Source organism: Marmota flaviventris, chromosome 9 (genome assembly GCF_047511675.1).
Source record: "Marmota flaviventris isolate mMarFla1 chromosome 9, mMarFla1.hap1, whole genome shotgun sequence".
Classification (NCBI taxonomy): Eukaryota; Metazoa; Chordata; class Mammalia; order Rodentia; family Sciuridae; genus Marmota; species Marmota flaviventris.
The window spans coordinates 129,062,703-129,134,791 of record NC_092506.1 but is presented as its reverse complement, the minus strand read 5'-3'; the positions used below and the strand labels follow the sequence as shown (position 1 = coordinate 129,134,791).

Genomic DNA, 72,089 nt, shown 5'->3' with positions numbered 1-72,089 from the left:
CCTACTGCTGGTGACCAGCTGACTCTCCTTTAGAATCTGCTCATGCAGTTGGGCTTATAGAAAGGTGCCTACCTCAGCCAGGTAAGTTCCTAACCTAAAGCAAGGCTAAAGTGGGCAGCTGCTGCTTACCTGCAGCCGTCTGATTCCTTAGTCAACCCTGAGAAGGTAGGGGTAGGAGACAGATTCCCTCTTCTGGATCTCCAAAGGAGCACCTGCTGGAATCACTATAAACACCCATGCCAAGCTCAGGCATGTGAGAGCCACAGCTCCACCACTGCCTAGGGCCAAACTCATTCATGCAACAAATACTTACTGGGCATGCATTATGTTCCAGGTGCAGGGGGATATGCTAACTATCACACAGGCAAAGCTCCCTGCACTAATGGAGGTGCTATTGTCCAGCAGGGTTCAGTAAAATTTTCCTCTAACAACCAGTTAGTAAATATGTTTGGCTTTGGATGCCATAAGGTCTCCACTGAAAGAATTTAACTGCCTTCCCAGTAGGAAAGCATCCACAAATGGGTGTGGCTGTGTGCCAATAAAACTTTGTTTATGGACACTGACCTTTGAATTCCATTTCATGCATTCTGAAATAAAAGTGTTCTCCCCCTGCCCAACCATATAAAAATGTGCAGATGTAAAAAACATTCTTAGTGTGAGGGAGGGTGAAATAAATACAGGTGATGCCAATAATAAAAAAGGGAAACATACACAACACTTAGATGTGCCAGGTATTGTTCTAATGCTTATGTAAATTAACTCATTTAATCCTTAGAATAACTCTGGGAGAGGTGTTACCATTATTGGCTCTACTTTGCTGAGAAGGAAAGAGGGAATGCAGAAATTTACATGGAGTTATACTACCAGAAAACTGTGAGGCCAGGATGCTGACCCAGAACCCCAATGTGTATGCTTTTATACCTTATTCTATCCTGCTCATAAAAACCCAATGAAGTGATCAATTTGTTAGCACATTTGTTGAACAGACAGTCCTAGGCATCAGATCTATAGTACAGGAATGAAACTCCAAACAACCTTATCAGACAGGTGTCCTCACCCTCAGTGTAAAGCAGTTAATGGTAGGTGAGGACACCCGCTGATAGGGTCACCCTACTCCCCTTGCTCTCAATTTCCTTGCTTTGCCCCAGTCAACTTTCACTATGGCATCCAGTAACATCCCCTAGCTCCTAAGCATTCCACATTCTGGCCACTTTTCAACTTGAATTCCACTGCCAGAATGATGTTGGCATCATTTTAACACTTCCAGATATTCGAAAAGGAAAGATTCAAAGTTAAACAGCGCCTGGAGAGACAGAGACCTGGGGACGTTTGAAGTCTGGGGGTGGGGACGAACTTTGGAAAAAAAAATCTCTTAACCAGGCATCTGTCCCCACTCACTCTGCCCCCCACCCCCAGCAAGCCTTGGCCTCCTGATCTCTAAGGGAGGGGCAAGCAGATGAAGGTTCCCACTCTGGGAACTTGGGGGAAATGCTTCTGGCATTAACCAAAGCCTCTTTATATTTAAACTGCCAGCCCAGGATTTTCAGAAAAGTTTCCCCAAGCGTCACTGAGTGTGTGTGCACAAACAATTACACACTGGCGTAGGCACACAGTGGGATGCACAAATACAAACATGTGCAGGTTCACACTCCGCAAGAGGGACCTAGTGGGGCTGCAACTCCACGAAACTCGTGTTCAGTAGTGGAGTGCACACTCTTGCTTGCACACCCTGAGAAGGCGGAGCAGCAGGGTGGTGTAGGTTCCAGCAGGAATTCCAGAGAGAGGGGCTAGGAGGGCCAGGAAGCCGCGCCCTGGAGTTGGGGGCTCGGGGCGGGGCCTTGGGAGTCGAGTTCCTGGCCCCCCACTGAGGAGAAACCCCATGGGCAGAGTAGGGGAGGATTGTCCTGGAGCCAGGGAGCCAAGTGGGACTACCAGGGACTGGAGCACCCCATAGGGGGCGGGAGAGGGCTGAGTGCGGGGAGGGACCTGGCCAGGGAAGGGAGAGGTCAGGGTGCAACCTGGCGGGCAGGAGGTGGGAACTGTGGCCCAGGGGAGTTCCCAGAGCGAGGAGCCAAGATACTCTCCCAGGAGGCTCCTCTGAGGGCCTGGAGGACAATGGTTGGCACGATGGGTCAGGTGCCCCCTGCCAGATTCAAGTTACTAAGTCAAAAGTAGCTGCTGATAGCTTTTCCCCTTCATTCACTGAACACCATTTCTGTGCCAAAGCTTTACCTGAGAGTCCTTCCTGCATTGCCCACAACCTTCTGGTCACATTGGGAAGACAAGGCTCAGTGATATAATAGAACTTACCTCTCAGGTCCACAGAGCAGCCACGATTCAGCCCTGCATGTGGTACCTCATGTTCGTGTCCTGCTTCTAGCCATTAAACCAGAACTTTGGGGGTACAAGGGAGTCAATGTTTTTTTTTTTGTTGTTGTTTTTTTTTTTTTAAATCTCCAGGAATTTCCAATGAGTTTCGCTGATGAAAACCACAGCACTAAATGTCAGACCTCTAGAGACTTTCCAGTCCCAAGTTTGCAAGCTGGGGTCTCTGGGCCCAGTCTGCTCCCTGTAGTGTCCCCTTTGATCTGCAGAGGTACTGTGTACAATTTTGAATTCATTACTAGCAATAAAAATCTAAATTTTATATCAAAATCTGAATTTCTAACTTTTTCAACAGAGAATCAGACAAAACCAACTCCTGACTCGTTTCCTTTCCTTGCATGGATAAAATGACCAACAGCAGAGAAGGGCAAGGTTTTGTTCAGACACCCACAGCTCAGGTTAAGGGACAGAACAGGTGCTTGTGGGAAACCAGGACTCCTAGCTTTCTGACCTGACCCCAGACAACTGCACAGAATCATTTTAAGATGGAGCTTTTCAGGCAAGCAGGAGTGGTACCTTGGCATGTCAGCTTGAGGTAGGATAGAAGAGATACCAAAAAGACAGCTAAAAATGAGACAAAAGAAAGGAAAAAAGACACTTTTTCCTTTCATCTGAAAGCATTGTCATAAAGTTCCTCATACTTTCACTCCCCAAGCCAGTTTTTCTCCCAGACCTGGCACTCCCAAATCATCACCCACAATCTTCAAGTCACAGGAAACACACCACTTAAGAAAACTGCTCTGTGCACTGTTAATTAGCCCACTAATACATGCATTTTTAAAATTAGTTGAGAAAAGGTGATAAAAAACCTATAATATAGGGTACTTTCCCAATCTTGTCTATTGATCAGATAAAGGAGAAGATGTCAATCTAAGGATCCCTGGAACTCCCAGACCTCCATTAGCCATCTGTGATCACCAGACTGATGTCATCTCCACATACCTGCCCAGGCCCACACTCACCAAGTTTCCTTTAAAAGAAGAGCCCAAACCACAGAAGTGCTCTCACTCTTGAGATAGCCTGTGTTGCTGCCCACTCCACCCCCTTTTTTTGTACCAGGGATTAAACCCAAGGAGCACTGAATCACTCACTACATCCCCAGCCCCTATTTTTATTTTTTATTTTGAGACAACTTCTTGCTAAATTTCAGAGGCTGGCCTTGAACTCGTGATCCTCCTGTCTGAACCTCCCTAGTTGCTGGGATTATGGGTGGGCACCATGACACCTGGTTTGGATTCTCTCTTGAATGTGTACTCCTTGTTTTCCTAAATAAATCTGTGTACCTCAATGTCTGACACAGGCAAGAATTCTTTACTTTCACATACATTAAGAACCCCATTGTCCCAAATTGAGGTCCTCCTCTCTGGGACCTCATCAGACTCCCTCCAGTGACAAGACCTATCTGAAGCCAACCCCTTGGCTTCTACAGTCCTGTGCTCTTTCCTGCTCCACAGTCTTGCGGGAGACCCAGGAGGCTCCAGCAAGTGAGTGAGCCCCCATATATGCTTTCAACAGCCCAGTACTCACAGGTGGGCATGTAGGCTAGCTGGGGCACTGTCAGGGGCAAGGTGGAATCCAGCAGAGAAGGAGCATTCTTGAGGTGGGAGCCAGGCAGATCTCTAGGAATCAGATCCCCAAGTGAAGGCGGTTGGACTGATTCACATTCTCAGCCCCTTGGAATGAAAGAGGGGGCTGAGGTCCCTTCTTCCACACGCTGCAGAATGGCCAACTGAGGTTAGAACAGACTTAGGTGAAGGTGAGCCCTGGGAGAGACCTTGGGAACTGAACTGGGGTGGAGGTGGCAGATGGGCTTCATCTCACATGACATCTGGCATGGGGGGCAAAGAGCTTCTTAGGTGGGTACTGCAGGAAGCAAGGCCAAGATTGGAAGGGTGAGGGTCAGCATGGCATGGGCAGGAGGTGGGGGCCAGATTGGACAGGCCACGAGGCCATTAAGCTTTGATTCATCATAGGAGAGATGGGAAAATGCTGACAAGGGTTTTACGTATTAAGGACCAACTAAGGCCAGAGAACTCTGCAGGCTGCAGAGTAGGAGCAGAGCCAGAACCAGGACTATTAGAGCTGCCAGATAGACACAGTGCTGGGGGCTGGGTGGCGACTCAGTGGTAGAGCTCTGGCCTATCACATGCGAGGCAATGGGTTAGGCATAGATATAAATAAATAAAATAAAGGTATTGTGTCCCTCTGGAAATTGACAAACAAGACACAGTGCAGGACAGGGTGACCAGATGGGTGTGGAGATCCAGAGACACCCCTATCCCCCCTCACCCCCCACACACACATAGAGCACAGGCCAGATTATAGGGACCTGTGCCCAAGTGGTAAGCTGGGATCAAGTCACTGCCAGCTAAGGAGATACACTCCCAGCTGTTTCCACAAGTCAGCTTGGGAGCTGGGAACCTTCTCTTGGTCTCCAACTCCTTAAAAAACCAGCAAACCAGCTGGCCCATGCCTGTAATCCCAGTGACTTGGGTGGCTGAGGCAGGAGGATGTGAGTTCAAAGCCAATCTCAGCAACTTAATGAGGCCCTAAGCAACACAGTAAGACCCTGTCTCTAAATAAAATATTTTAAAATGGGATGGGGATGTGGTTTAAGCACTGCTGGGTTCAATTCCAGGTGCCAACCCCCACCCCAGCAGCTCATATGTTCAAGGTCAACAGGGCCATGAGGCACGAGGCACCCACAGGAGGACTGGTCCTGTGCTGTTACTGATTTAGCCTGTGATTTGAGGAGCCATACACCCCCTCTCAGGTCTTAGTGGGTGGGGGTCTGACGGTGGTCTTCCAAGCTGACCACATTGGCTAGATTTTCTCACTTCAACCATAAACAACGTGGCCATAGGACAAGGGCTGCCGAAGATGCCAGAAGTGTGGGCTAAATGGCCACTTTCGAGGCAGGGAAGAGGTATATCAAGAACACCTTGTGCGTTTCAAAATGAAGTCTGTCCAGCAAAGGCCACAGATCTCCCAAGATGTCCCTGAGGGTCCTTCTTATCATATGTCCTCAGTTCACAGGCCTCTGAGCTCATGGAGCAGTTTGCAGATACACCTGGCCGCTATCAGGGCAGCAACTGAAGGAGAATCTCTGCCCAGGAGACTAGACCACCCAGGATCAAGAGGCTCTGGCCTCTGCTCAGGACCCCAGGCATGGTCCCATCTCCCTTCTGAGGCTGCCTGCTGGGGTGAGCCAGAGGATGGACCTGGGGCTGCAGGAAGGGCAGGGCCCCTCACTACTCTGCCTCGCCAGCTGTGTGTCCTGGGGCAAGCCACATCCCAGCCTTGCCCAATGCCTGGGGCATCAGTGAGACCTGGAAGAGGAAATGAATTGAGGAGGAGCGCCTGAGGCCACACGACCAGTGCTCTGTTTCAAGCCAATGTCCAGAGTCCAGTGTTCACAGTTGGGCTGGACCAAGGATGGGCTTCCAGGGACAGGGGAGGCTGACATGAAGGGTGGAATGAGAAGGACATCATTACCCTAGGTACATGAATGATTGCGACTCTACATCATGTACAACCAGAGAGTGAAAAATTCTACTCCATTTGTGAACAAGGAATTGAAAAGCTTTCTGCTATCATGTGTAACTGATTAGAACTAATAATAAATTAATTAATTAAAAAAGAGCCACTGAGGTGGCCTCTGCGTCTGGGCAGCTGAGGGGTGGGAAGGGAGGCAGCATCTTTGAGTTTGGAGTCCAACTTGTATGGGTTCAAATCCTGACCCAGCCACTTGCTGTGTGACCTTTGGCAAGTTATTTAGCCTCTCAGATCCTTTATTTTCACATCTATAAAATGAGATGAATAACTATAGCCAATATTAAAGCCAAGTGCCTCTCTGATAGTCCCAGCTACATTGGAGGCTGAAAGAGGAGGACTGCTTGACCCTAAGAGTTTGGGCCCAGATCTCATTTCAAATAAATCAATAATAAAAGCCAACATTAAGTTCTAGAAATTGCTCTAAACCCTTTAAATGCTTTATATCATTCTATAATACCACACTGGTGTATAGGTGCTATTTTAGTCCCAGAGGATAGAAGAGGAAATCAAGGCCCAGAGAAGCAAAGTAATTTAACCAGACCACATAGCTGATAGGTGGCAGATGATCCCAACAAGGTCCCTTACTCCCACCTTGCAGAGTTAGTGATGATCAGCTTGTCACACGGAGGTCACAGTATGTGGTTGCTGTTGTTATTATAGTGATGGTGGCTGTATTAGTTTGCTAGAGCTGCTGTAATGAGGATCACTGATTTTTTTCTTTCTCTTTCTTTCCTTCTAATTGGTTGACTTAAACAATCAAAAGTCTGGAATCAAGTGATGGCAGAGTTAGTTTCTGCTGCGTCCTCCCTCCTTGGCTGTCTCCTCCCTGTGTCTTCACCTGGTCTTCTTTCTGTATGTGTCTGTGTCCTCTTCTTATGAAGATACCTGTCCAATCAAACTATGGCCCATCCTCATGACTTTTTGTTGTTGTTTTTCCCAGAATTAAACTTGCTTTGTAATCAATATAATTTCTGGACCTTGGAATCTAACAGGACACCTGGAACACAAAGTTCCCTGTGAGTTTAAAACTGTGCAGAGGATCAGGAGGGACCCAAGGCAGGTGTGGAAAGAAGGAGGAAGTAGACTTTGGAGTGATAAATTCTGCCCTGAGTGGTGGTGGGTAACTGGAAAGGGAGGGGAAGGGCGGGTGCACCTGTAATCTCAGTGGCTTGGGAGGCTCAGGCAGGAGGATTGTGAGTTCAAAGCCAGCCTGAGAAACTTAGTGCAGATCTAAACAACTCAGTGAGGCCTTGTCTCTAAACAAAATACAAAATAAGGCTGAGTGCCCCTGAATTCAATCCCTAGTACCAAGAAAAAAAAAAAGAAAAAAAAGGGAGCTATTCAGCCCTGCAGTGATTCAGCCATGGGAGTGGGTTTGGCTATCCCCTAGAATGTATGGAGAGTCACATGCTCAGCAGTCGCCAGGACACAGTAGTAGAGGCAGAAGTGTCCAAGGAACATCAACTCAATAGCATGGGGGGAGTGGCTCTTGTTTTGTGTACCTGTGGCAGAAGAAGTGCAGCCAGTCCCAGGAGAATTAGAGGGTGTGTAGATGCCCAGGGGGGAAGTTGGAGGCAGCTGTCCTCTTGTACACTCCCAAAATACCCACCCTCTGAGCTGTGTTGGCCTCTTTTTTACTCAACTTTAAAACTCTGTCACCAAATACAGTCACATGCTGAGGTACTGGGGGTTAGGACTCCAAAAAATGAAATTCAGAATGGGCACCATTTGGTCCATAGTGGTGGGAAATGTGGTTTCCTGTTACCATGGCAGGGACAGAGAGGGAACAGGGTGGAGGACAGACAGCAGCTGCCCAGATGCCCCCTTGGTCCTGCAGGCCCGAGCCAAGGAAGGCTGGACACCATATCAGGGCCACATCCATGAGGAAGAAGCCTGTGGGGTAGAGGCCTTCACACATCTAAGCCTGGGATGGAAATTCATTCCCAGTACTTTGGGGACAGTTTTCCCAGTCCTTTCCTGTCCCCTGGGTCAGACAGGGTACCCGGGCTCCACCCTGACAGTCATGCTTTCTCCCTCACAGGTGGACCAAGAGCATGTCTCATGGGCCAGGAAGCCTCCTCTGGCTCCTGTTCTTCCACAGGAAGTGCTTTCTTAAGCCTTTCTGGGGAGAGGGCGGCTCATGGTAGAGATCTGGACTAGCAGGTGTGAGGCCCTTGGATCCTTCCCCAGCATAAAAAAAAAGAAAAACTCTGCCCCCAGAAGGAAACGAAGACAATAAAAAGGTTTTTCCAACCCCCTCAGGAACCCTGGGCTCTTCAACCTTGGTTTTTTCCCATCTCACACCCAATATGGGTTTGGCCAGCCTGGGAGTGGTGGCTGACACACCGCCCTAGTGTCCCACCAGCCACAGTGTTGGCCCTGGAGACTTCTTCTGGAAGGCAAGTCCTGAAGCCAGCATAGCCAGGTCTGGGCTCATCCTGGGGTCACATGTCCCTTTTTCTCCCAAAGATATCTCCTTCCTTCCAACTAGCCCCCACCTCCCTAGGGCTGGCCGCCCCTGCTCTCTCCTCCTGGATGGTCTCCAGTCGTCTCCTGTGGATCAGCCACCAAACAGTGAGCGGGACCTTTTCAACATACACCTGACCATTTTGCTCTGCTAGAAGCATGCAGACCAGGGCAGGAGGAGGCTGGTTCAACTTTTTGGGCACTCGGGATGGAAACCAGGGCCTCGGGGGTGCCAGGCAAGTGCCCTACCACCAGGCCCCAGCCCCAGCACCAGGACTACACTTTGTTCTTTCTTACCTCTCCACTGGGGACTTGGTCAGAGTACCTAAGGGCCTGGAGGGTGGGTCATTTCTTTGGCAAAGCAGGGATTAACAGTGAGTGCACCAGTGTCTATCTAAAAAGAACAGATTTTTAAACAATTAAAAGAAAAAACAGCAATAAGTGCAGCTGCATGGCCTGTGGTAAGAACAGCCTCAGGCTAGTTGTGCTTCTGTGTAACCTTACCCCAGAACGGGGGCCAGTTGATGGGCAGACACTCGCTAAGGTGGTATTATTTCCTGAAGTCCAGACCAGGATGGTGGCCAACCTCGTGTCTTTCCAAAGGTAGAAAAGTTTGGGCATAAATGGACAGAAGGAGAAATAATCACTGAGGCTCAAGAAATGATTGGAAGGAGGGAAATTCAGGGAACACGGATACCTGAAGAGGCTCAGAGCAAGAGAGAACAGTCTCTCTTAGGTCAATCAGAGCAGATTCCTGAAAAGAAAAAGCCATTTGACAAGACCACTTCTGTTTTTGGAACCTGACAAGATCAAAGGGAAGCCTGCAAACCTGGTGAACTAGTTCTGGGAAACATTTCCATATGTCTGAAGAGTGGAATAGACTAACTATTAATGATTGAATGGACTTATAGTATTACCCATGTCTTCTGAGTTGTACAACACCTTGCAGTAAGGGATTTGTGTTTGAAGTCCACCGACTATGATTTTGTGGTTGATTGATTGATTGATTGACTTGTGTAGTACTTGGAGTTGAACTCAGGGGTGCTCTGTCACTGAGTTACATTTGTGGCTCTTTATATTTTATTTTTATGAGGCAGGGTCTCACTAAGTTACCATGATTGGCCTCCAACTTGGGATACTCCTACTTCAGTCTCCCTGAGTCCTGGGATTATAGACAAGCGCCACCTCTCCCAGCTGACATTGTGATTTATAAATAAAGAAAATATTTTGGAGCCATGCATGGTGGTGCATGCCTGTAATCCTAGTGCCTCGGGAGGCTGAGTCAGGAGGATCCCAAGTTCAAGGCCAGCTTCAGTAACTTAGCAAGATCCTGTCTCAAAATAATAAAAAGTACTAGGGGTATAGCTCAGTGAACACACACACACACACACACACACACACACACACACACACAAGCACACATTTTGGTCTTCATTCCCAGTTCCTGGCACAGAGTTCCTAAATGCTTGCAATTTCCTAGGTGATAGTGGTGTCTTTTGCTTTAATGAGGTGACTTTCTTGGTAGTTTTCTGCATGGGGACTGGTAACCAGCATGATAAAGACATAATTAGAAGTTTGGATCTTTCCATGACAGTCCTCATCCTCTAGGGAGGGTAGAGGGGCTGGAGATTAGGTTGAAAATAAAGCAGGCCTAGGGCTGGGGTGTAGCTCAGTGATGGAGTGTTTGCCCAGTGTTCAAATCCCAACTCTGCTCAATCAGTCAGTCGGTCATACCTCCAGGATAAAACACTCCTAAACATTCTGAACTCTGGGGACTCAGGGTATTTCCAGATTGGTGAATACATCCACGTGCCAAGAGGGTGATGCATCCCAACTCCATTTGAATGGCAGCTCCTGCCCTGAGAACTGGTTCAGAGCTCTACCACCGAGCCCCAGCCCCAGCCCCAGCCCCAGGACTGCACTTTTGTTCTTTCTTCTCTCACCTTTTTTTTTTCTTTCTGGCTGTTCATTGATGTCTTTTATCATATCCTTTAATGAACCAGGAGGCAAGTTCCCCTGAGTTCTGTGAGCCCTCTTGTTTAGTTATCAAACCTGAGGTAGGCACCGTGTGAACCCCAATTTATTATAGCCAGTTGGTGTGACATATAGGTGACAACCTGTGACTTACAAGTGGCAACTGGACTGGGGTGGGGGCAGGCTTGTGGGGCTGAGCCCTTCACCTGTGAAATCTAACTTACCTCTCAATGGTGTCAGAATTGAGCTGAATGGCAGGTCACCCAGCAGATGTCCATTGGAGAAATGTGTGGTGCAAGAAAGCCACCCAAACACCTGGCCACAGAAGTCCTCTGTGCTGGCCGTTGAGAGTGCAGGAAGAAAAAAAACAGTTTGGTTTTTCCGTTATATAAGCACTAAGTGTGCTATCACTTGCTGTCAGCTCCTACGGACTCCCACGAGCCCTCCTTCTCCAAGGGCTTTGATCATCTCTATTTTCTGAGCATCCATGGCAAGGCTGACCTTGGGCCAGCATGCCCACATTCCCAGCATCCTCTGCAGCTGGGGCCTAGGTCTGTTGGGCTCAGTTGGTGGAGAAAACCTATCTCTTGTGTTCACACCAGGACTTCCAAGAGCCAGGGAATGATTTGCTCAGCCTAGACAGGTCTGAGCTTCAAAGTCTCCCACCATCGAGCCACGCTCACTACTTGGGAATATTTTAGCCAGAACTTGGGACTGAGCCTATGGCAGGGAATAGGGGTGTGACCACTCTGCTCAGAGACCTACACCCTCTGATAGACCCAGTTTCCCCAACTCTCCCTGGACACAAAAGTAGCCCCTAGTACTCCTCCCAGGGCTCATGCTTTCTAGAAGGAATGGTCAAAGTCATTGTATTAGTTTCCTATTGCTGCTGTAACGAATTTGCACAAATGAGGGATTTAAAGCAACACAAACATATCTTACATTCCTGAAGGCCAGAAGTCAGAAGTGGGCCCCAAGCTCCTCCCCTGCCCTCCAGTGTTGATGGGGCTAAATTCTTTCTGAAGCATTCCCGGTCCTTTCCAAGTCCTAAAGGACTCTTGTATTCCTTGCCTTGTGGCCCCTTCCTCCATTTTCAAAGCCAGAATCTGCAGATCTCTTCCTTCCTCTCCTTGTTAGATCAGGACACAAGAAAAGACCACTGACTCCAATTAAAATCAAATTAAAGCAAGCTTATTATTTTGACCGGCCGGGCTGCCTCTCCCTCCCAAAATGGCAGGAACAAGACAGCAACCCCACCTTTCCTATAGCCCAGCTTTATAGCCCAGAAAGTTACACAAAAGGGGGGTTACAAATAACAGAACTCTGACAAGCATCACACTAATGGTAGTTTACATTTTTTTTTTTTGCTGGCCCCAACATCAGAATTTATGAGGACCATTAGAGCCTCAGAGAGGGTGGTTGTGTGGCCAGGGAAGGCCAATATTTATGAGGTGTCACTAAAGTTTCAGAGAGGGCTGCTATCTGGTCAGAGAGCCAGGCATGGATGAGTTCAAGGCACGGGCAGGCATTCCAAGCAGGTTCAGAATTTGCAGTAATTTATAGTAAAGCCGAAATCATCTTTTCATGGCTTTGTGGCAAGATGGCTCCCAATTTTAATAAAAGATCATGTTGGGTCTATCATTCCCCCCTTTTCTTATGTGTCCCTTTCAAATCTTTGATAGGGTAGGGGAAGAGCACTGAGGGAATTTTAATCCCTCAGGTAACAGTTTCCAAATTTTTAGAACTCACCCAAAACCGGTCTCCCTGATTTTACCTGACTTAAATAATTACTTATATTGATAGTCTATTTATTTTTGGCTCCATTGTTGTAAGAAGAGAGGCGTCACTCATTTTGGCTTCTTCTGAGCTGAGAGAGGGTGACATGAGGGGGCACGGCGTGAGGGACATGAGTTGCCTTTTAGAAGTCAGTTTGGCTTGAAGTCTGGTTGGGGAAGCACAGGTTGTAAAGTCATCTGGGGATGGGTGCTTCTATGAGAGAAAGAAAAACCATGAGTACTGAATAAATGTTGCAGCAGCTGGAACATGTCACTGCATAGAAGTTCCCTCACCAGGCTTTAACATCCCCAGTTATCAGGACTGTAAACTTAACATTTAACTTTTAGTGTTACAGTTGTCCCTCCCCATAAGAAACAGTTTAATAATTTAATGTCATCTGATCTTGCAAAATCCTTTTACTAGTATGACCTCTGTGTCTAATAGAGAAACCTTTAATTCTGTTACTCAGGGCTGGATAATCGTACTAGCAAACACCAAGCCTACCTGTGTAGGTTAGGAATATCTGTAGGCCTTAAACTAAAAACTTCTGCCTCTGGCAGCTCCTCTTGATAGTCTCTTTTTATAGTTATCAGGCATTTCTGTCTGAGAATCCTTCTTTGTCGCCTCCAGTCTTACTTATTTTGGGAGGCTAACATAAAGTGTATACCTTAAATTATTTTTATTTTTTTATTATTACTATTATTATTATTATTATTATTATTATTATTTAAAATGCCCAGGAATGGCTGTATTTTGGTTTTAACTGTCTTTGTTAAGTGTTTAAGATGAAGCAGTCAAACTGACTTTTGTTTCTATCTATTGCTAACAGTCAGCTGAGCTTTTATGAAAGTCATTCCTGGGGAAACTTGAGAGCAGCTTCTCAGTTCTGCTAGTGCCATTTGCACTAGGATGGGTCCAGGTCTTGCTTGACCATGTGGCTTCCCTTGGAAGCATCAGGGATGTCTCTCTTCTCTGATGACTCTCCTCTTCATAGCCAATGCACTGATTGGCTTTCTGTTCTCCAGTGGTCTCATTAATCTCCCTGATCAGGAGGTTAGGTGGCCCAGAGTTGCCAAGCTCTTTAGAGAAGTCCTCTGTTCCCTGGATTCAGACTGACTCAGAGGGCAAGATCCAAATATTGGTTTTCTTGGCCCTTTTTATTTAACTTTAATTTTAAATCCTAATCTTAAACATCCAGCAAATGAATTTTAACAGCCTTATATTAAGAGTACTAGGCTTTAATGTCCATAATTTTATAATTATTTAACTTTTTTATTAATTGGGATCTGTATTATTCTATTTGTCTTGTAGGTGATGACTTATTATCTTAAATTAACCCATGTTGGGTTCTTAAAGCAACACTTCTGTAAAACACTAACAGGGAATCTTTAGATCACTTATAAGGAAATTACAAAATAAAATTAACAAGAGTAAAAATCCTTAGTTTGTGTAATAGCTACCCTGAATTTTTTGGCTGAGTTATACATTATATCCCCTGTTTGAGATCCTAGTAATCTTGACAGAAAAAAAAAAAAAAAAAAAAAAACTTTTGAACATAACTTTAAATGAACTAAAATCTGGCCTACTGCTTTCATAGTCATTCTCACATGTAGTAAGATGGGACACAGAGCCTTATCTCAGGTAAGGCAGGGCTCTTTATAAATCTTAAGTGTTTTAGTTCTAAAGCTGATCTTTGTTTTTTAAATATCATTTTACAAAGTTTACATAAATTGTTTGAGGTCACATGAACATTAGCTAACACCATATGATATCACATTTAAAACATGAATTAAAGAAAGGCTGAAAGTTTTTAACCTATACATAGATTAGGCTCTCATTAACTTAAAAATACATTTAAATTTTTTCCCAATGTAAAAAGTAACATAAAACTTTACATATCTTATTGATAACAGGTAAATAAATCCCCAATATATTTTTTACCATACAACTTCAGAACACCAGCTTGATATAATGCTCTTTTAATGTTTCTACCTTACAGACTTGTATACCTGGAAGATATGAGCACATTAATAGTATCACAATTACATTGATGTTTCTCCATTAACCAAGTTTAGCTTTTAAATAAATGGCAGTACAGTGCTCTAAAATAACAGTTCTTATTTAACCAGTTGTTTAATTTTTATGGTTGCTTGCTCTAGAAAAAAATAAAACTTAATAAACACAATGTTATGGGTAAACTTATACTTTAAGAAATTTTTTGTCTCTTTAACACATAACTGATTTTTAAAATCTTATACAGACTTTAGTACAAACTTTTTTTAGTAGTACAAACTTATACAGACCTTAATAAATCAATCAGATATCTAACAAAAGTACTCATGAATGAGTAATCCCATATCAAATTTACTTTACTTATTTATCAAAATATTAGACAAATGTATTGAACAGTGTAAACCATTTTTTGTTAAAGGAAAAGTCTTAGGACAAAGGAATATTAGACATTTTATAGACATTAATATTTTATTAGATTTTTGAACACCTAGAAAAACTTGTAAGCTTAAATTTAAAGATATTTATTTTTATCTGTTTATCCAATTTAAATTGAACCATTTAAATCACATGAATTAAAGATCTTTGGATCCACTTTTTAAAATTTGTTTTTATGAGCGCTCCTTATATATGTTAATTTGTATATCATATATATGATATACGGACATATGTATATATAGACATACAACACATAAAAAAAAGTGTGCACACGTAACAATAGTAGAAGCCTTGTAGCTTTTCACAGTTGAAATCTCCATTGAAATGTTTCAAAAACTCCACAGTTGGTCAAAGATAGAACTGATCAAAAAACATTAACCTAGGACTTTAGGATCAAAATCATGAGCTCAAAAAAAAAAAATAATAAAGAATCTAAGGAAAAAAATAAAGAGTCCTAGAAAAAAATGACTGGCCAGTAATTAGTAAATACCATACAATTTACCCTTTTTTTCCCCTTAGGCCTTAGATCAGTCTCCTACTGAGCTTGCAGGCTTCTTTCATTTGTATTTCAACATAAGTCATGGCTAAGTTCTGGAAGGAGCAGGAAAAACTGCTATTCTGAGCAGACACCTCAGGCCTAAGGCATTTTAACCATAAGTCATAATTTTCAGGTTCAGATGTTGAAAATTATGATACAAGTTTAAGATACAATTCACAAAATTTTATATCTTATTTAGATAACAGATTGTTACAATAAAACATCATCATTTAGACACACATTCAGCTAAGATCATTCCCAAGAAACAATTTATAATATCAACACATTATTGCACATGTCTTAAAGGGCCAGAAACAAAGACACAAGACAGACAGAAAGGAGCTCCAGACTATGGCTGACAGAAGCCTTTAAAACAGAGTAGATAAGAGAAAAATCTCCTACACCAGTAGCACCATAGATGTCCCCACAAGGGGAACAGATGTTTTCACAGAGGGGCAACCTGAAATGTAAAATCAAGGGTCTCCATGGTGACTTTACTGCATTTAGTGTCCCCTTTTTCTTTTTCTCTTTTTTAAGAAGACAGAGGTGGCATAATCCTTACAGTGCAGGGAAGGAAGGAGGGAATTCCCTGAAGCAACAGGGCTTCAGCAGCAGCTGGGAGTCCCTCAGTCCCTCCTTTTACTTACAGGGTTAGCTCCTCTGGTTTGGTTCCACCCCAGGCATGCTCCATCTCCTAACATTTCAGTAGTCAGCTCTCAAAAAGTTCTGGGGCAGGAGGGTATCAAAATTTGTAACTGAAAGTTCAGTTCCTGACCTTGAAGCCAATTAATGCCAATTTAATAATGAGGACAGGGTTTTGAGAAAAAGAAAAAAGGAGGTTTATTGCTTTGCTAACAAAGGAGAAACACAGGGGACTCTTCCCAATGGTGTGACTCTCTTGATCTGGAGGGACAAGGGGCTTTAAAGGAGATTCACTTGTTAACCTGGGAGATACTGAGTTCTTAGGTCCCCAGCAGGCATTGCCCTCTGCAGTGGGTGTGCTCCAGCAGCCAGCTAGGGGCTTCTCTCATCCTCCTTAACAAAGGGGGGTAAAGTTCATCGCAGTTCCTTAAAACACAGTCCAAAGGGGTGTCAGGCTTACTTGCTTTATTACCCATTTTCACGTCCAATATCCTTATGTTTTTACCACAAAAATCACACAACAAAACACACAAAAACAAACAAACAAAAATCATATAGAACACAGAACAAAACACCGGCGCCGAAACAGAAAAACAGAGGAGCAATACAACGTCTTGCTAAAGCTCAGGGGTAGGAGCACGTGCGTGCCCGTCGGCACCTCTCTACCCTTCCAGAAGATTTCCCTACAGAATAGAACCGAGGACAGAATGATTTGTCATTCATGTCCCAGACAGGAGTATATGTGAGCCTCGCCAGGCCACCTCTCTGTCATCAGAAGAGATCTCCCTTAACCGGATATCAGATGTTATAAAGGTGCCACTTACCTACGGAGGCCTCCTCCTCCAGGTGCTTGCCTCACTCCAAGGCCTTGGAATGTCTCAAGTTGTGCACCCCCTAGAGTGGCTCTCCAGCCCGGAGCCCTGGAATGAAGGCCGGCTTCAGAATTTCCAGCAGTCTGGTCTTGTGATCTGGTCAGGCAGGGTCATCTCGCTGGGGAACTCCAAAACTCTTAGACCAGGACTCAAGAAAAGACCACTAACCCCAATTAAAATCAAATTAAAGCAAGCTTATTATTTCGACTGCCTGGGTTGCCTCTCCCTCCCAAAACAGCAGGAACAAGACAGCAACCCCACCTTTCCTAAAGCCCAGCTTTATAGCCCAGAAAGTTACACAAAGGGGGGTTACAGATAACAGAACTCTGACAAGCATCACACTAATCATAGTTTACATTTTTTTGGGGGGGGGGGGCTGGCCCCAACATCAGAATTTATGAGGACCATTAGAGCCTCAGAGAGGGTCTTTGTCTGGCCAGGGAAGGCCAATATTTATGAGGTGTCACTAAAGTTTCAGAGAGGGCTGCTATCTGGTCAGAGAGCCAGGCATGGGTGAGCTCAAGGCATGGGCAGACATCCAAGCAGGTTCAGAATTTGCAGTAATTTATAGTAAAGCCCAAATTATCTTTTCATGGCTTTGTGCCAAGATGGCTCCCAATTTTAATAAAAGATCAGGTTGGGTCTATCACTCCTCTTCTGCCTGCTTCTGCTACTTCAAAGAACCCTTGTGATTACACTGACCCTGGCCCCCCAGTGTAAGAAACCAAGGGCATCTTTTTATCTTGAGGCCATCTTAGAGCAACCTTGATTTTAACTGCAACGTTAATTCCCCCTTGTCACATTATATAATGTATTTACAGACTCCAGGAATTAGGACATAGATATCTCTGGGGGGTCATTATTCTGTCTACCACAGCAAAAGGCACCATGCCTCCCAGCACTGGAAAAACTGAAAAAAAGAAAAGAGAGTGAAAAAAAAAGTCATCATGCCCCAGTTAGAAGGCACAGGTGGCAGTTAAGATAGTTGGCCCTGGAGGCACTCACCTGGGTTCAAGTTCACCAGCAAAGTGACCTTGGGCAAGTTGCTTCGCTTCTCCAAACCTCAGTCTCCTCATTTTTAAAATTGAGGATAATGTGATACATCTATACAATGGAATACTACTCAGCAGTAAAAAGGAATAGATTATGACTATATCACAGCAGGTGAGTGAATGAAGCCAGCTTTTTGTTCAAAGCACATATCACAGAATTTTGCTTATATATAATTCTAGAAAATGTAAACTATTTTATAGTGTCAGCAGATTGGTGGTTACTTGTGCTCAGAGGGTGAAATTATAGGGAGCATAAATAAACTTTTGGTCAGAGTACACTGGTGCATGCCTGTTATCCCAGACACTTAGGAGTCTGAGGCAGGAAGATCCCAAGTTTGAGGCCAGCCTGGACAATTTAGTGAGACCCTCAGCAAAGACCCTATCTCAAAACAAAAAGTAAAAAAAAAAATAAAGGGGCTGGGAATGTAATGCAATGGTAAAGTACCCCTGAGTTCAATCCCCGGTGTCAAAAAAGAAAAAGAAAGAAAGAAAATTTGAGGATGATGAGATGATGGAGAAGTTCACTATCTTGATTGTGTAGATGGTTTTGTGGATGTATATAATAAATTGTTCACTTTAAAATATGTAGTTGACTATCTGTCAAAAATATGTATTGTTGGGGCTGAGGTTGTGGCTCAGCAGTAGAGCACTCGCCTAGCACATGTGAGGTGCTGGGCTGGATCCTCAGCACTACATAAAAATAAGAAAACAAAAGTTAAGGTATTATGTCCAACTACAACTAAAAATAACATTTTAAAATACGTATTGTTGATTGCACATTGTTTAACCCTCAGTAAAGCTGTTTAAAAGTGAATTCCACTATACCAACATCCATCAAGTCCCACAATGTAATTGTGTGAATATCTTCCCGATACTTCAGTCAGGTAGGCCAGCACTGGCCACAGTCGTTCATTCATTCATTCATCAAATGTAACCTCCATTAAGCAGCCCCAGTGCTAGGACATGAAGATGGACCTGCTGGGTGCCTGGTCTAAGGGGAGAAATGGATGAGGAAACAGGTCCACATGGTGAGGAATGGGTCCCTGAAGACCCACACACAGGAAGCCACCAAGGCAAGGAGGAATCAGGGAAGGCTTCAGAGAGGAGGAGGCAACATTTTTTTGGGTCTTGAAGAATGTGTAGGAGTTTGCCATGAGAAAAAGAGTTATCTATTGCTATGTAACGAATTACACACCACTTACAACTTCAAGGAACCATCTTATTATGTTCTTAAGAGACTACAGGTCAGGGGCTGGGCCTGGGGCTCAGTGGTAGAGTGCTTGCCTTGCACATGTGAGGCCCTTGATTTCATCCTCAGCACCAAATAAAAATAAATATATGAAATAAAGGTATTGTGTCCATCTACAACTAAAACAAAACAACAGTCAGTAAGTCAGGAATGTGGGCAGGGCAGAGTGGAGGGAGCTTGTCTCTGCTCCTTAGAGTCTGAGGTCTCAGTAGGAAAACTAGAGACTGGAGCAACTTAAAAACTGGAGGCTGAAATTATCTGATATCTCCTGTGTCTGGCCAGGGTGACCCAGAGACTGGGACTGCCAGCCCCTCTCCCACAGGTGTGGTATGGGCTCTTTCCCATCAGGGTGCCTAGGAGAGGAAGTATTGCACTGGAGAAGAGGCTCTGCACTGCGTTGTGTTGTGTGACAGCCTTGGAAGTCACAGGCAGGACTCCCCCTGCATTTTATTGGCTGAAGCATCCTAAGCCCACCCAGATTCCAGGGGCTCTGATTGGGGAACTGCTCCACTGTGTTCAGGGAGTGTTGCTGATGATGAAAACATCTGATGTATCCATGGAGCACTTACATACACATGCCAACACCATTCTGAGCGCTCTTTATGCAGGAACTCATGGAGTCCCCCCATCATCCTGAGGCATGGGGAACTTCTACAAAGTCAGAAAGTGGGCAAGCAGGAAAGCTGAGATTTGTACCCAGGCAGCTGGCTCCAATGTCCAGGCACCAGCCATTATACCACATTGCCTCCTATCAGCAGAGACCAGCATGGCTGGACCATGTGGCTCCAGTGGGAGGGCTGGAGCTGCATCTGTAGGGGGGGCAGGGGTCCAGGGCCTGAAGACCCCTGTCAGACACATGGAAGAGCCTGGACTTCAGGCCAAGAACAGTAGGGAGCCCTGGAGCGGACTTCTACAGGAAAACAGTGTGACCAGATCTGTGTCTCAGGATGAGCCCTGCAGGGATGGGCAGAGCAGGAACTCAAGGAGCCAGAGCCAGAGATGGCGGGCAAATTAGCAGTTATTGCAAGGGCTCAGGGAAGACCTTGATGTGGGGAAGACAGGACGGGCTCGATGAGGAGGTCAGTAAGCGCTGTCCTTTGAACGGTCTGGAGTAGTTAAATATCTTGCGTTTGAATGACATTCTTTCTTTTGATGCTGGAGATTGAACTCAAGGGTGCTCGACCACTGAGCCACATCCCCAGCAACCCCCTAAAATAAGACGTTTCTTATTTTAAGACAGGCTGTCTCTAAGTTGCTGAGGATCTCACCAAGATGCCGACGCCCGCCTTGAACTTGTGATCCTCTTGCTCCAAACTCCTGAGTTGCTGGGATTATAGGCATGTGCCACTATGCCTGGCTGGAAAAACATTCTTTATATATATATATTTAAAAAATTCTAAATAGTACAATACATTTACCATTTTAAAACATATGTGAAGTATAATAAATAAAATGTTTATATATTATGTAACAATACATAAATACGTAATGTAAATATATAAATAACATAAATATAGAACATAATATCAATGCATAAATAATGTATAAATACATAATATAAATAATATATATGTATTTATGTATTTGTGTGTATTTGTATTATAAAAGTTACATATATATATATATATATATATATATATATATATATATATATATATAATTTTGGTGATGGAATGGAACCCAGGGCCTTGCTCATGCTAAATGTGTGCTCCTCCACTGAGCCACACCCTCAGCCCCTAATTTATATTAATTATAAATTATAACAAGTTAAATTATAATTTATATTATTATGCTTTTATAATAACATGTATTATAATATATAAAATATGGGATATAAAAATTCTTACAACGTATTTTAAGCCCAGCTTAAAATAGAAAGCTCAAACTGTACTCCAATTTATTTCCTTATTATCTATTTCTTTACTTTGGTGGTCTCAGGAAGAGCCTTATGTGTGCTGAGTGAGTGCTCTACCACTCACTGATCGACATCCCTCTTCTAATCTCAATTTATTTTATTTTATTTATTTATTTTGGTCCTGGGAATTGAACCCAGGGGTGCTTTACCAACAAGCTACACTCCCAGCCCTTTTCATTTTTTAAATTTTGAGAAAGGTTCAAACTAAGTTTCTGAGGCTGGCCTTGAACTTGCTGTTATTTGGTGCTTGTTGGGATTACAGGTTTGCAACACCACGTCCAGCACCTTGATCTTTATTTATTTATTTTTTATTTTTGTTTTTGTGGTGCTGGGGATTGAACCCAGGGCCTACTGCACTGAGATACATCCACAGTCTTTGGTTTGTTTAAAATGTACTTACCTCCTGTGCAGTTTACTCTCCTCCGGCCTCTACCTATTCTCTTCGCCTCTCTGTCCTCTGGCATTCCTAATACTGAAGATCCCCTCAACCGGGCTCCTCTCTCTTGGGTGTTCTGAGTCCCTCTAGGTAAGGCCACAACTCCTGGTGACCCTTCTGCCACAGCTCCAGCACTCACTGCATTCTGGAAACACCCCTCCTCACCCCCCAAATGATACAACTACACACACACACATACACATGCACACACACACACAGGTCTAGATGGAAACACTTCAAATTGTAAATAGCAGTTATTTATTTATTTTTAGTTGGACCCAATACCTTTATTTTATTTATTTATTTTATGTGGTGCTGAGGATAGAACTCAGGACCTCACACTTGCTAGGTCAGTGCTCTTCGCTGAGCCACAACGGCAGCCCGGTATTTTGCATTTATTCTGGTGGTAGGATTAGAGGAATTTTTCTGTAAATTCAACTTTTCTAAATTTTTTGCAATGAACTTGTATAACTTTCATAACTTAACAAAATAGCATTCTGGGGCTGGGAGTGTGGCTCAGTGGTAGTGTTTGCCTAGCATGTGCAAGGCCCTGGGTTCCATCCTCAGCACCACCCAAAACAAATAACTACAAAAAGTCGTCATGCCTCTTTCTCCCACTCCCCTCTCTCTTGGATAACTGGCTCTGGAGGAAGCCAGAGGCCCTGTCATGATGACACTCAAGCAGCCCCATTGAGAAGTCAGCATAATGAGGAACTGAGGCCTCCTGCCCACAGCCCAGAGAGCGAGCCATGTCGCAGCAAATCCTCCAGCCCCAGTCCAACACTCAGACAAACGCAGTCCTGCAGCCTCATGAGAGACTGATCTAGAAGCACCCAGCTGAGCCACTCTGATTTCTGACCCACAGCCTATGTGGAAGAGGATTCAATGTATTGTTTTAATGCCACTTTTAAGTTCTAGGGTCATTTGTAACAGAGAAACGTCACTAATAGAGCATTAGAAATGGATCCCCAAATTCCAGTTTGAATGTTAGGTTAGATGAGATTCAAGACGGGGAACTGTCATGGGGAAGAGGGTAGTCTCCGTTTGGGGGACGTTGAGCTTGGGGGTCTTGGGTGAAGGTGGCCCATGGACAATGGGTATAAAAGTTTGAAGGTTAAAAGAGAAAGATCAGGAGAGGGAGAGGTGGGAAAAGAAACTTAGGGAAGAGTTCATGGAGCAGAGAGAGTACAGGGCTGAGGAAGGGCCCCAGAGAAGACCACAGTGGAGGGGGCAAGGAGAAGCCATCAGAGAGGCAGAAAGAGACTAGGGAGCAGAGTAGTGTTTGAGAGAGGGAGAGCTTTGGAAAGCCATGGACTGAGAGGGGACTGTGAAGTCCCCAGGGGCACCATGATGGCCTTGCTGAGAGAGTAGCTCCAAGTTTTCTGTCTTCTAAGTTCTTCTAGTTGAGGGCTTTCCTCAGTGAAGTCACTCCTCAGTATCCTGGATACCCTCCCTGTCCCCACACAGATACCAAAATCCCTGGGTGCTCAAGTCCCTTAAACAAAATGACACAGTATTTGTGTGTCACCTGTGCCTACTTCCTGTGTACTTTCAACCACCTCTAGAGGACTTACAGTGCTATTTCAATAAACATGCTATGGAAATCATTGTTATACTGCAATTTTATTTAAATCATGTTTTATTGTTGCATTTCTATTTTAAAAAAATCTTTTCTTTCCATGGTCCAATTGGTGGATAAGGAACCTGAAGGTGGGGCTGACTGTCCGTCCTCCCACAGATCAAATGACAACCCACCCTCACCCTGGACCAAGAATGTTCAGGCAAATTCTCCAACCCTGGGAAACGGATCACCTAGAGCTTCTGGGGAGAGGGGTTCCTCACATATGTGGCCCCTGTTCCTTGTGCTTACTCTGTTTGGAGTGGGTTTGTTTGATTTTTTTTCATTTTTTTTCCTTGTACCTTTCAAGAGCTTTCTTAATTTCCTCTTCCTCTTTCCATGCTCCTGTCTGGGGAATGAAGTTTAGAGAAACCCACCTCTAAACATACACTCCACAGAAAAGCACTTACGGATCCAAGTTGGAGGCGGGGGTTCCTCTTAAGATCTGGCCTCTTCTTGAGTAATTTCAGTGGTGGCAACTTCAAGGGGAGGGCAGGCTCCTTCAAAACTCCACGCAGCATCCACGTGGGACCAACTTGCCTTTCCTGGGTTCCCAAGCCCAATTTAATCCAAGCTTATTAACACATAACATTTTAATTTGCCTTTTCAATACATTCTGCACTCTATAAGCATAACAAATTTAATAATATCAGAAGTAAGGATTTCATATGTTAATTACAATGCTCCATCAAGTTGGGGGTAACCACTGTGGAAAAGAGATTGCTGTAAAGAGAGACAGTTTCTGGTCTTTCCTCCTCCTACCCCAAATCGCTGTATTGAAAGAAATCCAAAAGGAAAAAATATTAAATTTCTTAGGTACAAAAAATGAGCTGAAATCTCATGTTCTCCAGTGTCTTCGTGTGGCTTGCTCCAGAAGAAGAGAATGAGCTAAGGGTCCCAGTGTATGTTGTTTACTTGGAGCCAGGATATCCCCAAGGGGAGAGGGAAATTAAGGGGAAGAGGAGCCATCAGTAAAAGATGTATTATGGATCCTACTGCCCATCCTGCTGGGAACTCTGGGACCCAGTACAGGACATGTCCCACTTCAAAATTATCACCAGAGAGGGGAGGATCTGTCAATCATTGGTTAAGAGCTATTTCCAGGGGCCATTAATTCCTGGCAGTCCACTGCATGGTGGCAACATTGGCCCCAGTTCCCAGATAAAGCCACAGACAAAGGCAGGCAGGAGCGGGCAGGAGAAGTTGGGCTGGTGCATGCTGAAGGGGTCAGAGTGGGGGAAAGGGGGTGGGCACAGACATCACCAGGATGATACAGCACACATCCAAGTGCCCCTCACACAACTTCCAGCCCCAGCATAAGCTTGTTAGTTCCTGGATTGTGCCAATGTTCAATGCAGCTCTGAATTTTCCTGGGCCAGGAGAGATTCTGAATCTTCAGAGCTAAACCATCCAGCAAATAATTTTGAGCATTTATAAGGCACTAGGTAGATACTAGTTAGGTCTGGAGACTCAGTTATGAGTCTTTATTTTTGTCCTGTACATGCATACAGTGTGCAGACTGTCGCCTAGAGGTGGCATGTGAACCTCTAGTGGCAGACAGGGTTACTCTAGGGGGTTGCAAGAACACTTTTAATTTTTACTTTGTTAGTTATATATTTATTTTAATGAGTATCCAAAACATATTTTACCATTTAACTCTAGTTTGGTTTTCCTTTTCTGCAGCACTAAAGATCAAACCCAGAGCTGGGCATGGTGGCCCACGCTTATAATCCAAGTGACTCAGGAGGTTGAGGCAAGAAGATTGCAAGTTAAGTTTAGCCTCAGCAACTTAGTGAGACCCCATATCAAGATAAAATATTTAAAAGGCTGGAGATAAAATTAAGTGGTAAAGCACTCTTAGGCTCAATTGCCAGTACAAAAAAAAAAAAAAAAAAGTTCCTACCCAGGGCCTCAAACCTGCTAGGTAAGTAATCTGCCACTGTGCTACATCCCCAGTCCTTGGTTTTCATGGATATTATTGCTTAGGATCTGACTGAGTTTAGAAGGTGAGCCAATCCAAAAGGTTACTCATGGGTGAATGGATAAAAAAAAAATGTGGTTAACACCAAACCCGGGTAATTATTAGCCATAAAAAAATAAAATTCTGACACATGCTCTAACGTAGATTCACCTTGAAAATGTTATGCTAGGTGAAATAAGCCAGGCTCAGAAAACAAAATCATGGTAATATTCCACTTGCCTTAGGTATCTCAAGTGGGAATATTCATGCAGATGAAGTAGAATAGATATTACTGGAGGCTGTGGGGAGAAGGGAATGGAGTTATTATTTAATGAGGAAAGAGCTTCTGTTTGGGATGATGGAAAGTTCTGGAGATGTGTAGAGGGATGGTTGTGTAACATTGCCACCAGAACCCAGAGTGAATGATGGTTAGGGGCTGAGGAGGCTGCTCAGTGGTAGAATGCTTGTCCAGCCTGCATGAGGCCCTGCGTTCAATCCCTAGAAATACACACACACACACACACACACATGCACAAACATACACATGCACACATAGAGGCACGTGCACACACACGCACTCATATGCACACACGCATGCTTAATGTGGTAAACTTTATGTCATGTCTTTCTTACTACAGTATAAAAAAAAGTGTGAGCAAATGAAAACATTGATCTAAATAAAAATACCAAGTAATGTACACCTGGCAGTGCCCTGTAACCAAGGATGTTTGAGGAACTGGCAGAAGAACTTAGAGAAAGGACAGGTAGATGGCTGGACGAAGGGTCAGGCAGACTCAGGAAGCAGATCCAAGAATTTGCCAAGGTGAAGAGGGAGGAAAGACACGGCAGGGGACATGCTCTCCTGCCCTGGGGACAGTGGTGCTCTGCTCTGCTGGGGTGGATGGGGCAGAGCAGGTGCTGGTCATCCCACTGGAGGGGTAATGCGGCTGGTTGAAGGCTGCTCAGGAAGCACAGCTCATCCCCACTTCTGGACCAACTCGTGAACAACATCAAGGGGCCAGAGAAAACCCCTCAGAAGTCAAGGGTTGGCAGCCTGAGGCCACAAGATGGGCACGCCAACCATGGTGAGTGTGGGGCCTATGACAGGTGCAGACTGTGTCCGTGACAATAATGCAGCTCCAGGCCAGGTGTACACTTGAAACCCAGAAGCGCAGGAGGCTGGGGCAGGAGGATGGTGAGTTCAAAGCCAGCCTCAGCAACTTAATGAGACCCTGTCTCAAAATGAAAATCTGAAAAGGGTTGAGGATGTGGCTCCATGGTTAAGCCCCCCTGGGCTGAAACCCAGGTACAAAAAATAAAAATAAAAAAGTAGGGTTCCATCCTGGTAATGTTTTATATTGCAACAAGTTCTTCCTGATGTATGGTGGGGGGAGAGAGGAAAATATCATTCCAACACAGGCTGCTCTGCCCACCATGCTCTCCAGGAGTAAGCCCTGCCCCTCCTACCTTCTTTGGCCATGGGCCACCTGAGACTGCGTCCTGGCATTGAGGACACTGGTAGAGTTTCAAGATGTATATTCTTCCTTCACTTGATCCCTCAATGCAAAATATAAACATCACCCAGTCCTAATTTAAAGACACTGGCCATGTTGGTTTGTTGGGAGAGACCCAGGGCAGGTAGGGAAGGGGTCTCCAACATAGCACCTACCTGAGACATAACAGATGCCTCCTTCGGGGTGTCCATGCCCCCATACTCTCTCTTGCTCTTCGGTGACCCTGTCTCATTTGTCATCACTGACCAGATGGATGGTCCCCCATGAGTCTCAGCTCCATAGTGACAAGGCCAAGGCCAAGTCAGTCACAATCACTGCTGTGTCACCACCACTAACCTGGGGCCTGAGGCCATGAGGCACTCAGTAACTACCCATCAAATAAACTCACAGCACATGCTGTTGCCTGACCCCGAGCCACAGGCTTGAGGACCGTTCTCTTAACAAATTACAATCACCCTATGACATAGAGCTTCTGAATAATTTTTTTAATTTTATATTGTTTGGGGGGCTACCACGGATTGAACTCAGGGCCACTTGACCACTGAGCCATATCTGCAGCCCTATTTTGTATTTTATTTAAAGACAAGGTCTCACCGAGTTGCTTAGCACCTTGTTTTTTTTTTTTTTTTTTTTTTTTTTTTTTATCCTTTAGTTTTAGGTGGACATAATATCTTTATTTTTTTATGGTGATGAGGATGGAACCCTGTTCCTCACACGTGCTAGGTGAGTGCTCTGTCACTTGAGGCACAACCCTAACCCTTAGAGCCTCACTTTTGCAGAAGCCAGTTTTGAACTCACAATCTTCCTGCCTCAGCCTCCCGAGCCGCTGGGATTTCAGGTGGGCATCACCGTGCCTGGCTTTATCTTATGTTTGAGGCGAGGTCTTGCTTATGTTTACCAGGTTGGCTTCCAACTCCTGGGATCCAGTGATTCTTGTTGTCTCAGCCTCCTGTAGAGCTGGGACAGCGGGGACTACAAGGTCATGCCACCATGACTGGCTTCTTATTTTTTAAACCAGGCTGTTCCAGAGCTGGGGCTGGGGCTCTGTGGTAGAGCTGCTTGCCTAGCTTGTGTGAGGCACTGGGCTTGATCCTCAGCACCACATAAAAATGAATAAAATAAAGGTTAAAAAATACAACAACATGATTTAAAAAACAGACAAACAAGCAAGATTGTTCTGATGTCCCAATTTTACAGATGAAGCCATGGAGGCTGGGGCTGGGTAACTTGCTGTAGCAGATGCTGTGAGTGCTCCACCCACAACCCCCTCCCATTCCACTCAAGGCCCTGACTGTGCGAGGGGACAGAGAGCCAAGCCATGTTATTGGTAGAGGCTTGGACACATACGCTTGCAGAGGCTCAGCCACTTTCCTCAGTTTCCCCACTTGTCCTGGGGAGTCTGTGTCTTACAGCATGACAGATGAGCCATGTCTTGCAGGCATGGTGGACTGTGTGTGGACAGTCAAGGGGGTGGGACTAGAATGAGGGTGAGCAGGAGGAAATAAGGTCCCTGTGGCCCCCAGAGGGAACCTCAGTTTTCCCACTGTCATTACTGGGTTTGGGCAGCCTAAGCCATCCTGTGTCACAGAATCAGAGCCCCAGGCCCAGCACCACACTTGCCATCCCAAGCAATCCTCCCTGGGAAATCTCCAGTGGAGTGTGCTGGCTGGGTTTTTTGTTATTTTGGTTTGGGTTTTGGTTTGGTTTGGTTTTTCAAACACAAAGCAACTAAAACAAACACATAGCAATTAAAACCTCCAGGTGAGGGCAGCCACTGTCTTCAGGCAGAGGGTGGAGCAGAGTCAGCCCCTGGGAAGCTTGACCTGTTGTTCCTCATTGGAACACACTGGTGGCCAGTGGACTTGTCTGTGTGTCACGTGTCAACAAAAACAAGTTGACTTACAAAGTACTAAAGTCCCAGATGCGGTGTCGCACGCCCGCAATCCCAGTGACTTGGAAGGCTGAAACTGGGGGATTGCAAGTTCCACGCTGGCCTGGACAACTCAGTGAGGCCCTGTCTCAAAAACAGAAGTAGCCACACACATGTGGGAGGCTGAGATGGGAGGATTGCAAGTTCAAAACCAGCCTCAGCCTCGGGGAGGTCCTAAGCAAGTCAGTGAGTCCCTGTCTCTAAATAAAATACAAAATAGGGCTGGGGAGGTGGCTCAGTGGTGTAGTGCCCCTGAGTTCAATCCTCTCCCAATAAAACAGAATGGGCTGAGGGTGTGGCTATGTGGTCCAGTGCTTTTCTAGCAGGTGTGGCCCTGGCTCCACATCCAGTACCAAAAAAGAAAGAGGGAAGAGAGAGGAAGGAAGGAAGGAGGCAGAGAGGAAAGGAGGGAAAGAGAAAGTCCTGAAGTGGTGCTGAATGAACGGGTTTGGAATCGTTTCCAACACAGACTGCGGCAGGGTGTGGTGACAGGAGGAAGATGTCTGCGTCTGTCATGCGTGTGGGCGAACACACAATTGCCTAGAACCAGGCAGCAGAAATTAGAATGACGGTGGCCTCTGGGAAAGGAAGGTGGGTGGCTGAGGGCTGTTTTTAATTTTATCCCGTATGCATTCATGAGCAGCCAGTGTTTTTTAAAAGTGTGTGTGTGTGTCCTCCTTACAACCCTCTGCCCCAACCCCAGGGTGCCCATGTTCCCTTGGGGACAGGGTATTGTGGTGCTCCATCTCGACCTCCTCACTCCAACCTGTCCCTGCTGGGTGGTAGGGCCCTGGAGACATTCTTGGCCTCTCTGGACTCCCATTTTCCTGTGGTACAAGATGAGACTGGACCAGGTTTCCCCCAAGACCCCTCCCATCCCAATGTCCCATGTGCTGTGACTTGGTAAACCCAATCCAGGGCCCAAAGCTGTCCTGATGGGTGACAAACCTCTCCACCCAGCCCACCCTACAACCTTGACCTGGGCTGCTGAAGCCTCCCAAGATGGCGGGACTACACACCCAAACAGCAGCAGTGCTTGGGCAGGTGTCCCTGCCACCAGGCAGCCTCTGCCCCGCCTCTGCTACCGGCACCCTGACTGTGCCCTAAGATCCCCCTCACCCTGTGCGGACCTTGAGGGAATCTCCCTGCTAACCCAGGACAGTGCATATGCTTCCCCAGGCCCTGGTTCCGCAGCCCAGGGATGCAGCGACACCAGGATGAGGGGCTCTCCCCATGGTGGGGTTCCCTGGAGGGTGGTCCATTCCTTGGACCCCTAGGGTCTGGAGCCACCAAAGCCCTAGTCCTCCTCCCATCCATCCCAGCAGCTCTCCCCTGACCAGGAAATCCCTCTTGGGCCTAAGTTGTCACCTCTGTCATGTGCGAACCCTGAACCCTGATGGACAGGAGAGCAGCCCTGTTGCTAGGACAGCAGCTGAGACCAAGCATGTCTCCACCCTCATCCCACCCAGGAGCCACCTGGGAAGGGTGATCTCAGCAGGCCTGAGAGCCCACAGCCCTCCACTCCGCCCTGGAGAGTCAGGCCCAGGCCCCACCTGGAGGAAGAAAGCAAGATCTTCCTTCCTGGAGGGGGGCGGGCTCACTGAGCTCCCACTTCCTTCCCTGGGGCCCAGAGCGCTCAGGAAGCAGCCAGCGCAGGAAGGGCAGCCTGTGCCCAGGGACTGGATAGAGGCTGCCAGGAGTCCCCAGCTGGGTCCAGGCTCCCCCAGCCGTTGGGAACCCAGGCCTGGGATGGACAAGGCCTTGGAAACAGTCACAAGCCCAGCCCTCAGCAGCTGAGGACATCGGCCAGAGCCTATAACATTAACCTTTTCAGATGTCACCTATAAATGGGGGGATTCAGCCCCTTTCCCAAGAGGAGCTGCAGAGAGGGTGAGCTGCAGGGGGAGCCTGGCAGGGGTTGTTACCCTTGCACTTTCCATCAAAGGGACACAGGATGGGAGTGGGCACGGACAGGGGTTTTCCTTTCTCAGATGGGAGAACCAAGGCTCAGACAGGACACACTGGGTCCTGAGAACTACGAGACACCCTCATTCTCCAGGTTCCTCCTAAACAACCACAGCAGCTGTCCGGGCTACACAATGTGGCCTATGGACCTCGGTGAGCAATGATTACACCTTCAAAGAATCACAAGTGTCTTTTGGCTCGATGGGCCTCGCGTGCATCTCCCTATCCCATCAGAGGACAGCGCACAGCACCACTGACACTTGCTGTGCAAGAACTCATTCCAGGGATGCCAGATCTCCTGATCACCTGGAGCCCAGGAGTGCAGCCCGGGTCAGCCCTGGTGGAGGGAAGCCTGGTCTTGAGCACAAAGCCAGAGGGGGACTTCCCTGTGTGTGCCGATGTCCTTCGAGGAGAGCTAGCACAAGAGATGGCAGGGTCTCCCCAGGGCACTGGCCTCCCCTTTGCCAAAGGGCACCGCTGTACACCCACCTCCTCCCAAGCCACCTAAGGGACAGAAACAGTAGTTAGGGCCTCACTGTCTACAATGACAGAAACCCAGGCTCTTGGCCACTCATAGCTGTGTGACCTCTAGCAAGTTACTCAACCTCTCAAAACTTCAGTTTCTTCTTCTGAAAAACAGGGGAGAAGAGCGTCTCTTTGTAGGAGAATAATGTGGCTCAGCAAATCCCATCATTCTTATCAATAAACACATTATGGTTCCAGAAGCCTTGGCGCACGCCTTTAATCCCAGCATCTCAGGAGGCTGAGGCAACAAGATCACCAGTTCAAGGCCAGCCTCAGCAACTTAGAAGACCTTGTCTCAAAAATAAAGGAGGTGGAGGCTGGGGATAGAATTCAGCAATAAAGCACCCTGGGTTCAATTGCCACCACCACAAAAGAAATACAAATAAAAAGGTCTTGTCCCTTTCCTGTTCTAATACATCGCATGCCCCTAGCTATGGGGTTAACACAAGTAGTTACCCGGGAGTTTTCCAACCCTGGAAAAGCAGGGAGTTACCTAAGCAAAATCTGATGGCCAGGCCTAATTCAAAAAGGAGAGAAGAGATACAAGGCAGCCCACCTCTCAGCCTTGCCCTGGCTTAAAGTGGGAAACCACTGATCTAGTCTACTGGTCTCCAGACAGATAGGGAAACTGAAGCACAGAGAGGTGGCATGACTGGAGCAAAGTCACACAGCAAGCAGGAAGCAGGGCTGGACCAGAAGTTCCATGCTGACTCCTGCATGCTGCCCCAGCTCATCTAACCCTTAGTGTGTTAGCAACACTCAAGGCTTCCAGGGCCAGACACAAAAGGGGCAAAGAGGGCTCAGCTGCACTCGGGAGTTGTGGAAACTGGCAGGACAGCGCCAGCGATCCTTGCTGTGTGAGAACTCAATCTGGGGCTGCCAGATCTCCTGGTGACTTTGAAGGACAGTTAGAAACCTGATTTTTGTGCAAACTTCCCTGAATCTTAAGAATTATGTTCTAGGGCTGGGGTTGTGGCTGAGTGGTAGAGGGCTCACCTAGTATATGTGAGGCACTGGGTTCGATCCTCAGCACCACATAAATATAAAATAAAGATATTGTGTCCACCAAAAACTAAAAAAATAAATATAAAAAAGAATTATGTTCTAATTCCAAGCAAATTTTTAAAATATTATTTTTTAGTGGTAGTTGGACACAATACCTTTATTTTATTTATTTATTTGTTTGTTTATTTATTTTGATGTGGTGCTGAGGATTCTTCCCAGGGCCTCGCACATGCTAGGCAAGCGCTCTTCCGCAGAGCCACAGCCCAAGACCCCAAGAAAATTGTAAACCTGAGCAACCAACCAACAAAAACCTGGAGCCAGGTGCACTCCTCGGGTTCAGGATTTCAGGGTAGGACCTGGGAATAATTTTTTGGCACTGAGGATGACATAAGAGGTTCATGGAAAGTATCTTTCTCTATAAATCAGTGTCTGGTCCTGGTGGCTCAAATTCTGCCATTAGCTATTTGTTCCTGTGAACCAAACAGTGCTCTCCCAGGATATTCTTGCCAAAAAATTTTGAAGAGTTTATTACAAATATATTTGTCTAGTGGACAGATCTAGGTAGTGTCCTGGACCTGGAAGAACAGAAAAAAGTAATATTGACAAGAGCAATTGGATGACACAGAGCAGTTCCAATGCCCCAGGTGCCACCCCAAGACCTAGGGACACAGAGTGCTGCCAAAGCTTCTGAGAGGGTGAAGCAAGGCACAAATCTATTTTAGATAAGAAGCTGCCAATATCCCCCCAAAATACCGCCCCTGAGGCTGAGATCAGACAGCTGGTGTCTTGCCAGCCGGGAAGCATCTGCCACATTTGCCATCTCAAAATAAGTCTGGGGTCTTCCAGGGACAAAACTTTTAGCTGCCAAATGAATCGCTGGGGCTCAGCAGAGGCTCTGGCCACCTGCTGTTCTGCCCAGAGTCCTTGCAGTGCCGAGGGGAGGACAGAGGGAGGCGGCAGGCAGGGGAAGCTGTGCCTCAACACTTTTTCCTAAAATGCTGATCTTAGGTCTAGACAACAGAAAAGATGCCACTAAAATTACTAGGAAGCCTTTCCCCAAAAGGCATCCAGTTACCTCAGATTTAAAACTGCGCTGGTGGAAGCCTCTCCTCTTGGCCTGTCCTGGGTTTCCACATGAGGGCTCTGGAAGAGGACTCCAAGATTAGGGACGCAATGAAGGAGAGGCAGAGGCCTGGAGAGGATTTCCCAGGAAACAAATGGAGGCGGGGGGGGGGGACCAGATTCTTCACAAACTCCCTTCTCTCTACTCGAATACGATGAGTTCATTAAGTGTGCAAAGCCCGTCCCACCAGGGGGCCTGGGGAGCTGTGGACCATCACCACCAATGCCCCAGCCCCCAAGCCCATCCACATCACCTCTTTATTTCTTAGACCCAGTTCTACCATCCCTTCTTCTCGGGAGCGGTCTCTATGTCTGGAATTCAGTTCTCCTGCTCCTAGCAGCACCCAGCCCAACCGAATCGCACTGTAGCATCACAACCACTGCCAAGCTTGCTTGAGCAAAGCTGCATAAAAATCACCTGGAGAGACTGTGCAATCTCAGATTCCCGGGCTCCACCCACAGAGATTCTGGCTCAGCAAGATCCAGGGGCCTGGGTTCCCAGGTGAGGGTGATATTGGGCCTATGCTATCCATGACAGTAGCCATTAGACTCCTGTGGCTACTTAAGTGAAAATCAAAGTTAAATCAAATTAAAAATAGTAAGCCAGGTGAGGCAGAGCCTATGCCTATAGTCCCAGCTACTTGGGAGGTGGAGAATGGCTGGATTTCAGGAGTTCAAGGCCAGCCTGGGTAGCACAGCAAGAGCTCATCTCTAACAAAAGTAGTCACACTAGTCACATTTCAAATGCTCAACAGCCACATAGGGCAGGTGGCAGCCATGTGAGGCGGTCCAAATGGAGAAAATTCCCCTGTCTGCAAAGGTTCTCGGGCAGCACTGGTCTAGACTCTGGAGCACACGTCATGTTGGAAATCGTGGGCTTCCCTGTGAGTTTCTCAGGGCTGTTGTCTCAAGCAATCAGAAGGCAGGATTCCTGAGGACAGGGACTAATGCTGTGTTCAGCTCATAGGAAGAAATGTTTGTTGAAAAAAAGGATGGCTAAACAAGATGGAGGGAGAGACTGATGGTCAGCTGGACAGAACTCCAGAAGGGTTAGAGAAACATGGTGCCTGAATCCTCTTTGGGATCGGATCCACACCTCCTTTACTGACCGGGCACGCTCCCTCCATTCAATACCAGAACCCTGCCCCCAGACTCGAGCAGCCGAGGACTGTCCCCCAGGTCCTGGATGGCCATGCCCTGCTTCAAACTGAGAGGAAGCCATTGATGGAAAAGAAGGTCGATTCTAAAATGCCTTTACTATTTTGAGTTCCTGGCTACCTAGCAAACAGGGGCTGACAATCTGACTTTAATAGCTCCAGCTCTGAGTGTCTTAAAGACATTTCTTTCCGACTAAGTAACCCAAATAACTTTAGCGACTTTTTAAAAATAAGAATTAATGATGCTAGAGGACCTCAGTTCTCACCCACAATGTGGGGCTCCACCCTCTGGGCCAGCTGAGGGCCCTGCAGTGGGATGTGCATCTGTAGGAGAAAGGATGAAGGAACAGCGTCCTCTTCGCCCCACAGACTTGTCTTTAAACACTCCTGTGATTGGCTGGAGAGGTGGCTTAGCAGCGGAGCATTCGCCCAGCTTCGCGCACACAGAGTCCTGCGGGGGTGACTGAGGCAGATGAGCTGACCTTTCAGCCCCAACACCAGGGAGGCTACTGTACCCAGACCCCCGTCCCCACAGGGTCCGCCCATGCTCTTGCTGGAACTGTCATTGAGCCAGCCACGGTTGCTGGAGCGCTCCTCCTGCGTGTCTTCCCCGCAGTGGGAGAGGAGGTGCGGAGATAAATGAACATTCTCTGGGGGAGGCCGAAAAGCCCAACTGGGGGCCTCATATGCATCCACCAGAGGCCCTTCCGTGGGAGTGTGCAACAGACCTCATGCCCTTGGAGCTGCAGCCCTGGAGGCTGCAGAAGGACTGGGGCTGGGGAGGGTGTAATAAATACCCTGAGGCTGGTGGAGCCCTGAATGGCCTCCTTCCCTGGGCCTGAGTCACAGCCAGCCTAGGTCTTCTCACTCCTAGGAGCCAGAAGGAGGGAAAGAGAGACAGCTTCAGGGCCAGAGGAGGGGGTGCCAGCCAGGGACAAAGACAGAGACAGGAGAAACAAAGGAAGAAAAATCCCCTCTTGTTATAACCTGTGGTTTAAAGAGAAATGTGGCTTGCTCCCCCAGGAGGCCTCGAGTTCAACCCTGAGTCCACCTGATGCAAGGCCAGGCCCTTCTCCTTTGCACACTAAACCTCAAGCCCAGGTGTGACACGGTGTCCTGGGCATTCTCCTAGGCCAGAAGCTCCCCAGGCCCATGTGCAGAATCAGTTGGAGTCAGAGGCAATCATCTCCCACTGGACTTGAGAGCATTTTTTTTTCAGGACTTAAATAATTGCATTGCATCCTCAGTTCTGGTTCTCTTCTAAAGCCAGCCCCAAATAACGTTTGGCAGGCTAACGGTGGTCTGGCTTTCCCCACCCCCTCTGCCCTGTGGGGTTTTCTCAGAATATTTTCCTCAATGTCTGGGTAGCTGGCTTTTAAACAAGTTTATTTTTTTTAGCTCAGGTCTCAAATTTTATTAAATTTAAATTTTATTCCATTTCAGGCTATAAAATCTCCAAAAGTGGCTTTGAAAGTGAATAGGTTTTGGCATGCTGGAAATAGGTTACCTCCAATGCAAATAAATGAGTCTAGCTTCCGAGGAGAACAAGGCTCTAAGGGTTGGGAAAATGCGTGGAGTGGTTAGAGACCAATTTAAAAGTACATATATTTTAAATGAAACATTCTGTGGACATATGGAACCAATAGTTCTGCCAAGAGCTCAATTCTAGGGATTAAGTCTTAAGAATTAAACTTCAGTCTTTACTACCCAAGGTGATTTTACGCCGACAAATGGAAACTCCTTTTTTGTTTTCTAGTCTAAGGGGAATCTTTATACATTTTTAAATTATTTGGCATTTTGAATTAATTTTCTTAGAATGAAATGAGATTCTTAAATTGGGATCTTTATTTTTTATGTATCACCAATAAATTTCTAAAAATATAATTTACACCTATTTTTTTCTAATCCTGTTCATGATTTCTCTATTTTCTTGATTATATGAATTTTTATAACTGATACTAACTTGATAATCTGTACCATTTCCTGGTTTATAAACACTTATTGATTTTTGCTTCTTTTTATTTATAGTTGGCCTCCAGTAACTAAGGGAAAGACCCCTTTCTGTCTGCTCCTCCCAGCCTTGCTCCAGCCTCTCAGCTTCCCAGACCCTCATGCAGTTGGTTGTAAATTCTTCCAGAATTTTTTATTATTTTTCAAGACAAAAAAAAAAAAAAAAAAAAACTTTAGAAAATACTTTAAAAAGAAAAATGTGGAGGGAGGAAGAAGCAACGCATTTTTTTTTTCAAAATTAGGCTTTTTTAAATGTTTTTTTTTTTTAACATTTGTCCATATTTAATGTGGGCCAGCCACTGATACTTCATCTAAATAACAGTTTCTTTGCTGAGTTCAGGTGACCAAGGAATAGCCACACCCTCAGAACAAAACAAAACACACACATACCAAAAAAAAAAGAAGAAAAAAAGAAAAGAAAAAAACAACACAGAATCATCTTTAACATAACTTTTTATATGATGTTTCAGATCCCCTTAACTTTGCAAACAAGATTCTGTTTTCAGTTGAAATTTAATTTTTTTTTTTTTTTTGTATTTGAAGAGAGTGTGACTATTGAACTTGAAACCTTTTATTCTAAGCATTTTGGTGGTTTCTGGTGAGGTTAAGTGGGTGAGAGGGTGAAGGGAAAGTGGAGGATTCTTTCCTATCATAATATGAAGTTTCCCCCACAGTCTGCTCTCAGATGCCAGACTTCAAGTTTTTCTTACAGTGGTATACTTTGATTATTCTTACTTCCCCTTTACCCATAAGTTTTAACAGCATTTTATCAAACTGAACTTATTAAGAAAAATTTTAAAAATATAGTTATAGTTCACTTCACCAGTCTTTACTTATTACTTATGGTTTCACTCACCTGCTATGCCTGTTTTTGATGTCTGAAAAAGAGACATATTATTTTCCATATTTTACCCAGTTTCCTGCATGTTTATACTGGAATGAAAATCAGTTCTGGAAATACTCCACTTTGATTGAATGCTATAATCAAGAAAATAAATTTTAAATATGCTAAATATATATCCAGAATTTCTCAAGTAGCTATGCCTAAAACAAAGAGAATTTCCTGAAAAGAGAAACCATGGTCAGCTTCAAGAAAGCAAGAATAGAACCCAAGTATTTATCACTAATGATAGATTATAGATGATAAATACAGAATAACCTCATGATTTAAAGAAAAACTAGTATTCAACATTGTACTCTAAACTGAAGCAGACTGACCTTTAATAATAAATAAAAATAGATTTTCATAAATGATAAAATTCTAAAAAGCTGTTTTCTGTTCCTCATTTCAAAGAGAGTTACTCAATATAGAAGAAAAATAAAACAAGGGGAGCAGAGTTTGTGTATAGAAACAGTGCCTCTAACTACAGAGTTGAAGAAAGTTATGCTGATTCTGCAGTAGACCTTGAAAATAGTTTTGTTAGCATACCCCAGTCCTATCTTTAAAATGATGGTTTAATAGAAATATTAGCTAGTGAGTAGTGAAGTGATTGAATGTAGCAAAAGTTAGAAGATTCTAGTGATCTATTTTCCTCAACACACATAAAAAATTGAATATTAGAAAATACAGAAAAAATAAAGTGATGAAAAAGAAAGTAAAAACCCACTAAACACAAATAAAGGAACATCAAGTTCTGCATATGAAACACAGTAAAATGTGCATTTTTTATAACATTTTATGGGATAGAAGAAAATAGTATTGATTGTTCTTGATGGGAAGAACATCCCTCCATGAGCAGCATTCATGTCTTGATATTGGATGTCAGAAAGGCTAATAAATTAGAGAAATAAGCTATTCTTCTGGTGTGTGTTTTGTGATGAAAATTATTTTGAAGTTAAATTTGTGAAAATGCTTATTTTAACCTTCATAAATTTTCTGTAGACAAAAAATGCAATACATAATTATTTTTAAAAGAGAATAACTAACTGATGAAGCATGGACACAGGAACTTGTAACTATTAAATAATAGAGTGGGGTGTAGTGGTCTGTACAAATGCTGATATTCAGAAATAATAAAGTGTCCAATGTTGATTAGGCAGGAAATCATAGAACACATACCATTATGATTGTATAAATGATAATCAATTAAACACTAAAGCCTTTTACTATTTGAGTCATTAGGCCTGAAGAGAAAGAAGTGGCCCCATAAGCTAAATTGGTTTTCCTCCCTCTCTCATTGCAATTGGAAAAAATAATGGGAACACCTAATACATTGTGAAGGTTCTTCTATGTATATATTTCGAAATTATGGTCAATATCATACAACTAGTAGTAGGTATGGCTAAATTTAGTTTCCTTTTAGAACTTTACATAGTTGCAGATATAGTGGAGGCTGCTGATTTGAGTATAAATTTTGGAAACTACTGTTTTATATAGTCCTGGGAATTGAATCCAGGAGTGCTTTATCATTTATCTATATTCACAATTCTTTGATTATTTTATTTTGATATCTGGTCCCAGTTACCAAGGCTGGCCTTGAAGTTGTGATACTTCTGCCTCAGACTCTATGATTTTTGAGGTTACAGGTATGTACCACCACATCAGGCCTGGATACTACCTTTTAATTTTTTACGTAAATCTAATAATCAAAACTATTTTAAATATCCCTGCCTTTTCTTTTATATAAAATATTCAATACTACCTTTCCAAATTGGTTTTCACCATCACTTTCTTTCTTTCAGAAGGCCAGTCTTCATGTTGTGTAGTTATACATTTTTTGACCATCAAAAGATATACTCAATAGATTTTATTCTGAGTTAGAAAGTCAATTTTATATATGTTTTAGAAAAACAAATTGCCATAATTTTTTTTTTGGTCATGCTCTTAATAGAAATATTTTCTTCTTAGTCATCATCACACGAAAATAGGAGGAAATTTAGAAAAGTCAAAAGATGAGATCCAAGAGTTGGCTAGTTGATGCAACCAGATGTTTATGATTTTATTGTTTTCTTTTAAATTTCTTATTCTGAGTGCTCTGATGGCTTTTCCTATGATATTTAATAATCAGCTCCATTTAAAAGCACTATTTTATGTGAAAAGTGGATACTAAGGGAAATAAATATCTGGAACAAATTAATATTACTCAGTGTTTCTCATAATTATATACAGCTTCCTCCTATCATACTGGGATTGCAATACATAGAGCTTTCAATGACTTCCATTCCTCACTATATTTCACTAATCAGCACATGCAGAAATAATTTCTCAACAAATTTATATTAAATAAGTAGCAATTTAGAGAAAATTAGTTATAATTCACACCTGTGAAATTAAAAATATATATGTGGCATTTTGCCAAAGAATACTTGGCATATTCAAATAATAAAATAAATAACTGTTGCTTTTGTTTATGTGATAGGGCAGTTTATTGTCATGTTGTTTCAAAAAAAACATTGACAGTTTTCTTATGAAAAAAATAGTTGTTATTGTTTAACATGGATTTTACTTGATTTTTTTTTATTTTTATTTTTTCCCATTTATCTTGAACACTGAGAAGGTATTTGCTGTGGTCAAACACAGTGAGATACTGATCAATCAATTGTATTTTCAAGTAATGTTGTAAAATGCATCTGCAAAACATTTGCAATTGTTTTCATTTTATATAATAACATCATGCACACTCAGCACGAGAAGAGGTTGCTCATTAATTTTGGTATCAATACTGGGTTAGGTACATTGAAAAGATATTGAGAAAATTACATCTATAATGGTGGAATCCCCCAATTCTTTGTTTTCATTTTTCCTGTGGTGCTTCTGCTATTGATATTAGTATGTTAACTTTAATTTGAATTGTCCATACAGTTTCTTAAAACATAAGACACTCAGAATTGAGGAAATCACATATAGCATATTTATTTCATAAACTGATATAAGATTCAATGAAAAACTTCAGCATTATTAATGTACACTTTATCAAAATTCCATTAAGTCACAATGTGAGAAACAGTATTAAAATTTTATATAAAGGTTTTTTAACAATGAGCTATAGGCACCCTAAGCAAGTATGTAGTTCCAATTATTCATTTACTGAACTTCATTCATTCATAATATAATAGTTGATAAAAACCACACATCAGAGAGTCTGTTTTTGAAAAAAATTGTTTGGTGAATTACTAACAATGCAGCATGTAATTTTTATTTATTATTGGTTCATCATACCCACATCTTACCCACATAATAAGATTGTCATAATACTCAATAAGTTGTAGCTAAAAACATGAAAAACCGCATATCATATTGTACAGGTTATATAAATGCTCTTATTATTTCTTCATCTTTTTCACAAATATTTATCAGAAATTTACTATATGCTAATTAGAAATAAGTTCATCCTAATTATTTCAGATATTTAAAAAAAAAAAACTGCAAGACCTCATTTGAAAAGAGCAAAATAGATTTCAGAAGTAAGTACTGTTTCTATGCAAATATATTTGGGATGCATCAGAGAGTGAATATGAAAAAAACATACTATTGATCATGTTATATAAATGAAGTGAAATATCATACCAAAAGGTTAAAAAAAAATAACTTTTGGGGAAAAAAGCAAAAGAGTGCACTAGTATTTGAAATAAGTTAATACATTTTTTTACTATAATTTGTTGTTTCTGGATGTCATTTCACTCTTTACTTTAATTATCTATGCATTTTCTTAAGTACCCCTATAGGTGTTATTGGAAAATATTGGCATTCAGTCAGCAATGCCACCAATTTTCTGTTCTGCAATATTAAAGAACTATTTCAGATTTATTGCAATGAATAGTTTTGTTTAAAAGTAACAGTAGTTTTTCAATGTAGAAATTACTAAGATAAATTTGGGTGTTCTCAAAAAGTTTATAACAACTGTATTTGATGAACTTTGTGTCATAGTGTATAAGAAAAGTTGCTTCCCTACCCCAAACCAGACATCATTGTAATACCCTTGTGTAGTATCAACATATACAAGTTTAGATGAGGACTTTTGCATCTTTTCTCCTTTTACTTCCCACCATGGATTATTTTTTATAAGCAAATTTCTATGCTTGTTCAACCTCTCACACATCTCAGAATTCACTAGGAGGGATCCCTGACAATCTAGAAACAAACATATCTGAGATAGTGTATAGATTAATATATGAAGAAGTTCAAGAAAATATTGATCTGGCCATGAGATGGTGCGGTAACTATATAGAAAGCTAAAAATTTGAAATTAAAAGATAGATAATATTCCTGAGAATTTCTATGAATCATGTAGTCTGTGGAAGCAGATATTTTAAGTAGGTAGAGAAGTGTACATCATCACAAGCAGAAAAATCAAATACAAAAAAGTGCAATTTGCCTTATGCTAAAAAGACCCCTTCATTTATGTCCTACTTCTTTTAGCTCTCAGGTTACATATCTTTGGGCTCAAGGTATTCAACAAGAAGAAAGTGGATTTGTTTTATGCTAGATCAGTTAAGAACTTATATAATTAGAATGTAAAGATATTTTGATTGGGGATTCAGTTGTTTCAAGTATGACAGCTTGCCCAGGAAAACAATGCAGGAGATTTTGTCCTCCACTTGATCCAAATTGTATGGAAAAATTATTATCTTTTAAATTAAAAGTGGAACCCACAGGCAATCTACAATAGGTATTGAAAGGTCATGATGAGACAACAAACTGCAGTTGTTATTCTCGTACTTTTTTTTATCATTGATTGCTGTGGAATTTGATTTGAATGTTTGAAATATAAAACTATATTTAAAAACAAACAAAATATTCTTTTGTATTTTAAGGCTCAGAGCCTGAGGTCATAAAACACAGTATAATCACCTCATATTTTTCTAATGCAATTCCAAGACAAAGCAGTTGGGGCATATTTTTCATTAAAAAAAAATATTTATTTATTTATTTATTATTTATTATTTATTTTCCTATATCTATGTCCTTCCTATAACTCGTAATTTCACCATGAAAAAAAAAAAAAAACAGAAAATAAATTACAATGACATGATTATGCAAAATATATTCCACATTAAGTTTGATTAAAATGTGTAAAAGTATTAAGAGATGCTAGAGTATTATTTACTCAATAGTAGGTTTTACTGTTGCATAAAACATTTAATCAAGTGAAATACTGTGATATCTGTTTTTTAATGACACAATTCAATACATGAGTGTTAACATATACAGAAATATTCAATTATAAAGATATATTGCATACATAAATAGGTAAAAAATGCACTGTAAACTGGGCTTGATGGTCCATGCTTGTAATCCAAGCAAATTGGGAAGCTGAGTTTCAGAAGTTTAAATTCAGCCTCAGAAACTTAGTGTGGATTCACGCAACTTGGCAAGACCAGTATCAAAATTTGAAAAAGCAGAGAGAGGTCATAAGAATGTGTCACAGTGTTTAAAAATCCCCAAATTTAAACTGCAATACAAAAAAAAAAAAAGATTAAAATATTACAATTCAGTGTTACACATCAAAAAATAGATTTCTTATAATTGTTTTCTCTGGTATTCAAAAGTGGAAATAGTAATATTTGATTTAGAAATATATATATATATATATATATATATATATATATATATATATATATATATATATATGCTTTCAAAGATGAGGTTCTGCATTATACATGTATGATATTTATGACTGATATTTCTACCAAATAACTTGATAATGCTTAATAAATTTAATCAAAAGTTAAAGACAGGTACTTATATTCTATATTTAAATGAGTTGTGTCTTTTACTGATCCTCATATACATCAAGGTGTAATGTATACATAATGACTTCACTATACTCTCACATTTGTCAAGGTGTTGATTATAAATGTTTCATTGTAATATAAGGCATACATTTTGGACAAAATCTGTTCAATGTTCACTACTGGTATGATTTTTCAGATGTTCAATGAATTTAAAATTTGAATAAGTTTTGGAAATATTATTTAACTTTTTAGGGTTTCTGGGCACAATGTATTCTCCAAAAATCACTAGTGTTTAAGAAACATGTGGCTATGAAATGTTTTTTTTTTTTTTTTTTTTTTTTTTTTTTTTTTTTCCCATTTGTATTCTCTCTAAACAGTATGTATTCACAGGTGCTGAGTATTGGTGAATAAATTTTGAAGGCATTGTCACATTGTCAATTTTCACATTTCAAAACTTTCTCTTAACTATGCTTATTGTGGTGAGGATTAAAATTTGACCCTTTCTTAGAGGAATTGTTCAATGATTTCATTTATAAAGCTTCTCTCCAGTGTGTTTTCTATGATGTCTAGTAATATATGATATAGAATTTAAAATGTTTCTACATTCTTTACATTTATATGTTTTCTTTCCAGAATAAATAGCATGGTGGTGAAAAATAATTGATTTTTTATTAAAAGCTTTGCAGCATTGTTTCCATTTGTAGGGGTTCTTTTCTGTATAAATTCTGTTGTTAATAAGGTTTAGTTTCCCTTTAAAAGTAGTATCACTTTATTCACATTTCACATTCATCAGGGTGTATATTGTTTTATTTTTTATTAAAAGTTTTGCCACATTATTCACATTTGTAGGACTATTCTGCAGTGTAAGTTCTGCTGTGGTGGATAAGGCCTATTTTATTGGTAAAAGCTTTGTCACTTTCCTTACATTTGTAGGGCTTCTCTTGAGTGTGAATTCTTCTGTGGCAAATAAGGGTTGATATTTGAGTAAAGCACTGTCACATACTTTGCATTTGTGAGGCTTCTCTCCAGTGTGGGTTCTGCTGTGGCAAATGAGGTGTGATTTTTGACAGAAAGCTTAGCCACATTCTTTACATTTGTAGGGCTTCTCTCCAGTGTGAATTCTGCTGTGGCAAATAAGGGTTGATATTTGAGTAAAAACTTTGTCACATACTTTGAAATTGTGAGGCTTCTCTCCAATATGAGTTCTGCTGTGGCAAATAAGTTGTGACTTTTGACTGAAAGCTTTGCCACATTCTTTACATGTGTAGGAATTTTATCCAGTGTCAATTCTTCTTTGGTAAATAAGGTTTAAGTTTTTACTAAAAATTTTACCATATTCTTCACATTTGTAGGGCTTCTCTTCAGTGTGATTTCTGCTTTGCTTAATAAAGTTTGATTTTTCTTTATAAACTTTATCACATTCTTCCCATTGGTAGGGCATCTGTCCAGTGTGGGTTACTCTGTGGTTAATAAGACCATTTATTTTACTAAAAGCTTTGCCACATTGTTTATATTTGTAGGGCTTCTCTCCAGTATAAATTCTCTGGTGGTGAACAAGGCCTGATTTTTTATATGATTTCTGGTGTTCACTCTCACTTGTGGTTTTCCATATTTTCTTTTGTTGTAAATAGTCAAGATCACAACTTCTGTATTTCCCATTTATCACTTTGTGAAATATATGTTTTATGCCCTTCTCTGGTGAATATTCTTGGGTATCACGTGGAGTCATGGCTGAAATAAACAAACAAAAAAAAAGATGCCTTATAGACTGGGATAAATATATTTTGCATACGTAACATAAAATTAAGGTAAAATAAGTACATAAGGAGTGTAGCAGATTAGTAAGTCCAAAGTCATCATAAATCCAAAAACATATCACTTGAATAAAAATATACAGACAAAATTACCTTGAGAATATTACTCAAACTCTTGTAGGGACCACAGTATCCAAGAGGAGTAAATTATTAAGAAGAGTAATATAATAAAGAGAAGGAAAGTGTGTCACTTTTATCATCCACAGCTTTTTGTCCTCCATAAGATATAATTGTATATTTAGGAAATATCTATCAGCTACCTTCACTGTCAGTAAAATAAAAAGAAATGTCAAACATCTACAAACATTTGTGATTTTTTCAAAGGGTATCCAAAAACTGGTTTTTGTCTACCATGACAAAGAGTGATGAAAATATCTAGTAGATTTTGAGTGATAATTCCACAAATTTTCAACAAGGGTAAAGAGGCTATGGACTCACCAACAATAAAAAATTTAAAAAAAAAAGAGGCTATGGACTCTTAAAAAGAAATATGAACAAAAAATTTACTAAGAAATATACACATATATGTCTATAAAATTTTCCATAAAAACATTTTAAAAGACTATAAAAACCTTGTATAGCCTATGACCATAATACTTGGATGAAGTCAACACATGACAATCAAGTATACTAAATTGATTTTTACATTTTTAAATTGGTGTGATATGATGATTTCTTTCATTGACAAATACAACTTTGTTTATTTACTAAATATATCATGGTATTTTATACTGTATATATAAGGTAAAATGAGTAAATAGAATAAATTAACACAATCATTATTTCATATAATCATCAGTTTTTTCTTACAAGTATTGCATTCCTTCTACTAGTATTTATGAAGAACATAATACACTCACCATGTGGTAAAACAAAAATCTTGACCCTCTTATGCTCAATAAAATAAAAATATGGAGATTTTGACTATAATATAAACCCTACACAAAACACAGTACCTGGTGAGCAGAATTTTACTCACTAAATATTTGACTATCACATGTGAATCAAATGCTCCTGCAACTTAATTTATGCCTGCCACATTTCACTTAATGCAAAGTCCTGCATATATATCTTATAACACTTTAAGAGAGAAAATATTTTATAACTAAATAATAATAATATAATAAGTACAATATTTTTACACCTTTGATCATTGATACACAAATACATTGAGTCCCTAGCTTTAAAACTGAGAACTATGTTGCACTAAAAACAAAAGCAGAGGTATCTCTTCAATTTTCTGATTTAATTGTTCATGGAATCATATTTAGTACTGGCATTTCTGAAACTTTAGGTCATCCAACTTTTAATTTTTCATGTGTGGTGCTTGAGATTTGCCCTAAAAATTCTACATCAATGAATAACAACACAAGTCTTTTTAGAATTTTTCGAGTCATGCTATTTCTAAATATCTGTGACTTTCCTAAACATGAAGTACTTTTCCATGGCTTCCCAATTAACAAATGTTAAAAGGATGCAGCACTGTTCTTGCCTATTTTTATTTACTTAACAGATTTTATACTTTTTCCCCCAAAATGGACTACATAATCTACTGTTGGCTCCTTTAATGAACAAATAAAAAATAGTACAGCAAACATAAACAAAGAGAAGTATGGCTTAATCCAAGTGACAAAAAAAGAAAAAAAAAAACATTAAGAATTGAACATCAGGATACTGACAGTTATGAATTACTCAAAGAACACTAAATAACTATTTAAAGAATGTTTGAAGAGTGAAATTGAGACAAAAAGTATAAATATAAATAAGCACAAATTGTGTATGTGAATAATTATTTAAGAAAAAAAATGAGAGGGGCATTCCTAAGCAAGGCTGATCCAAAACATGTTTACTTTTGAATAATTTCTGAATATTTACATAAATGCTTTATGTGTTTTTATATGAGCATCATACGTTAACAGAAATTTTAAAAGTTATGTTTATCAAATAATTAGGTATGTCAGAATACTAGCAACAACTTGTGATTCAGTAAAAATCTCAAATTGGTTCACTTTCTATTTTAATATTTTATTATTCTCAAGCAATTACCCTTGCTCTAACACTGGGACATGAAATTTTATTTATTTATTTATTTAAATTTCAGCAACAATTTGGTAAACATTATTTTTTATTCATTCATTTTTTTCCCTTAGTATAGGGGATGGTAGTAAGCATCACCTTATCACTGTCATTATGTATATTGAAATGACAAAATGACACATTACTATGTCACCAAGCCTGTCATTAAACTTGCAATCCAGCATTATATGATACCTTCATTGCAAAAATTCTTGCAATGCAGCACAACACATGGCTTAACACATTTATTGTAATATTTTTATGCAATTAAATTTTTTGGTAAAATGATGTGGTTAATGATCAAGTCACTTAAAACTGTGTCCTGAGCCTGGTATATTCTCAGTAAATTTTAACTGAGTTTAGTGGGCAAAAATCAGTGTTTTAAAGGATATCAATAATACAATACAGGTACTCTGGTTTGGATAACTGCCCCATAATTGTCCATGTATGAAATGTTTGTTCCTAAGAGTTTTTTATTTAGTGGAAACTTTACAAGAATAAAGCATATTGGGAATTGTTTAGTTCATTGTAGAGTATGTACTTGAAAGGAATTGTTGACACCTAGTGCTTTTTATGCCATGTTCTCCTGCCATAATATGCTCAGTCATCTCAAACATAAAGCTGTAATACAAGCACTTATCAAGCAGAATCTTCAAGACTTTGATTAAAAATAAAATTTTGTATTTGTTAGTTGATTATCACTGTTATTTTTCATATTTAAAAAACAAACTGGCAAATTGGTGGCCAAAGTCATGAGCACATATCTTATGTGTCTTTGCAACTCATTCATCACAAATATTTATTTAAAGTAGTGGCTTTTAGTTTTGCTATGGATGATAATTACTTTCAAATATTTCAAAAACAGTGATGCCTGGATTCCTCTCCAAGGATATGGATTACATTGTTTATTGCATTTTTTTTTTTTTAAATTAAAGAGCCCTTCAGATGACTGTACACTTTAGAAGAGCCAGAAACCATTGGTTCACAGTTGAAAATCCATTAGCTCTGTGTGGTTTCTATTGTGCTGTGTGGATTTGTCCACTTCAGCCTTTAATGTGGGGGTTTATAGAGAACAGATTTGCCATGTTGAAAACAATAAAATAATGATCTTCTAATATCTTCAGGTGTTTAGTCAAACTGCTGGTAGAGGAAGTATTTTTTCCAGTAGATCTATCTTGTTCTCTTGCTTTCATATCAAGAAACTGTTTCATGAGAAAAAAAAAATGTCTGGGTTTAGTCTAGGTTAAAAATCATGAACACGAAAGGGAAAAAATAAATTAAGTTGCAGATATACTCTGTGTTATGCACATTTTTACTATTATTTTGAAGTGGTAAACCCTTTCTCCACAGAAAAGCCCTCTTCACCATGGCTGATTTTAGTACTGTCAGCAAAAGAGTCTCTGTGAAAGAGTTCAATGTAGATAAACTTCCTATTTTTCTGTCACTCTGTTTACTTGGCCACTGACCGAGAAGATACCAACACTCCAGGTGCTGGACACCCTCTCATTAGTTTTTCACAAATATATCCAGTATAGTACTTTGAGGAAATGTGTAAACAAGGACTCTGGCCTTGAGCTGAGCTTCACAGAGATGTCTACATTTTTAAGATAAGTTACAAATTGGCTCCATGGTAACAGCTTGCAAGGGGAGGAAAGAAAGGGGAGAAGAAGCTCTCCCCTTCCCAGGTGTTGTCCTTGAAGAGTTAACTTGCCCAGAACAGTGAAAAAAAAAGCTGATTTATGTGAACTTCTGCAGACTGTGAACTTCTGAGCCCCTCCCCTTATATGCTGGGTATAAAACGCTGAAACTCCCTGAACTTGGGGTTCAGGGGATTGATTAATTACAGCAAAAACTGTGCCTTCTGAACCTGGCTGCAGCTAAATAAAACTGTTTCCTGCTATCTTTGGTGCCTTGCCTCGTTTGTCCCTACAACACCATGAGTACAAAGGAATTCTAAAAAAGTATAAAAGGAGCAAAATACCCCCACTTCCTTGGCCCCCCTTCCCTGGGACCTCTTTTAAGAAGTCTATCTCTGTTCTATCATTTAAGTAAAACTTGCTTTTTACACTTTCCTCAGCATTTCAGGGGTTCAACCTTCAACATCTGAGAAATGGAACTTGGCCCTCAGCCACAGAGCAATATCCCCAGCCCTATAAATTTAGAGACTGGGTCTCACTGAGTTACTTAGTGCTTCACCATCGCTGAGGCTGGCTTTGAATTTGAGATCCTCTTGTCTCAGCCTCCTGAGCTGCTGAGATAACAGTGTCCCACCATGTTTGACTTCTAAATCCTTCTGTCTAAACTAGAATACTTTTTTATTTTTTATTTTGCAAAGGTCAACAATCTTTTATTGCACTTTCCAAGAGGCACGCGGTAGAGGGGAGTGCCAAGCTGCCCTGCTTACAGAGAAATTGTGAGCCCAGAGGTGGTTAGAGGGAGGGGGCCAACGGCAGCCTGCCCATTGGCGACAGGGTGGGAGATGGTAACCATGGCGATAGCCTTTGCCAAGGGCCAGAGCCAATGGGGGTATGCTGGGAGCTGTTTCAAAAATCTCCCGGGAACAGCAGCCTCCGCAGCGCATGGGGGAGGGGAGGGGAGGCCACAGTGCTGCAGGGACAGTCCTCCTCAACTTTGGTCGCGGGCAGGCCGGGTGCTCAATTGCAGCCCTTGGGCACCTTGAGGATGCTGGACTTGGCCACCTTCTTCACCTTCTTTCTCCCCGCTACTGCCGATGCCCTTGTCCTTGCCAGCAACCTTCTGGGTGTGCACTTGCTGGCTTCGGCACTTTTGGCAGGTCGGGGGTCCCCACGATGAGGCCCCCCCTGGCTTCTTAGGCTTGTGCGCAGCGGGCGCGAAGGAGGGTGCACCACTCGCTGTCCTCCAGCTTCTTGGGGTTGAGTTGAAGGAGCTGTTGGCGCCTGTGCCCTTGACCTGCAGCAGCCTGGCATTCTCCACCAGCGCACACTCAGCACTTGAGGTAGGTGGGCTGTTCTACTGGTGGAACCACACCACTTTCCTGGCTTCTGCATAGATGTTGCCAGCGTGCTCGCCCAGCCTGCGGACCATCTCCACCACCAGTTGGCTGGACTTGCCTGGCTGGTTCTTCTTGCCGCTGCTCCTACGCTTTGGGCGGACTGGGGGCTTGTCGCCATATGCCGCAGCCACCACTCACACTCGCTGCTCTCTTGGGCCCCTCTTCCAGCTTGGGCTAGGAGCGCAGAGCATCTCTTGGCAGAGCAACTGCAGCAGGGCTTGGGGCCAAGTGGCAGGGCTGGGGCATGGCGGGCCAAGCGAGATGGGGGTCCAGGGCGGGGGTCCAGGGAAGCTGGGGTCTCGGGGAGGGCTAGGGGGAACTCAGGCTTAAGCACGATGCTGCTGCCGCTGCTTTGAGACAGCTGTGCCATCTGGGCATCAGCGCTACATTCTGCTAAACCAGAATTCTTTGTTCAGAAGATTCTTATAGAGATCTTTCTCCTCCTGTAAAACAAATGGAAGACCCAGTGTTTATAAACATGAGGACTTTTTTTTTTTTAAAAGGGTTTGAGGGAAACAAACTTCTTGGTGCTTTTCCATGGAGAGCAGGTGGTGGGCAGTTAATAATACATTTGAGGTTAAGTTGTTCAGACAACACAAGCAGAATTTATGGATATGGATTATTTTTATTTCTTTTCCCTATTTCTGAAACTTTGTAGGTCCACTTATAAGTTTTTTCAAGTGAGACATCCTTAGGTTGAATTTCGATGATTCACAGATGTTATTATTTTTATAAGAATGTGTTTGAAAACATTTATTCTCTGTGTACCCAGTTTATGTAGGAAATTAGATCCATGATATCTCTTGGCTAGGAAGCCTGTATAAGGACTTTTTCCATCTGATACTGAGGACAGATTTCATAGAAAACTCAACCATATGAAGGTTACATACCTTTTTCCCCCAGGAGGACTTCAGCTTTGTTTATCCAAGTGTGATCCTAGATTCTGGAGCTTGTTTGAAATGCAGACTAGTGGTATATGTGAACCTATGGGAAGCACCAGACAAGATTTGTGACTCTCAGACTTGAGGGTATCACCAGGATTGCTGGACTAGTACAAAGTACTGATTCAGTAGTCTGGGTGGGAGCCTCAGAATTTTAATTTTAACAAATTATCACATGATGCTGATGCTGCTGGTACAGGGACCATACTTGGAGAACCATTATACTAGAGTGTCCTCATTGTACATTTTTCTCCTCTTTCCTGATTTCTTACTCCTTCAAATAGCTTTTTAAAAACAGATTATCATATCCTTTAACTTGATTAAAGGGGGGGGAAAGCATATTTTTTGTGATGACCACACCAAGATTGCTTTTCAGCATCTAATTTCAAAGCAAAAAATCTCTTTAAAGCTTGGTTTTAAGTCTTATCTATAGGTTTCTCTTTCTCTTTTTTTCTGTAAGTATTCTTTTTAATGTTTAAAAATTATTTTAATGTAGATAACATGTTCTTATGGTTCAAAAGTTAAAATGACACAGGCATGCCTGGGAAAATCCAATTTCCAACTCCGTTATTCCCCCCCTTCACCCTTCTTTCTTACATAACCTCCTTTAATTTATTTCCCATAGATGTCAATTGTTTCCTTTTATAGTAGGAAAAATGCCAGTGTACTATATTCTTTGTATATAAAATGTAGCATAGTATGTAAGTAATTCTGTCCCATGGCTTATTCTTTATATGCTCTTAAGATCTTTTCCAATTAGTATTTATTTAGAAAGAATATAATATTTATTTATAGAAAACACTTTAAAAAATACAGCTGTGTTTAAACAGTGTCTATTAAGTTCCATGTTTACTTAAACAGCCCCCCTGTTTGGTATTTGGGTTGTCTCTATGTTTATCACAGACCTTACTGTGGTGAAACAGCTTTTATACGTATCATTTTATACATGTGCAGGTCCATCTGTGGGATACATTCCTAGAAGTGGGATCTCTGCGCCATTGGCAGTGCATTTATAATTTTATTAAATACTTCCTTTCTTAAGTATTGCATGATTTTAAACTCCAACAAGTACAGTTGCTCCTTGTTATCCATGAAGGATTGATTTGAGGACATTTGTATTTTAGGGATTGGCTAGATTCACTTAGCATAATCTGCTCTAATGCCATCCATTTCTCTGCAAATGCCATGATGTTGTTTTTTTTTAGTGGTGAGTAATATTCCATTGTGTATAAATGCCACATTTTTTTATCCATTCATCTATTGTAGGGCATCTGGGTTGGTTCCACAGTCTAGCTATTGTGAATTGTGCTGCTATGAACATTGATGTTGCTGTATCCCTGTAGTATGCTCTTTTAAGGTCTTTTGGGTATAGTCTGAGAAGGGGAATAGTCAATCAAATGTTGGTTTCATTCCCAGCTTTCCAAGGAATCTCCATACTGCTTTCAAAATTGGCTGCACCAATTTGCAGTCCTACCAGCAATGTAAAAGTATACCATTTCCCCCCACATCCTCACCAGCACTTGTTCTTGTTTGACTTCATAATGGCTGCCATTCTTACTGGAGTGAGATGGTATCTTAGAGTGGTTTTAATTTGCATTTCTCTGATTGCTATAAATGGTGAGCATTTTTTTTTCGTGTATTTTTTGATTGATTGCATATCCTCCTCTGAGAAGTGCCTTTTCAGATCCTTGTCCCATTTGTTGATTGGGTTATTTGATTTCTTGTTGTTTATTTTTTTGTGTTCTTTGTTTCTTTGTACATTTTGGAGATTAGAGTTCTATCTTAAGTGTGAGGGATAAATATTTGTAGCAGGATGTAGGCTCCCTATTAACCTCTCTTATGTTTCTCTTGCTGAGAAAAAACTTTTTAGTTTGAATACGTCCCATTTGTTGATTCTTGATTTAAACTCTTGTGTTATAAGTGTCCTATTAAGGAATTTGGAGCTCGATCTCATGAGATGGAGATTAGGGCCAACTTTTTCTTCTAATAGATGCAGAGTTTCTGGTTTGATTCCTAGTTCCTTGATTCATTTTGAGTTAACTTTTATGCAAGGTGAGAGAAAGGGATTCAATTTCATTTTGTTGCATATGGATTTCCAGTTCTCCCAGCACCATTTGTTGAAAATGCTATCCTTCCTGCATTACATGTTTTCAGCACTTTTGTCTAATACAAGGTAGATGTAATACATCACCCTGATTACTAAACCAGACAAAGACACTTCAAAGAGAGAAAACTACAGACCGATATCTCTAATGAACATAGATGCAAAAATCATCAATAAAATTCAGGCAAAATGGATACAAAAACATATCAAAAAGATCTTGCATCATGATCAAGTAGGATTCATCCTTGGGATTCAAGGCTGGTTCAATATACATAAATCAATAAATGTTATTCACCACATCAATACACTTAAAGATAAGAACCATATGATCATCTCAATATATGCAGAAAAAGCATTCAACAAAGTACAGCATTCCTTTATGTTAAAAACACTACAAAAACTAGGGATAAGAGGAACATACATCAACATTGTAAAAGCTACCTATGATAAGCCTCAGGCTAGCATCATTCTAAACAGAAAAATTGAAGGCATTCCCTCTAAAATCTGGAAAAAAACAGGGATGCCCTCTCTCACCACTTCTATTCAACATAGTTCTCAAAACACAGGCTGGAGCAATTAGATGAAAGAAATTAAAGGCATAAAGATAGCAAAAGAAGAACTTAAATTAGCACTATTTTTGGATGACATGATCCTATACCTAGAAGATCCAAAAATGTTCTACCAAGAAACTCCTAGAGCTAGTAAATGAATTCAGCAAAGTGGCAGGATATAAAATCAACACACATAAATCAAAGGCATTCCTGTATATCAGTGAAAAATCCTCTGAAATGGAAATAAGTACAACCTACCCATTCACAATATCCACACACAAAAAAATAAAATACTTGGGAATCAACCTAACAAAAGTGGTGAAAAAACTATACAATAAAAACTACAGAACCCTAAATAAATAGAAGACCTTAGAAGATGGAAAAATATACCTTGTTCATGGATAGCAGAATTAATATCATTAAAAAGGCCATATTACCAAAAGTACTCTATAGGTTTAATGCAATGCCAATCAAAATCCCAATGACATTCCTCGAAGAAAGAGAAAAAGCAATCATGAAATTCATCTGGAAAAATAAAAGACCTAAAATAGCAAAAGCAATTCTAATCAGGAAGAGTGAAACTGGTGGTATAGTGATACCAGATTTTACTACAGAGCAATAGTAACAAAACCCGCATGGTATTGGTACCAAAACAAGAGGGTAGACCAATGGTACATAATAGAGGACACAAAGACATTGTGTTTTGCATGTTTATTTTGTAACCCATGACTTTGCAGAATTTGTTTGTTAGCTCTAATAGTCTTTTGATTGATATTTTTGGATATTTTAAGTATAAGATAATATTATCTATAAAGAGTATTGATTTGTCTTATTTTCCTATTTTTACCCCCTGTGATTTTCTTGACTAGTAACTCTGGCTAATATTTCTAGTACTATATTAATTAGAAGTTGTAAGAGTGGACATCTTTTTTTTTTGTAGATGTTAAAAGAAATATTTTGGTTTTCCTCTATTTATGTTTACTTGGGTCTGGGTTTTTAACATATATTAAATTTGATGTTGAGGTAAATTTCTTTTATACCTAGTTTCTTCAGTATTGTTTTATCATGAATTGGTGCTGAATTTTATCAAAGGCTTTCTATACATCTATGTAGATGACTAATGATTTTGTGTGTTTAATTGTATTTATGTAATAAATTACATTTTATTGATATCTCTATGGTAAACCATCCATTGCACATCTAGGATAAATAAAGTTAGTCATGAGACATAAGTTTTGTTGAATAAAATTTGCTAATATTTAAGAACTTAATAATAATGTTTAATATCTAAGTTTTCAGTGATGTTGATCTATAGTTTTCTTTCCTTGATGTGCCTTGGTATGAGTGTGATACTGGCTTCATAGAATGAATTTGGAAGTGTTCCATGTTTTCTATTTAATGGATAATTGGTATTTCTTCTTGTATAATAGAATTAATTAATTGTCTAAGTGAATAAAGATGAGAATCACTTTGTGTCTGGACTTTTCTTTGTGGGAATGTTTTCTATTACTGCTTCTATCTCATTGCTAGTTATCGTTGGCTATTTTTTTCTCTTGATTCAATTTTTGCAGGTCATACTTGTCTAGAAATGTGGTTATTTCTTCTAGGTTTTTCAATTTATTTGAATACAAGTTTCCAAAACACACTATAATAATTCTCTTGATTTCAGTGATCTCATGGTTATTTCTCCCTTTTTCTTTCTGATTTTATTAATTTGGGTCTTTTAAAATCTTTTAATTAGTTTGTCCAATAACTTACCCAGCTTGTTTATCATTTTAAAGAATCAACTGTTCATTGATTTTTTTTTTCTTTTCAATATATTTGATTTTGACTGTGATCTTAATTATTTTCTTTCTTCTACTGGTTTGGGGATAGGTTTGTTCCTTTCCAAAGACCTTGAGTTGTATGATTAGGGAAGTAGAAAGAAAGGACATCTGGTTATGTGGTCTCCCTGTGTTGTGTTGGGCAGGCCAACCCTGAGTTATTTGGCTCAAGTGATCTTTCTACCTCAGCCTCTGAAGTATCTGGGACCACAGGAATATGGAGTTATGAGGGAGATTTCAAGTTGATGGTATATAGAAGGTCACTTTCCTCACTGCTTCATGACATGAAATCATATGGGAAGTTTCTCAACCATGTGGGTGCCCAAAAATGGTGGTGGTGGTGGGGAAATTTAACCAGAATTTTATAGTGATCATTCAAAGTGATTGGGGACTCAGAAAGTTGAATATAATAAAGCAAGGAAAAAATCCCCATTTCTACATCAGCTGCCATGCATGGCATAAGTCACAACCATCCCTTTGTGAGCACAGTGGAGTGATAAAAGAATTAAAGAAACCCACATTTTAGAATGTCTGATATGTATCTGGGTATGGAGAGTTTATTGGTCAAGAGTGTAGCTTGGCTAAAATGAAAAATGTGCTTCACAATATCCTTGTATGGGAAAGAAGCCAATTCTGTCCCAGCTGCATGTGGAGGACAACAAATAAAAATTTTTGCAGCCACAGTGCCGATGCCAGAAGCAGGAGGAGCTGATTTTTTTGAAAATCTGAGTTTGGCCCTAAATACAGACCTGGCTAACACACCTGCATGAGATAGAGTGTGCCTAAGTCACCAGAAGAAAATCAAACATGGAGAGGAGTTTACATAGTGGACTACTAGTTGTGAAAACCTACCCAGCTTTTCCACTCCTCATTCAATCTGGCTGCTTGAAGGACCAGCTGAGAGATATGCAACTGGCCAGGAATTTGAAAGGACAGAGAGAGGAGAGATAGAGTTTGGAGACTGACCCCAAGACCAGGAACATGTCCTTTACCATATGAGTGGAATGCAGTGGAGATCCCTGGGGTGCAATGTTCCAGTGTGAACCAGCAATTGCTAGGCCCTGGTGGAGCACTGATTTAAAACTTCCAAACAAATTGGCATTTGGTGGAGAGCATGGAGCCCACCTAATTCTTAACCTACCTCCAAGAGTTCCATTTATGTGATTACCTTTCTAACTCTAGCAAAGCCACCTTAAAACATTCAACTCTTTAGGCTATTACCTGTACCACATTCTCCTTGGCCTCATCCATCTGGATAAGTGCCTCTGCATTCTTAGATTCAGAAGTAGTGTTCAGTTGGGTCATGGAAAGACTGTGGAAGGAGGCAATTTTAGCATACTGGTGAGGTTTCTTGTAGCTGCAGAATAGAGACTTCAGCTCCAACAGTTCTACTTAGTCCAGAGAACTGTGTTCCATATTCTACATTGAGGATATTTTCTTCTGACAATGTTTGCTTCTTTAATTTATATCCTCCTAAAAATGAGTCATTTTTAAAAATAGGGAATGATGATTAATTTTAGTTTCCCATTTGTACTAAGTTTAATGAGTTCTACTGATACAACTTACATATGGAATGTCATCTAGAGATTTTAAACATTACTTATTTGTATACATATTATAAAAGAGGACATGAGTTTTAACTTGATATTTTATAAAACTTTATTTTATTTTCATGTGATGCTGAGGATAAAACCCAGGACCTCACACATGCTAGGCAAGTGCTCCACCGCTGAGCCATATCCCCATCTATAATTTAGCATTTTTTTATTTATAAACTTGCTTCAGAATATTAATAAATAAAATAGAACTACTATTGATGTGAATTCTATACTTTGAGTAATTATAAGTTTTTAAACTTTTAGAAGGAAATGAGATTCCATGTTCAAAACTTCATTTCATAGAGGGCCATATCACAATGCCATAAACGACTTATATATCTCATAAAGTCTTTGGATCCAATTTAACTCAAAAAAATTAAAAATTTATGGACCCTGGACTCTCAGTTAGGAGATGACAAATAAGAGGATCATGATAAAAGGGTTTGGAAGCACACTGAATATTTTTGAAACTCAAATGAACATGCTAGTAATTTCCCATTCCTGGATTAAAAATACACAGGAATATAATTTAAAAGTTTAGAGGAGGAATATTTGTGTTCATTAGTTCTTTATGTATTAGTGTCACGTGTGTTCATATATACATATATGCCCTTTCCAATTTGTGTCACAATGGAAATGTCCGAATCTAATTTTTCTTAAAGGAACATTTAGGTCAGTGGAATGTCATCCTACCCTGATCACTGTACTTAAATTTATGATGTTTTCACAAACTCAGTTGATTTTTAGTTTTTTTTCTTTTGCTTGTTTGTTTTTTGTCTTTAGCATGAACAAATAATTTTAAACCTATCTCCATCTCTGGTCACAGAAACACAAAGAACAAGATGACACAGGAAAGCCAAAGTTGTGGGGAAGGAAAGCAGGACTTTGATTTTAAATAACTACATCCATCAGAGGGACAGACTGCCCTGTAGGACTCCTTGGGTTTCCCAGTAATGACAGCTTGGCATGTGTGAAGAAGCACCTCTCTGGTTTCCTATTTCTTTACTGTAAGATTCAACAGATTTTAACTTTATGAACCATATAAATTTACTGACCATCAACTATTTGAAAACTCTAAGGCTAGATTCTGGGATGAGGAGTTCTTTAAGCCACTGTGCATTTTCTAACTTTCATGGTAATTGCACTGTAATTTAGAAACTGTGTGATTACCAAGAATTTCTAAAAAAAAATATTCTGTATTAGAAAGAGACATATAATTGCAAATTACTCATATAAGCATATATTACATTAATACATCTGAATAAATGAAGCATGTGAGATCAGAAAACAAAAACATGGACCTACAACTCATCACACAGCTATGAAAAGTGCTGTAATTACAAAGCAAAATACTTGTCTTTTAGGTCCAAAGCATGTGTTTTCAAAGTCCTCTAGCTAATAAATATCTATATTATCTTTATTCCAAATTTATTGCTGTGCTTTCATTATTATAATGTGTTTGAAGGATCATGTGTTGATCTAGTGTATGATTTCAAACAATTCCCTTAAAAGTACTAAAAATTTTCTCTTAACACCCATCACTAATTTTATTAGTACCATAGTTATATGTGAACTTTGAGCCTACAGGAGAAGTTTACTTAAAATTCAAAAATTTTCTGTCACTGAAAAGGTAGAAGATATATTATATTAAAGATGACTTTATTGTCTGGGAAATAGAAATATGCCAAAGGAATTATTTCCAGGAATTTGGTCATTTTGGGGGTACTGATCTGTGTATAATAAGTGAAATTTAATTGTATTTGAAGATTTATGGAAATATGCTTCAAAATAAATGTGCCTTGAGAGAGAATATTAGTATACTTAGCTTCTACAACTATTTCCAGAAAATTTACATAATACAAAAATTACATGAATTATGTAGAAATGCTATTCACTGTATCTTTATAGTATTTTGAGGAGATTCATTGATTTGGTATTTTTGCCTCAAATATATTTTTTCAAAAATAAACAGAACTTGGTCATTAAGCTTTTTGTTTTATATGATATCATCAATTTATGATGACATTATTATTCTCTTTTAAGCCCAACTATATATAAAAAATAGTGATTCTTTTTCTTGGTGCCATGTTACCTTCCAAAATTCTTAGTTTTTGTGAAAAACAATGATAATTTTGAAGTGCAGAGTTATATCCATATAAAGCATATTTTCTTTTCTCCAATTTTGATTATTCATCTAATTTATATTAAAATGTATTGAACATGTTTGATTGTGTATTATAAGCCCATAAACTAAGCTAACTATTTTACTTAGAGATCTGGATCTTCAAATATACACATCTATTTTACCCACAATGAATTAAAGTAACAAAGAGAAGCATAAAATGAGATAATCATCCATAATGAAAAAAGGAGGTAATCTCCAGTGAGAAAAGACTTCAAAGAACTTCTGGAAAACAGAAAGTCTGGAAGCAGATGAAGGATGCATTTGAGTTCTAATTAGGGCTTACCAGGGGGTAGATTAAGACCATGACTAGGCATATTGGAAATCTATAAATTAGTATGGTTCAGATCAGCACATTTGAAATAGAGAAGAAAGCAGGTTTGGGCACACAGAATATGGGGTTGCAGTCTACTCTCAGAGGAGGCTTCTGCTTACTCCAAGTGAAATTTTGGAGCTATCTTGCACTCTCATAGTTGTTTCTACTTGAGACATGGAGTGTGATTTACATGAGGCTCAAATAGTCTTGAGTGTAGGAAGACTGAATGGTCATATCAAAAAAAAAATCTTTTCTACTGATGAAAATATTTTGAAAAGACCACTTTCAGCAATTGTCTGGGAAATGAATCCTTCAGTCCTAATGGTGCAATAAAGCACAGTTCCCTATAGTGACACCACAAAAATTTACTTTGCAGTCTAAGTTCTATACTTAGTTTATGGTACTGGTGAGACTCTATTCCTGAAGAAAACTTATAAAAAGGGAAAACATTGCAATTAATTACTGTTTTGACAACTGTGTAGACTGAATGTCAAATTAATGTTCATCTTCTGCTGTTGATTTTAGATGTCCTAAATGGACTTCTTTTGGTCTCTATAAATTAACAGATGGAGTGAAACTCATACTCATCCCCAAATCATTTGAGCCTCCTCACCATACATTTCTCAAGACACAACTACTGCATTGGTCCTTTTACAATTCCTGTAGGGCAAGTGAGTACTAAAAAGTAGAGAATTGCATAATCTGTTTTCAAATTGAATCATCTGATTTTTATCTCTATTGCAACATGGAATCAATGTCCTTCTGGTAACGAGAGTGAATTGACCTAGCTAGGATTGTAATTTTTCCTCTTGCTTTCTGTTTATTTATTACATAAAATTTAGAATCCTCAGGTGCAGTTTAAATTTTAGTTGGAATCTTGTTAGACATTCTGATGGAAAAGTGTCATCTTAAATAATTAGGATTTATAAAACTGGAGGATGCAGAGGCATGGTGTAAGAAAATATAATTGCCAAGTTGGTTAATGGGAGTGATTGTGAGGGAATACTCTTCAACTTTGACACTCTAGCTCCTGGATCTATGTAGTCTATCTCTTGATAGCACAACCTGATATAATGATGTGAAATTTAAGAAGTGTAAGCAACACCATCACCTGTTCCCGAATTCTACTAGGCGAGTAGCTTTTTATTTTTATTTTGTAGTTGAAAATACAGTGAATACCATGGTCATATAATATCTTTATTTTTGTTAACTGTGGTCTGATTCAATTTTAGGCATGATCTATTGGCACTTTGTTAGTGGTGCTTGCTTAGGATTTATTGTCTGTAAAAGCAAAATGTAAAAAAAAAAATGCTTGGGTTTTTCTAGTTATAATTATTTCTGGGTTAAAAGAGATCCACTTGTTAATTTATTATGAGAGAATGATGAAAAGAATGATGCTGTCACAAGAACCTAGAGACAGACCTCTCCTCCTAGCTGGCAGGATATTTGGAAGAAGCATTTGATAGACAAAATTGCAGTGACTGGAAACCACTATGTTACTCAGTCCTCAATCATCCTGTGCATCATCAGAGGCTGGATAAAACAACTAGCCAAGTCAAGTTGTCAACTTGGTTGTCTTGTACAATGACCATGATGTATGTGCTTTGGTATTTGATAGCATGAAATCCCATATTTACACTGCATTGTCTCTCTCAGAGATCCATCCTGATTACTGTACCCCCCAAATTTTATCGTCTTACAAAATTCCTTATAGACAAGTCTTGATTTCTTCCTATTAGTTATGTACCTTCTTACCTGAGGTAACTTCTTTTTCCACGTGTAATTAAGGATGAAGTGTGCTGCCAAGTATTCTGATCTTTGGAAAGAGATTTTTTTTTATTTTTATTTTTTTATTTTTCAAGGATAACGCTGAAAGTTACTGTACAATGGTGTTATTTTATTTCAGCTTACTTCTAAATGAAGCTAACTCATATTTATTTCTAGTAACATTTTGATAAAGGTTGGCCAATTTCCCTTCTATCTGATTCACAAAGGGACCTTTTCCTAAGGAGGAAATGAATAGGTGTTGTATTACTTCTTTGCTTTAAAATTGATTGGGGTTTTCTGAGAAAGAGAGTAACTTCATGACTATCTTCTTGATTAGTTATTTGCTTAGTTATTGGTCACACTCTACAAGTGTGACATCAGGTGAAATGTAAAGGAAGATAGAGAGTAAAATAAGTAGAAGATATCAATTGATTATACTTTTGTACTGAAGTAAGGTTTTTCAAGTACTATATGACTTGCATATCTCTCTGCCTTCCATTTAAAATAGAAATGTAAAATTCATCTTTAATTTTATGTATCACAAATAAACTTCTAAAAATAAAATTTACACCTATTTTTTTCCTAATTCTGTTCATGATTTCTCTATTCTCTTGATTATATGAATTTTTTATAACTGATACTAACTTGATAATCTGTGTCATTTCCTGGTTTACAAACACTTATTGATTTTTGTCTCTTTTGACTTATAGTGGGCCTCCAGTGACGAAGGGAAAGACCTCTTCCTGTCTGCTTCTCCCAACCCTGCTCCAGCCTCTCAGCTTCCCAGACCCTCATGCAGTTGGTTGTAAATTCTTGCTGAAGCTCCTCTACTGTCAACTTTTCAGGACTAAAAAAATGAAAAATTAAAAAAAAAACACTTTAAAAAGCAAAATGTGGAGGATGAAAGCAGCACATATTTTTTTGTAATTAGACTTTTTAAAAATTTTTTAACATTTGTCTTTTTAATGTGGGTCAGCCACTGATACTTGATCAAAATAACCATTTCTTTGTTGAGTTCTCATGACCAAGGAATAACCACACCCTCAGAACAAAACAAAACACACACATACAGAAAAATAAAACACACAGAATCATCTTTAACCTAATATTTTATATAATGTCTCAGATCCTCATAACTTTGCTCACAAGCTTCTGTGTTCAGTTGAATTGTAACTGCTTTTTGTATTTGGAGAGAGTGTGACTATTGAACTTGACACTTTTTATTCTGGGCATCTTGGTGGATTCTGGTTAGATAAAGTGGGTGAGAGGGTGAAGGGAAAGTGGGGAGTTCTTCCCTATTATAACATGAAGTTTCCCCACAGTCTGCTCTCAGCTGCCAAACCTCAAGTTTTTCTTACACTGGTGTACTTTGATTATTCTTACTTCCCCTTTATCCATAATTTTTACAGAAGCTTATCAAATTACACTATTAAGAACAATTTTAAAAATAAAGTTATAGTTCACCTCACCATTCTGCACTTGTTATTTATGGTTTCACTCACCTGCTTGCCTGTTTCTGATGTCTGAAAAACAGACATATTATTTTCCACATTTTATCCAGTTTCCTACATGTATATACTGGAAAGAAAGAAAATAAGGTCTGGAAATATTCTATTTTTTTTGAATGATATAATCAAGAAAATAAAATTTAAACATGCTAAATATATCTACAGAATTTCTCAAGTAGCTATGCTTAAAACAAAGAGAATATCCTGTAAAGAAAATCTATAGTCAGTTTCAATAAAGCAAGAATAGAACCCAAGTATTTATCATTAATGATGGGCTATAGATGATACATACAGAATAACCTCAAGATTTAAAGGAAAAATTGTATTCAACCTGGTATTCTAAACTGAAGCAGACTGTCCATCAATGATAAATAAAAATAGATCTTCATAAATGATAAAAATCTAAAAAGCAATTTTCTGTGCCTCATTACAAAGAGGGTTACTAAATACAGAAGAAAAATAAAACAAAGGGAGCAGAGTTTGTGGACAGAAATAGTGGCTCTAACTACAGAGCTCAAGAAAGTTATGCTGATTCTGCAGTAGACCTTGAAAATAGTTTTTTTTTAGCATACCTCAGTCCTACCTTTAAAATGATGCTTAAGCTAGTAAGTAATCAATTGATGGAATGTAGCAAAAGTTAGAAGATTCTAGTGACCTATTTTTTTTCACCACACACAAAAAAATGAAAATTAGAAAATACTGGAAAAACAAAGTGATGAAAAAGAAAGTAAAAGCCCACTAAACACAAAAAATGGAAAGTCAAGTTCTGCATATGAAAAACAGTAAAATGTGCACTTTTTGTAACATTTAATGGGATAGAAGAAAGTAGTATTGATTGTTCTTGATGGTAAGGACATCCCTCCATTAGCAGCATTCATGTCCTGATACTGGATGTCAGAAACGCTAATAAATTAGAGAAAGAAATCATTCTTACTTCTGGTGTGTGTTTTGTGATGAAAACTATTTTAAAGTCAAATTTGTGAAAATGCTTACTGGTTTTTAACCTTCATAAATTTTCTGTAGACAAAGAATGCAACACATAATTATTTTTAAAAGAGAATAACTAACTGATGAAGCATGAACATAGGGACTTGTAACTATTAAAAAATAGAGTGAGGTGTGGTGGTCTGTACAGATGCTGATACTCAGAAATAATAAAGTGTTCAATGTAGATTAAGCAAGAAATCACAGAACACATATCATTATGATTATGTAAATAATAATCAATAAACACTAAAGCCTTTTAATATTTGACTCATTAGGCCTGAAGAGAAAGAAGTGGGCCCATGAGCTAAATTGATTTTCCTCCCTCTCTCATTGCAATTGGAAAAATAATGGGAACCCTAAAACATTGTGAAGGGTCTTCTATGTATATATTTCAAAATTATGGTCAATATCATACAACTAGTAGTAGATATGGCTAAATTTAGTTTCCTTTTAGAACTTTACATAGTTGCAGAGGCTGCTGATTTGGGTGTAAATTTTGGAAACTACTGTTTTATAGAGTCCGGGTGATTGAACCCAGGGGTGAATTTTCATTCATATATATTCACAATTCTTTGATATTTTGCTTTGATACCTGGTCTCAGTTTCCAAGGCTGGCCTTGAAGTTGTGATTATTCTCCCTCAGACTCTATGATTTTTGAGAATACAGGTATGTACCACCACATCAGGCCTGGACACTCCCTTTTAATTTTTACACACATCTAATAATCAAAACGTTTTTTAAATATTACTGCCTTTCCTTTTATATAAAATATTCAATACTAACTTTCCAAATTGGTCTTCACCCTCACATTGTTTTTTTCAAAAGACCAATCTTCATGTTGAGTAGTTATACTTTTTTTTTTAACCATAACATGATATGCTCATTAAGTTCTATTCTGAGTTAGCAAGTCAATTTTATATATGTTTTAGAAAAACAAATTGCCATAAATTGTTCTGGTCATGCTCTTAATAGAAGTACCTTTTAGTCATCATCAAAAGAAAGATAGAAGGAAATTTGTTAAAGTCAAAAGCTAAGATCCAACAGTGGGCCAGTTCTTGTTTCAACCAGATGTTTATGATTTGATTGCTTTTTTAAAAAACATCATTCTTTGGATTGCTCTGATGGCCTTTCCTATGATATTTAATAGTCAGCTCCATTTAAAAGCAATAGTTTAGGTGAAAAGTGGATACTAAGGTAAATAAATATTTGGAACAAATTAATAGTACTCAATGTTTCTCATGATTATATACAGCTTCCTCCCACCATTCTGAGATTGCAAATCATAGAGCTTTCAATGACTTCCATTCCTCACTACCTTTCACTACTCAGCTAATGCAGAATTAATTTCTCAACAAATTTGCATTAAATAAGTAGCAATTTAGAGAAAACCAGATATAATTTACACCACTGAAATTAAAACAATATATGTGGCAGTTTGCCAAATACTTGGCATATTCAAAGAATAAAATGAAGAAGTTTAACAGAATTGTGGCTTTCCTTTATGTGATAGGGGAAAGTTTATTGTCATGTTGTTTCAAAAAGTCATTGACCACTTCCTTATTAAAAAAATAGTTGTTATTCTTTAACATGGATTTTCTTGATGTTTTAAAGTTTTTCCCATTTTTCTTGCACACTGAGAAGGTATTTGCTGGGGTCAAACACAGTGTGATAATGATCAATCAATTGAATTTTCAACTAATATTATAAAATGTATCTCTGACACATTTGCAATTGTTTTCATGTTATATAGTAGCCTCATGCACATTCAGCATGAGAAGAGGTTGTTCATTAATTTTGGTATCAATACTGGGTTAGGTACATTGAAAAGATGTTGAGAAAATTACATCTATAATAATGGAATCTCCCAATTCACTTTCTGGTTAAATCTCCCTGTCCTCACTCAGGACAGTTTCTATGTAGTTTTTTTTTTTTTGTTTGTTTGTTTTTTTTTTTTTTTTTTTTTATGTCTCAGGAGAAATATTGGTAAAAAATGTATCTTTCACCTGTAGCATAAAAATAAGTGGTCATGTCCTTCATCTTCCTGAACTGAGGACAAGCATAACTCTGAAATATGGTACTGTGAACAGAGATTTTCTGGAGTCAGTCTTGACATAGTTTTGAGGGTGCTGTTCCAAAAATTTCAAAATTTCTCTTACACCATCAGTATTGGATTACTAGGGATCTTACTACATATTCAGAACAGTACATAAGTGAACAAATTTTTTGTTAAGCAAAAATGCCCTGTGCAGCCAGGGATGGCTGAAATACTGATTATACTGAGACTCTGGAAATCTCAGTTATTTTTTTTTTTTTTTACCTCTAACTACTAAATTTTTCTAGCTCAGTAAATCTCTCTCTATTCTTTTTCTTGCTTTTAAAACCAGAGGAGCAATATTTGTCTTTTTTAAATTTCTGTATTGTTTCCCAATTTGACTGAAATAAAACATGTAGAAGTCTTTTGGAATATATTACAAAGCATACAAATGAAAGTCAATAATCATTGTTAATTTTGTAGAGACTCTTTTTCTTTCAAATGCTGTCCTAGCTCAAAGTTAGTAACATATCTTTCTTCAATTACCTCTGATTATATATCCATTCCACCCCCCTAGCATTTGGAAGCCACACTTAACCCACTATTGGTCTTTTGCTTACGTCTTTACAAGATTTTATTTGTATGCTATTGTGTGTTGACCCCATTGATTTTTCTTTCATTTAGTGTAGTTTCATGTATAATTAAATTGTTATAAATGTCTATATTAGAGAGTGTAAAATGTCCCCAGACCTTATTCTTAACCATATGTTGTTGTAAACTCAGTTCTTCATGAATTATATGTAATATCAATAAATTTTTGAATGATATTCAATATGATTTTTTATGGATTCCATGAATAAGAAGCCTTTATCCTATTGTAACTGGTAAGACAACATTTTATGATAAGAAACTTAATCTTTACATACAACCTTCTCAGTTTACCTTACTAACTGGTCCATAGAAAATAAGACTATGAAACATAGCTCATTGATTATTCCTGCCTTGATACAATACTACCCATAGAATAGCAGTGATGTCAGAATTTACTAAAGTACATGAAAACACTGATCATAGAAAACAAAACATTCATTCACAGAAAAATGAAATGGCCCCAATGAGGCTGAAGTCTAGAAGGCCATTATGCACACACAAGAAAGATAAAGCTCTTCTCTCCACAAGAGCTATCTTTACATTTGTGGAAATTCAGTCTCTTCAAATCATTAGGAATTGTTAAAATGTTAAAATTTGTAATTCAAGATATGAAAATCTGGGGCTTTTTTTATATCTATGTCCTTCATAGAACACTTAATTTCACTGTAAATACAAACAGAGAAAATTATAATGATCTGACTTATGCAATTATATTCCATATTAAGTTTTATTAAAATGTGTAAAAGTATTGAGAGATGCTAGAGTATTATTTATTCAATAGTATGTTTTACTGTTGCATAAATAATTTAGTCAAGTGGAACACTTTGACATGATGCAATACATGAGTGTTAACATATAAACAAATATTCAGTTATAAAGACATATTGCATACATAAGGTAAATATAGGTAAAAAAAAATGCACTGTAAAGTGAGCATGATGGTCCTTGCTTGTAATCCAAGCAAATTGGGAAGCTGAGTATTTTCAGAAGTTTAAACTCAGCCTCAGAAACTTAGTGTGATTTCAAGCTACTTGGCAAGACCAGTCCCAGAATTTGAAATAGTGGGGAGAGGGCTTAGGAATGTGGCTCAGTGTTTAAAAATCCTTAAATTTAAACTGCAATACAAAAAAAAAGTGTAAAGTAATACAATTCAGTGTTAAACATCAAAAGATAGATCTCTTATAACTGTTTTCTCTAACATTTAAAAGTGAAAATAGTAATACTTTATTTAGAAGAAAATTATATGCTTTCAAAGATAAGGTTTCTGCACCATGCATGTATGATATTTATGACTGATATTACTACCAAATAACTTGATAATGCTTAATAAATTTAAACAAAAGTTAAACACAACTACTTATATTCTATATTTAAATGAGTTGTGTCTTTTACTGATACTTATATATATCAAGGTTTAATGTATAGATAATGATTTTACTCTCATATTTGTCAGGGTGTTTACTATAAATGTTTAGTTGTTGTATAAGGCATATATTTTGTACAAAATATTTTCAATGTTCACTACTGGTATGAGTTTTCAGATGTTCAATGAATTTAAAATTTGATTAAGTTTTGGAAATATTATTTAACATTTTAGAGTTTCTGGGGACAGTGAATTCTACACCAATCAGTAGTGTTTAAGAAATGGCAATGAAATGTTTTATCCCCCATTTGTTTTCTCTCTTACCAGTATGTATCCACAGGTGCTGAGTATTGGTGAATACATTTTGGAGGCATTGTCACATTGTCAATTTTCACATTTCAAAACTTTCTCTCTGCTAAGATTATTGTGGTGGCGATTAAATTTTTACCCTTTCTTAGAGGAATGGTTCAATGGTCTCATTTATAAAGCTTCACTCCAGCATATTTTATCTGATTTCTAGTAATGTACAACATATAATTTAAAATATTTCTACATTCTCTATATTTATATGTCTTCTTTTCAGAATAAATAGCCTAGTGGTGAAAAAGAAATGATTTCTTATTAAAAGCTTTGATACATTGTTTTCATTCATAGGGGTTCTTTCCTGTATAAATTCTGTTGTTAATGAGGTTTAGTTTTTCTTTAAAAGTATTATCACTTTATTTACATTTCATATTCACCATTGTGTCTTCTGCTGTGGTGAATAAAATTTTATTTTTTATTAAAAGTTTTGCCACTTTATTCACATTATTAGGACTATTCTCCAGAGTGAGTTCTTCTATGGTGAATAATGCCTGTTTTATTCTAAAAGCTTTGCCACATTCCTTACATTTGTAGGGCTTCTCTCGAGTGTGAATTCTCTGTGGCAAATAAGGTTTGATTTTCGACTGAAAGCTTTGCCACATTCTTTACATTTGTAGGGTTTCTCTCCAGTGTGAGTTCTACTGTGGCAAATAAGGTTTGATTTTCGACTGAAAGCTTTGCCACATTCTTTACATTTGTAGGGCTTCTCTCCAGTGTGAGTTCTACTGTGGCAAATAAGGTGTGATTTTCGACTGAAAGCTTTGCCACATTCTTTACATTTGTAGGGCTTCTCTCCAGTGTGAGTTCTGCTGTGGTGAATAAGGTCTATTTTGTGACTGAAATCTTTGCCACATTCTTTACATTTGTAGGGCTTCTCTTCAGTGTGAGTTCTTCTGTGGCGAATAAGTTGTAATTTTCGAGTGAAACCTTTGCCACATTCTTTACATTTGTAGGGCTTCTCTCCAGTGTGAGTTCTGCTGTGGCAAATAAGGTCTGATTTTTTACTGAAAGCTTTGCCACATTCTTTACATTTGTAGGGTTTCTCTCCAGTGTGAGTTCTACTGTGCCAAATAAGGTGTGATTTTCGAATGAAAGCTTTGCCACATTCTTTACATTTGTAGGGCTTCTCTCCAGTGTGAGTTCTACTGTGGCAAATAAGGTGTGATTTTCGACTGAAAGCTTTGCCACATTCTTTACATTTGTAGGGCTTCTCTCCAGTGTGAGTTCTGCTGTGGTGAATAAGGTCTATTTTGTGACTGAAAGCTTTGCCACATTCTTTACATTTGTAGGGCTTCTCTTCAGTGTGAGTTCTGCTGTGGCGAATAAGTTGTAATTTTCGAGTGAAAGCTTTGCCACATTCTTTACATTTGTAGGGCTTCTCTCCAGTGTGAGTTCTGCTGTGGCAAATAAGGTCTGATTTTTTACTGAAAGCTTTGCCACATTCTTTACATTTGTACGGCTTCTCTCCAGTGTGAGTTCTCCTGTGGTAAGTAAGTCCTAATTTTCTACTGAAAGCTTTGCCACATTCTTTACATTTGTAGGGCTTCTCTCCAGTGTGAGTTCTGCTGTGGCAAATAAGGTCTGATTTTTTACTGAAAGCTTTGCCACAATCTTTACATTTGTAGGGCTTCTCTCCAGTGTGAGTTCTGCTGTGGTAAGTAAGTCCTAATTTTCTACTGAAAGCTTTGCCACATTCTTTACATTTGTGGGGCTTCTCTCCACTGTGAGTTCTGCTGTGGTGAATAAGGTCTGATTTTTGACTAAAAGCATTGCTACATTCTTTACATTTGTAGGGCTTCTCTCCAGTGTGAGTTCTGCTGTGGTGAATAAGGTCTGTTTTTTGATTAAAAGCTTTGCCACATTCTCTACATTTGTAGAGCTTTTCTCCAGTGTGAATTCTTCTTTGGTAAATAATGTTTAATTTTTGACTAAAAACTTTACCATATTCTTCACATTTGTAGGGCTTCTCTTCAGTGAGAATTCTGCTTTGCTTAATAAAGATTGATTTTTCTTTATAAACTTTATCACATTCTGCCCATTGGTAGGGCATCTGTCCAGTGTGGGTTACTCTGTGGTTAATAAGATCATTTATTTTACTAAAAGCTTTGCCACATTGTTTATATTTGTAGGGCTTCTCTCCAGTATAAATTCTCTGGTGGTGAACAAGGCCTGATTTTTTATATGATTTCTGGTGTTCACTCTCACTTGTGGATTTCCATATTTTCTTTTGTTGTAAATAGTCAAGATCACAACTTCTATATTTCCCATTTATCAATTTGTGAAATATATGTTTTATGCCCTTCTCTGGTGAATATTCTTGGGTATCATGTGGAGTCATGGCTGAAATAAACAAAAATAAAAAAAAATAAACAATAACTACTAGACAGGGATAAATATATTTTGCATACATAACATGAAATTAAGGTAGAATAAATACATAAGGAGTGTAGCAGATTAGTAAGTCCAAGTCATCATAAATCAAAAAATATATCAGTTCAATAAAAATGCACAAACAAAATTACCTTGAGAATATTACTCAAATTTTTGTAGAGACCACAGCATCCAAGAGGAATACATCATTAAGAAGAGTTATATAATAAAGAGAAGGTAAGTATGTTACTTTTATCATCCACAGCCATTTGTTCTCTATAAGATAGCATTGTGTATTTAGGAAATATCTATCAGCTACCTTCACTCTCAGTAGAACAAGAGAAATGTAAAACATACAAACATTTGTGGCTTTTTCAAAGAGTGTCTAAAAACTGGCTTTGGTCTACCATGACATACAGACATGAAAATAACTAGTATATTTTGAGTGATAATACCACAAATATTCAACAAGATTAAAGAGGCTATGGACTATTAAAAAGAAAAATGAACAAAAAATTTACTAAGAAATATACACATATATGTGTAAAAATTTTCCATTAAAACATTTTAAATGACTATAAAAACCTTGGATAGCCTATGGCCATAATACTTGGATGAAGACAATGCATAACAATCAAGTATAATAAATTGATTTTTATATTTTTAAATTTGTGAGATATGATGATTTCTTTCATTGACAAATACACCTTTGTTTATTTCCTAAATATATCATGGTATTTTATACTATATATACAAGGTAAAATGACTAAATAGAATGAATTAACACAAAAAAAGAATGAATTAACACAATTATTATTTTAGATAATTATCAGTTTTGTTCTTACAAGGTATTGTATTCCTTCTATTAGTATTTATGAAGAATATAATACACTCACCATGTGGTAAAACAAAACTCTTGACCCTTTTATGCTCAATAAAATAAAAATATGTGACTTTGAGTATAATATCAACCCTACACAAAACACAGTACCTGGTGAGCAAAATTTTACCCACTAAATTTCTGATTCCACATATGAATCAAATGTTCCTGAAATTAATCTCTGCATGCCACATTTCTCTTAATGCAAAGTCCTGCATATATTTCTTATAACCCTTTAAGAGACAAAATATTTTATAATTAAATAATAATAGTATATAAGTACAATATTTTTACACATTTGGTCATTGATAGGCACAGACATTGAGCCCATAGCTTTAATACTGAGAACAATGTGTGCACTAAATACAAAAGCAGAGGTATCTCTTCAGTTTTCTGATTTAATTATTCATGGATACATATTTAGCACTGGCATTTCTGGAACTTTAAGTCATCCAACTTTTAATTTTTCATGTGTGGTGCTTGAGATTAACCGCCACCCCCCCCCCCAAATTTTATATCACTGAACTACAAAACAAGTCTTTTTAAAATTTTTTGACTCATGCTGTTTCTAAATTTCTATGACTTCCCTCAATCTTGAAGTACTTTTTCATGGCCTCCCAATTAGCAAATATTACAAGGATGCAGCACTGTTCTTGCCTATTTTTATTTATTTAAGAGGTTTTTTTTATACTTTTTCTCCAAAAAAATGAACTATATAATCTACTGTTGGCTCCTTTAATAAAAAAAAAAAAAAAAAAAAAAAAGTAATACAGCAAATATAAACAAAGAGAAGCATGGCTTAATCCAAGTGACAAGAAAGAAAAAAAAAACACTAAAAACTGAAATTTAGGATACTGGCAATTATGAATTACTCAAAGAACACTAAATAACGATTTAAAGAAAGTTTAGAGAGTGAAATTGAGACAAAAAATATAAATA

The 72,089-nt window shown here is 39.5% G+C and overlaps 1 protein-coding gene across 1 annotated transcript; it reads right to left on the bottom strand.

The window, feature by feature from the left end:
• Positions 1–34,359: 34,359 nt before the first annotated feature.
• On the bottom strand, positions 34,360–70,082 carry LOC139707033 (zinc finger protein 420-like; the record flags this gene model as incomplete). The annotated part of the gene is given in 4 exon segments (XM_071617011.1): positions 34,360–34,754; positions 44,122–44,360; positions 68,402–68,456; positions 68,459–70,082. Coding segments are annotated over 4 exon segments (2,313 nt in total), but the record flags the coding sequence as incomplete, so codon positions are not given.
• Positions 70,083–72,089: the final 2,007 nt, after the last annotated feature.